This window comes from Prionailurus bengalensis, chromosome E1, assembly GCF_016509475.1.
Source record: "Prionailurus bengalensis isolate Pbe53 chromosome E1, Fcat_Pben_1.1_paternal_pri, whole genome shotgun sequence".
Taxonomy (NCBI): domain Eukaryota; kingdom Metazoa; phylum Chordata; class Mammalia; order Carnivora; family Felidae; genus Prionailurus; species Prionailurus bengalensis.
In genome coordinates, this window is record NC_057347.1 from 15,273,533 (window position 1) to 15,334,480 (window position 60,948).

Here is a 60,948-nt window from a genome sequence, read left to right on the forward strand (position 1 = left end):
GGAAGAATTTCAAAGGGTTTGGTGTTAATTCTTTAAATGCTTGGCAGAGGGGCGCCTGGGTGGCGCAGTCGGTTAAGCGTCCGACTTCAGCCAGGTCACGATCTCGCGGTCTGTGAGTTCGAGCCCCGCGTCAGGCTCTGGGCTGATGGCTCGGAGCCTGGAGCCTGTTTCCGATTCTGTGTCTCCCTCTCTCTCTGCCCCTCCCCCGTTCATGCTCTGTCTCTCTCTGTCCCAAAAAAGTAAATAAAAATGTTGAAAAAAAAAAAATGCTTGGCAGAAAAAAAAAAAGAAAAGAAAAGAAAAAAAGGGGCGTCCGGGTGGCTCAGTCAGTTGGGCGTCTGACTTCAGCTCAGGTCATGATCTCACAGCTTGTGAGTTCGAGCCCCACATCAGGCTCTGTGCTGACAGCTTGCTCAGAGCCTGCAGCCTTCTTCAGCTTCTGTGTCTCCCTCTCTCTCTGCCCCTCCCCCGCTCATGCTCTGTCTCTCTCCTACAAAAATAAATAAACATTAAAAAAAATTTTTTTTAAATGCTTGGCAGAATTCACCAGTGAAGCCATCTAGTCTTGGGATTTTATTTGTTGGAAGATTATTTTGTATTTCTTCTTGAGTCAGTTTTGGTAGTTTGCACGTAGTATGATCTGGTTCTACACACGATATTTCTTATACCAAATGTGTGGGTTCCCACACCAAGCAATTTAACAATTATCTGTGGACACCAACTGGGTATCCTAAGTTTTAATTCAATTCTGACACTACCCAGAGTTACTACAGACCCCGGGGACTGAGGTTAAGGGCTCAGTTCCATAGGACAGTTCCCACTTCATTATTTATTTATTAAAAAAAATGTTTTTAATGTTTATTTATTTTTGAGAGAGGGAGGTGCCTGGGTCGCTCAATTGGTTAAGCAGCCAACTTCGGCTCAGGTCATGATCTCACGGTTTGTGAGTTTGAGCCCCGCTTTGGCCTCTGTGCTAACAGGCTGACAGCTCGGAGCCTGGAGGCTGCTTCGGATTCTGTGTCTCTCCTTCTTTCTGCCCCTCCCCTTCTTGTGCTCTGTCTCTCTCTCTCTCTCTCTCTCTCTCTCTCTCTCTCTCAAAAATAAATAAACATTTAAAAAAAAAAAACAAATAACAGAAGCTCTTCACAGGCATTATTTGGGAAGTTACAAGAGTTTTAAGAGCTCTGTTCAAGGAACTAAGGACAAAGGCCAAACATGTACTTTTTACTATATCATGATATCACATTATGTTTCTAGGAATTTGTCCATTTCATTTGTTATCCAGTTTATCGGCATAGCAGTGTTCATAATACAATCCTTCTTTCTGCAAGGTTTATAGTAATGTCCCTACTTTCATTTCTGATTTTAATTTTGAGACTTCTTTTCTTCTTAGCCAATCTAGTTTTTGTTATTCTCTATTTTATTTATGTCCACTTTAATTTTTATTCTGCTAATTTTCGGTTTAGTTGACTCTTCTTTTTGTAGTTCCTTAAGATGTACAGTTAAGTTATTACTTTGAGATCTTCCTTTTTTAATTTATTTTTTAATTTTTTTAACGTTTATTTACTTTTGAGACAGAGAGAGACAGAGCATGAACGGGGGAGGGTCAGAGAGAGAGGGAGACACAGAATCTGAAACAGGCTCCAGGTTCTGAGCGGTCAGCACAGAGCCCCACGCGGGGCTCCAACTCAAGGACCACGAGATCGTGACCTGAGTTGAAGTCGGATGCTTAACCGACTGAGCCACCCAGGCGCCCCGAGATCTTCCTTTTTTTAAATGTTTATTTATTTTTGAAAGAGAGAGAGAGAGAGAGGGAGGGAGATAACGCGAATGGGGGAGGGGCAGAGAGCGAGGGGGACAGAAGATGGGAAGAAGTGGGCTCTGCATTGATAGCAGCTAGCCCAACGCTGGGCTCAAACTCATGAACTGCGAGATCATGACCTGAGCTAAAGTCGGTTGCTCAACCCACCGAGCCACCCAGGCACCCCGAAAGATCTTCCTTTTTTAATGTAGGCATTTACAGCTGTAAATTTCCCTCTTCTCACTATTTTTACTCATCTCATGTTTTGGTATACTGTGTGCTTGTTTTTATTCATCTCAAGGTATTTTTAAATTTTCCTGGTGATTTCTTCCTGGGCCATTAGTTATTTAAAAGTGTTATTTCAGGGGCGCCTGGGTGGCTCAGTCGGTTGAGTGTCTGACTCTTGATTTTGGCTCTGGTCATGAGCTCGTAGTTCTTGGGATTGAGCCCCCAATCTGGCTCTGCGCTGACAGCACGGGGCCTGCTTGGGATCCTCTCTCTCCCCCTCTCTCTGCCCCTCTGCTAAGCACATGCACTCTTTCTCTCTCTCTCTCAAATATATGAACTTAAAAAAAATATTTAAGGGGCGCCTGGGTGGCTCAGTCGGTTAGGCGGCCGACTTCGGTTCAGGTCATGATCTCACAGTTCGTGAGTTTGAGCCCCAAGTCGGGCTCTGTGCTGACAGCTCAGAGCCTGGAGCCTGTTTCGGATTCTGTGTCTCCCTCTCTGACCCTCCCCTGTTCATGCTCTGTCTCTCCCTGTCTCAGAAATAAATAAAAAAATGTTTAAAAAAACGACAAAAAAACCCAAAAAAACAAAAACAAAAAGACTGCTTTTGTGGCCTATCATCCGATCTCCAGTTCCTTAACTTACAGAAGAACATGATGTTTGCTGAAGGTCACATGTTTATTTATTTACAGAATTGGGACTGGAACCTAGTAGGTCTTTTTGATTTTCACGTTTACAATTAAGATTGATAAGTTGTTTTTTTTGTTTGTTTGGTTTTTATTTTTATTTTTTTTTTTAGAGAGAGAAAGAGATGGAAGGAAGGGCAGAGGGAGAGAGAGAGAGAATCTTAAGCATGAGGCTTCAAGCTCAGTGTGTAGATCAACTCGGGGCTTGATTTCACGACCCTGGGATCAGGACCTGAGCAGAAATCAATAGTCAGAGGCTTACCTGACTGAGTCCCCCAGGCGTGCCCCTGATAAGTATGTTTAAAGTGTAAAGGGGCTTCGTTTCCAAGGCAATAAGGAGCTACCCAATCTCTTTCGTTGGGTCTCCTGCTTTCAAATATCTCTTAAAAGCAGGTCTTCTTCAAGGCTGCACACATTCTCTAGTTGCTTCCGTGGCAGCCTCCCAATTCCATGCTGGTAATTTTTACCTGATGATCTGTGAGAACCTTAGAACATGTACAAAAAGGAATTCCTGTCTCTGTTCATTCCGTCACGTCTCTGTTCATTTATGTTCTGTTCATTCCGTCAGCAGCTTTCCCTACCCGTCAATTTTAATTTTTTTTCCTCTTCACAAAATCACATCCAAACAGCTACAAACTTTTTTTTTTTTTAAATCTTATTTTTAAGTAATCTCTACACTCAATGTGGGGCTCAAACTCACAACCCTGAGGTCAAGAGTTGCATTCTCTACCAACTGAGCCAGCCAGGTGCCCCCAGCTATGAACTCTTGAGGCTTTTCTCTGCAGGACTATTTCTATCTGTCCTTTCCTTCCTATTTTTACTGCACCCATCTATTACTCTTACCTGTATTATTGTAGCCTTTCTTTAATCACAGCTGTGCAACCTTGTTTTAATTTTTATTTCATAATCATAAAGTTATGTTTTAAAAAATTTGTTTAAGTTTTTATTTTGAGAGAGAGAGAGGAAGAATGAGCCGGGGAGAGGGGGCAGAGACAGAGGAGAACAGAGGATCTGAAGTGGGCTCTGTGCTGACAGCAGAGAGCCTGATGTGGGGCTCAAACTCACAAACCATGAGATCATGACCTGAGCCCAAGTTGGATGCTTTACCGACGGAGTCACCCAGGCACCCCTCATAAACTTATTTTTGAAATTTATTTTTATTTATTTTGAGAGAGAGTGAGAGAGAGTGAGCGGAGGAGGGGCAGAGAGAGGGAAGGATACAGAATCCCAAGCAGGATTGGCAATGGCAGCACAGAGCCTGATGTGGGGCTTGAACTCATGAACTGTGAGATCATGACCTGAGCCAAAATCAAGAGTCGGAAGCTTAACTGACTGAGCCACCCAGGCACCCCATAAACCTTTTTAAAAGATTTTTTATTTTTGAGTAATCTCTACATACAGTGTGGAGCTTTAGCTCACAATCCAAGATCAAGAGTTGCATGTCCTTCCTACTGAGCCAGCCAGGAGCCCCTCATCATCATAAACTTAACTTTGGAATCCAGCTAGACATGGAGAGGAGTAAGGAAAATATGGAACCCATAGAACTGTAGTGAGAGCACAAATATTATGGGATTTTTGGAGCAGATGGGGGTGAAGGGGTGCTCTCCTGAGCTATAGAATGAATGGTCTCGTTGTTAAGATAAAACACAAATCAAAACCAAAAAAGATAAAACACAAGTTAAATTTATTAGATTTGTCCACAGTCAGCAATGGTGATCTTCTTACTGGTCTTGCCATTCCTGGCCCCAAAGCACTGCATGGCTTCCATAATACTCATGCTCTCTTTCACTTTGCAAAAGACCGCATGCTTGCCATCCAGTCTTGGCAATGTAGATGAAAAACTTTGTGTTGGGTCCTGCACTTGCCATGGACAGATGCCAACACTTGTATGCTTCAGGATGAAATTCTCATCATCAGATTTCTCCCCACAGATGGACTTGCCACCACTGCCATTTTGGCATGGGAAGTCACCACCCTGGCCCATGAATCCCAAATAATCCTGTGAAAGCAGGAATCTTTATAACCAAATCTTTTCTCCCCTGTGCTCAGAGCACAAAAGTTTGCTTGCTGTCTTTGGAACTTTTGTCTGCAAACAGCTGGAAGGTGTCGTGGCCCAATGGCTCCCCACCCACAGCGATGTGGAAGAACATGGTGGGGTTGATCATGGCTGGGCAGTGCAGGTGGTTCTGGGATCATGGGGACTGCAAGGCCTGCCATGCAATCTCTATTAATCTTTCCAAAGTGTATCCATGATGGCATCATCCTCCACGTAAAATCATCAAAAATAACTCCCTTGTGCCCACGGAATAAGGTGCAAACTTCCTAGTTTACCACACAAGACTCTTCATAATTTGTTTCCAATCTACTTTTTATTCCACATCTATTGCATATCCCACCACAGAGTTTGTTCTGACCTGAGCTTCAGTCATGCAACCGATATGTTATTAAGTACAAGGTGCTGGGAATCCATTGGGAAGAAACACAGGCCAGGTTCTTTCCCAGTCCTGCCTCCTCCATCTCGATTTAATATTGGTCCCACTCTTCTGCACCTTACACTCCAGACCAGATTTCTCTAACAACTTCCCTCTCCTATCCACGGTGGGTCTAAGGAGAAAAAGAAGACTAAAAAGGAAGAAGAAAAAGACTGCAAAAGGCAAGGATGAAGTTGAGGTGTGAAATCTGCAGGCCCCTTTCCCCTACCAATTATAGCAGAGCCCCACTCTTAACCCTGGTGTCAAAAGGGTGTGAAAATGTCCCAGGACTGGGTTTGTCTGAAAAATACAGGAGCAGGTAGGACAGAAGTTGGTTTCAGTGAGGAAGGCCTGCCATTATAAAAACCGTTACAGCCTCTGGCTCTCTTCCCGCACGTCCAGGCGTCGGCCTTCGGTCACAGCCCAGGCTCCCTCGCTCACTCGCTTCAGGAGCCGTCCAGGCGGCCTCCCTCGCGCTGTCTCTCTCTTCTCTCAGTCTCTTGGGATAGTTCTCTCTCCCAGCCGTCGCAGTTCCCGCCTCAACGTTCCAACGCCTGCGGAGCCCACGGAGGAGGGGCTTCTGGCTGGTTCCAGCCTCTTCGGGCTTTGAGCAACTGGACCCGCCCCCCCCCCCCCCCGCGCCAGTTGCCAGGGAGCGGTTGCCATAGAGCTGAGCAGTTGTCCGCGTGCGCAGGCGGAAGTCCCGGATTGAGGCGCCGCCATTTTTGCTGCCCAGACACGGAGCGAGAGGCTGAGAGAGTCGGAGACACTATCCGCTTCCATCCGTCGCGCAGACCCTGCCGGAGCCGCTGCCGCTATGGATGATCGGGAGGATCTGGTGTACCAGGCGAAGCTGGCCGAGCAGGCTGAGCGATACGACGGTGAGTTGGGGGGGTTACGGGGGGCTGGAATTCTCGGACCCTCTGCCGCCGCCCACAGAGGCCGGGAGCAGGAGACAAAATGGCGGCATCGTCTCCGAACCTGGCCGGGGACGTGGATTCGGGAAGCAGGAAATGGCCTGTGGGCTCCCGGAGCGGTGGGAGGCTCCAGGCCCAGGAATTTGACCCCTTTGGCGTCCTCAGTTGCAGACACTCGCGGGCCTGGAGGCCGAGGCGAGAGGGTGGAGGAGTTGGTTGTAAAATGGCGGCTGGGGGGGGGAGGGCGAGTCCCGGGGCGGGGGAGGGGGAGGAGATGGCGGGTGCTGTCTCCGCGCGAGCAATCCCCAGGGGAACCTCTGGGCCATCTTGGGATGTGGCGAACAATTGGGTGGGGTGATGGGGGAAGAAACACCCGTCACATGGGGGAGAGTGGCACCAGGAGCTGCAGCGCGGGCGCCTTTGAGGGAAATATGGCGGGTGGGGGCGGTGGCTTTTCCCCGGAGGCCCAATGTGGGGCGGCGGCTGTGGAGTCTCACAAAGGAGAATCCTTGCGAGCGGAGGGCTTCTTTGGGTTTGTGGTGGAGGGCCCTCTTGGGTGAGGGGTGGGGAAGGACAGAGTGGGAATCACTGCAGTTCATCCTTGAGCGGAGGCCAGCTGAGATGCTGCGATCGGATTTCCTTTCCGTAGGCCGGCACACCTTGTATTGAGTGATTTTTAGACTTTACGTTCAATCAACCTTGCTTTCTTCTGGGGAGGTCTAGAAAAACCTCGCTCACGGTCCCTTTCCTCGGACTTATCCTGGAGAACTCGCAAGTTCCTGTAATCATTTTCTGGCATCGTTAGCTGGGGACGGCGGGGGGGGGGGCAGGTTCTGGTGGATAACGCATTGAACAGGAAACAAGGAGACCATGATTCTTAGTCCTTTAAATGCCCGTGCCTCAGTTTACCAGTTTGTAAAAATGATGACTTTACTGTTTACAGTTACCATTATGACAAACGAAAAGACCTGTTGGAAAATAAAGTTATTTCAAATAACGTTTAATAACTGTATTTTGGTTGACTCCCCCGGCTTGGAATGCGTGTTTGTATTTAATGGGGAGGTCGTAACCTACCCGAAGCCCTCAGCTGAGGGTTTGGTTATTGGATTTTGAACATAGGGCATCCCAGCAGATCGTATTTTCTCTTTTCTATTTTAAAGAAATGGCTTTGTGTACAGATGTGAACAGTTCTTTGTTCATTGCTCCTTTGCCCCTAAAGGTTCTTGAGTCATTTTTTTAGAACTTGATCGAAATGTCCATTGTGTCTGTTTAGTCGTTAAAGGGTGCTGCTCTTTAAAATTGCCCTTACCTCCTCCATTTTGGACCTAGGTAACTTGAATTACCCCACATCCGTTAAACTGTAGTATTATAAAAACAAAAAACTTTATATGTGGTTTCTGTGGTTTTAATTCTGTTCAGGGGTGAGACAAGGTTGGAAACAACCATTGATCTTCAGATTTTTTCATAATTACTGAAGCCACTTATTTTTCAAAATGTTATGTAGGGCCCATGCTTTCCTTGAATGCCAGGTTGGTCATGTGAATAGCCTCAGGGGTAGTCTCAGTATATCATCATATATTAGGATTCAAGAATTTGAAAATTAGAAAAGGTCAGGAACTCCAGTTGCATTTCGTAAATTCTTACATACCTATTTGTATTGAACAAGGTTTTTGTTGGAGGGAGAGGGAAATAAGATGGGGAAGTACAGCTCAAGGTCAGATTTGTCTTTATTTCCGTGTTTAAAAGTGAAACAATGTAGGTGTGCTCCTTGTGGAAGTTTTTCTTCATCCCCCTTAGGCACCAGATAGGTTCCTCTCAATCTATTAGTGTCCTTGGGGGGAAACTTGAAATTATATTTGAATGCTCTCTGGTCTGTAAGGATTTAGGCCCAAATTCTCAAGTTAGGATTTAGGTTTTGCCAAAACCAAAAAGGGTGTGGAAGAAGCTTTTTGTTTTTAATTTGTTTTAAAACTGGTTTTGGAAGCTCATGATTGTAGCTTCCAAGCAAGTGATGGTTTAGTGATAATATTGGAGCTGGGTGGTGAGGACTTTTAACCAAAGCCCTGTTGGTTATTGAACATAGTGTTATCTAGAGAGAGCCACTTCATTAAGTTATTTAAACGTTAAGTGTCTGCTTCAGGATATAAAGGGGGAAGGAAATAGGATCTACCAGGTGGGAAGGAACTCCTGTGACTGTTGGGGCACAAGATAGGGAGGAATTCATTGGGAAGAAGAAGAAAGCAGTCATCAGGAAGCAGCCTCTACCTGTGTCCACTCCTTTGTTGAATGCAATAATTCAGTTTTGTGGTGACAAAAATTCCTCATAGTTTTAGTCACTGAACAATATGTGGTGTGGGGAGTAGAAGAAGTGCATTTGAATGATTTGTTTTTGGGTTGGAAGTAAATACTGGCTTTTCTGGTTCCTGCAGTATCTGTTAGGTTGCATACTCTGTTGAACCTAATACTTTTTTGTAGCATCATTTAATTATATTCTGGGGAATTGGAATCAATTTATATGGATTATTTAATGGTACTGGAGGAAGAGCTAAGCTGTGTTCAGGAAAAGGACACTTGGGGGTTGCAGATAGGAAATATTGAAGTTTGGGGTAGGAGTGTTCACCTTGGAGATTAAATCTAACGGCATCACTTAGTAGTCTAAGACATAGGTTTTCTAACATTTGTAGCAGTTTTAAGCAAGCCTGTTACCTTTAAGCATTTCTGAACCAAGTCTTAACATTCCCATATACACAAACCACAGTAGTACAAAAAAGGAAAAATAAAAGCGGAAAAAGTGCTTTTCACATTTTTCAGAGTAGAGGGGTCAGCATAAAGTACATTGGGTTTGTGGGGTAGTTGCTGGTTTTGTCCTTTCTTACCTTTTCCCTGTGATGATTGGCTCCTTGTGGGGTAGGGGTAAAGTTTAGATGGTCACTTCTGATTCATTCTCTGTGTGAATGAATGCATCTATTCTGAGTTATTTACTTGAGAGCTGTCCTTTTTAAAATACCAGAGCCTCATCTCTAGCTTATTCTACAGTCAGTGAAGGTGGGAACATGTTGTGAATAAACTCCTTAATAGATGTTAGGGAGAGAAAAACGGATAAAGAGTAACTTTAGTAACGAGTTTAAAGCAGGTTACTATCAATTCTATGTAGGGCAATAATAATTTTTATTATTGTTATTTCAGTTAATGGGAGTTAACTTTATTGAATGTTTTTTTCCCCTGCCTAAATATAAGCAGAATTGGATAACGCAATTAAAAAAATCCCTTCTACAGGTAACCTTTAGCCTTAATTTTAAAACAAATTTTTTTTTTTTTTTTTTTTTTTTGTGGGGCGCCTGGGTGGCTCAGTCGGTTGAGCCTCCGACTTCGGCTCAGGTCATGATCTCACAGTCTGTGAGTTCGAGCCCCCGCATCGGGCTCTGTGCTGATAACTCAGAGCCTGGATCCTGCTTCAGATTCTGTGTCGTCTTCTCTCTCTGCCTCTCCCCCGTTCATGCTCTCTCTCTCTGTCTCAAAAATAAATAAACATTAAAAAAATTAAAACAATTTTTTTTGAATGTTTATTTTCAAGAGCGAGCGAGAGCCCAAATGGGGAGGGGTGGGGGGGGCACATAATCTGAAGCAGGCTCCAGGTGGGGGAGGGGCAGAGAGAGTGGGGGAGACACAGAATCTGAAGCAGGCTTCAGGTTCCCAGCTGTCTTCACAGAGTCCAGCTAAGGGGCTTGAACTCACGGACCATAAGATGACCTGAGCCGAAGTCAGATGCTTAACTGACTGAGCCACCCAGGTGCCCTAGCCTTCATATTTAATTAAATCGGATGCTCTTTTGTGTTTACTTTAACATTTAAAATACTTTTTTGTTTAAGTAAACTGTACACCCCACATGGGGCAGGAATTCATGACCCCAAGATCAAGAGTCGCATGCCCCACCAACTGAACCAGCCAGTCACCCCTACTTTAGGCTTTTGTACAGTATTGTGCACAGTGGGCAAATTTCAGTTTATTTTGTTGGCTTCCCAAACTATGGAATATAATGAAATCATTGTAATTTGAGATGATGGGAGTAAATTCTTACTATTGCGGACATTCCTAGGCATCCTTTTCACCTTTATTTGAAAAGGTCTCAATTTGAATTCTAGTATGGTCTAGAACACATAATCTGAGCAAAATTTGGATTCAGTAAGTACAAACACGTTGAGAGTCTGTGCAAACAAGCAGAGTTTTCATAATTGTCTAATAAGCTTGTTCAAAGGAATATGAAATATTTAAAACTCCTGGACTTTAACCTGGTATATATAGCAAGTGAAATATAGAAAGTGAAATTTCGGTCTGGTAACTTAATGTATCTAATTTTACAAATGAGTTACCAATACTTTAAGAAGATGATCTGAGAACATTATTTTTATTTTCTTTAAAACAATTTTTTTTAATGTTTATTCATTTTTTTGAGACAGAAACAGCGTGAATGGGGGAGGGGCAGAGAGAGGGGGAGACACAGAATCCGAAGCAAGCTCCAGGCTCTGAGCTGATAGCAGCACAGAGCCTGATGCGGGGCTCGAACTCACGGACTGTGAGATGATGACCTGAGCCGAAGTTGGACGCTTAACCAACTGAGCCACCCAGGCGCCCCTATTTTTATTTTCTTAAAATTTATTTATTTTGAGAGAGCACGGATGCAGAAAAAGGGAGAGACAGAATCCTAAGCAGGCTTAGCACAGAGCCTGACATGGAGCTTGAGCTCAGGAAACCGTGAGATCGTGACCTGAGCTGTTATCAAGAGTTGGACACTTAACCCAACTGAGCCACCCAGGTACCCCTGAAAGCATAATTAAAAAAACTTTTTTTCTTCATTTTTTAAAGTTTATTTATTTTGATAGAGAACAAGTGGGGGAGGGGCGGGGGGGGGAACAGAGGATCTGAAGCAGGCTCTGCTGACAGCCCAGTGTGGGGCTCGAATTCACAAACTGCGAGATCATGACCTGAACTGAAGTCAGACGCTTAACCCACTGAGCCACCCAGATGCCCCAAAAGCATAATTTTTAAAAAAGTTTTGATGATTTATTTATTTATTTATTTTAATTTTTTTAATGTTTACTTTGGGGAGAGAGAATGTGACCGGGGGAGGGGCAGAGACTGAGAGGGAGACGCGGTCTCCAAGCTGTCAGCTTAGAGCCTGATGGGGCACTGGAACTCATGAGAAGCCACATCATGACCTGAGCCGAAGTCGGAAACTTAACTGACTGAGCCATTGAGATGCCCCCAAAAGCATAATTTAAAAAAAAAAAAAAATTTTTTTTTTTTTTTTTTTTTTTTTTTTGAGAGAGTGCATGAGCAGTGATGGGGCAGACACAGAATCGGAAGCAAGCTCCAGGCTCTGTGTGGGGCCAAACTCACGAACTCCGAGATCATGATCTGAGCTGAAGTCAGATGCTTAGCCAACTGAGCCACCCAAAGCATTTTTTTTTTAAATTTTTTTAACGTTTATTTATTATTGAGAGACAGAGCGTGAACAGGGGAGGGGCAGAGAGAGGGGGAGACACAATGTGAAACAGGCTCCGGGCTCTGAGCTGTCAGCACAGAGCCCGACTCTGGGCTCAAACCCATGAAACGTGAGATCATGACCTGAGCCGAAGTCAGACGCTCATCTGAGCCACCCAGGCGCCCCTAACCCAAAGCATAATTTTTAAAAAAGAAGGCTGTAAGGCTAATTTTGCAGCAATTTTTTTTTTTTTTTTTACTTTATATTTAAGACGAGTGTGTATTTAAACAGCAATGACAGGAGTAGGGTAAAGGCTAAACTTCTAGACTTTATAGAACACATTTATCTAGAATTTCACATTTCACAAACCTCTTTCACAAACTTTTTTACTTATATCATGTATCAGTGAACTAGATAATGTTGCTTCCATTTTATGGTTCAGGAAAGTGAATTTGAGATTTAATGTTTTTTTTTTTTTTCTCTACCACATGACTGGTTGGCTAGTAAATGGCAAAGCCAGAACTTGTCTGCTGACCTTTAGACCAGTACTCTTATTTCTTCTAAGCCACTCCTAAGCCACAAAAGAGACCTATGTGTAACTAATTAAGGTAGTAAGCTGGGAATGCTGTATACTTACTTTTTTAGTAGTTCAAATAATGTGTATTGGGGCTTGACTTGCATCTGTCATAAATAGTAGATAAAACACCTTCACGCTTTTCTAAAGAAACCTCGTGTTTTCAAAACAATTCCATCTTAGGACACCTCTCTGGCTCAGTCCGAAAAGCATGCGATTCTTTAATTTTTTTTAACATTTACTTATTAAAAATATTTTTTGATGTTTATTTTTGAGAGAGAGGGAGGGGCAGAGAGAGGGAGACACAGAATCTGAAGCAGGCTTCTGGCTCTGAGCTGTCAGCACAGAGCCCGATATGGAGCTCTAACCCACGAATCGTGAGATCATGACCTGAGCTGAAGTGGGTCGCTTAACTGACTGAGCCATCCAGGCTCCCCAACGTTTATTTATTTTTGAGGGAGAGGGAGACACAGAATCTGAAGCAGGCCCCAGTCTCTGAGCTGTCAGCACAGAGCCCGACGTGGGGCTCGAACCCACAAACCGTGAGATCGTGACCTGAGCCGAAGTTGGATTCTTTTTAAATTTTTTTTTCAACGTTTTTTTATTTATTTTTGGGACAGAGAGAGACAGAGCATGAACGGGGGAGGGGCAGAGAGAGAGGGAGACACAGAATCGGAAACAGGCTCCAGGCTCTGAGCCATCGGCCCAGAGCCCGACGCGGGGCTCGAACTCACGGACCGCGAGATCGTGACCTGGCTGAAGTCGGACGCTTAACCGACTGCGCCACCCAGGTGCCCCGAATTCTTAAACGCTTAACCCAGTAAGCCACGCAGGTGCCCCATAGTGTGCGATTCTTGATCTTGGGGTCATGAGTTTGAGCCCCACATTGGGTGGAGAGATTATTAAAAAAAATTAATAAACTTAAAAAAAATCTCATTTTAAGGCACAGTGAATGAAGTTAGAATGAGGGATTTTAGGTAATCTCAAAATGTGTGTTTGCATACAGTTTCCTTGGTTTCCTTGGTTTGTAGAGTCTGCTGAGGTATGGCCAGTCATTTCTGCAAATTGCTTTTATTTAAAACCTCTGTCCACCCCCCCTTTTGTCTTGATGGATGCAACCTTTAAGTTAATGATTTAGTCATAACACTTTTAGGAGGGGGAGAGGTTGACAAATGATTTGCAAATGTTGTTCCAAATACTAGCCTAGAGAGCTGTCATACAGAATCCATTAAGGGGTAGTGAGGAACAGTAGCAAAAAGTTAACGTATACTGTTTCTGAAATGGTCAGTTAACAGCAAATTGGTTTGCCAACATAATTCTGTGGTTTGAACACATTAACTAAATATTCATGTTAGACTACATAATAATTGGGTCATTATAACTGCCATAATAATTAAAGGGCCATCATAATTTATCATTCAAATCAGGATACCTTGAAACGAAGGGGTAGCAATTCATAATAGTGCTAAGACCATAAGCATAAACTAGGATTGTTCGGAGATGCAAACTTGCCTTACGGTTATTGTGCTTAAGACCATTTGTTCTTACTCATCTCATTTAGATTCATACAAACCACCAACCGGTGGACCTGACTGATAGTGTCAAAGCCAAATATGTTAGTTTTATGTCTGTCTGTCTTGAGTAGATCTGTGTTTTTGATGAATGCAGTGGTTAAGCTCAGGTCATGATGTCAGTTTGTGTCAGCTCAGAACCTGCTTTGGATCCTGTCTCTCTCTCTCTGCCCCCCCCCCCCCCCGCTTGTTCTCTATCTCTCCATCTCTCTCTTCCTCCCCCCCCCCCAAAAAAAAAAACATTAAAAAGTCTTTAAAAATACTTGACTTAGGTGTTAGTAGCAGTGTCTGTCCTAAGCTTGGAAGATTTTCCCCAAGTATGCTTCTATAGTCTAACCCCATACCTTGTTATGACCATTGTTTAGAACACTGAATTGTTTAGTTTAGAAAACATGACCATGATCCTGGTTTATCTTGTTTTAAATTTAATCTTCAGTTTGTAGCCCTTCTTCCAGCGATTGAGCACAACAGCTGGGCAGATCTGTCATTGGTAAGCTTGATTTGTGATCAGGTCAGGATTTTATCCACCTAAAGCAATATGAAATATGTTTAACTTTCATTTGTGAAATTTCAAAGAGACACGTTGCATTGAAATTTATGACTATTTTCATATTTTGGCAGATGTGGTATAGTGCAAAGGCCTTGGAACCCTTGCATTCCTTGTCTGTAGAAGGGCAATTAATGATTACTTGCCTTGCCTGCTAATTTACAGGGTTATGAAATTATGGGTTCATTAAAGGGCAGAGTATTCCTGTTTTCCGGTGTGAAAGATGAAGTAAAATTTTGCTGTGGATATACTCTGGTCATATTATAAGATGAATTATCTCTTTTGAGTTATTCCTAGCAAGTGTACTCTGGTGGTGTTAGTCTCTAAGTTACATTTGCATAAAGAGAAATTAGTTCTGAAAATCCTTAATTGTAACTCAGATCTGAACATTTGCATATCCTAAAAGTGAAGGTTGTCCAAATTATTCCGAAGCAATATAATACATAATTTGGCCATGTTGAGCTGGTCTGTAGTTCTTTTGATACTAATTCCAGGTTAATATTCAAGAGAATGTTCATGTCTCTCTGACAAATAAAACACCTGTTGTATGTGGATCTGGAATGAAAGATTCCATAGAATAAAAATATAATTTAGAATTAAAATATTTTTGCTAGCAGTCTTAAGATTACTCACTAGGAACATACTGATACTATCTATAGTAGGTACATATAGTGTATATACTACCTATAACCAGTTTAGTGAAATGTGATTCTAAAGGCTTAATGTAAGCCTTGGGCAGAGAATGGGTTCTGATTAATAAAATGCTACCAATTAATACTACTTGTACCTTGGTGGTTAGTCATTGTATTTATTTGTTATAATGTGTTGTTTTAAGTAGTAAAACTTTGTGAGAAAGAATATCATGAAAATTTCAAAACACTGTGTGTTCTTTGACTAGGAAATATCACTGACATTTATGATTTTATTTTTTAAATGTTTGTTTATTTTGAGAGAGAGCCCATGTGTGTGTGAGTGGGGGAGGGGCTGAGAGAATTCCAAGCAGGCTTCATGCTGTCAGCACAGAGGGCTCAAACTTCTGAGCCCTGAGATCATGACCTAAGCCGAAATCAAGAGTTGGACGCTTAACCAACTGAGCCACCCAGGCGCCCCAGTTATGACTTTGTTTTTAGAATTTCCAAAAGGAATTCATTAATACAAAATCTGCAGAATAGGTTTCTTTCTCACAGCTTTAAAACTGCTGAAATTTTGGTGAAGGTTTCTTGGCTGTTCAGAGACTTAAAAGAATAAATGAAATTAGTAATAAATTTGAATGGTGTAACCTTTCTTTTAAGCTGTATCAGTACAAGGGTTATTTTTGGTGCTTTTTTTCCCTGATGTAGTCTAAAACAAATGTGTCTTCTAATTCTCCAAAAATATGACAAAAGATTTAGACCTTGACCTTTTTTTTTCCTTTTTTCCCCATATGTCAGTGTCTTAGGTCGCTTATCTTGCCAATCTCTTTTCTTTTTATTAAAAAAAAATTTTTTTTTAAGTTTTTATTTATTTTTGAAGGAGAGACAGAGCATGAGTGGGGGAGGAGCAGAGAGAGAGGGAGACATAGAATTTGAAGCAGGCTTCAGGCTCTGAGCTGTCAGCACAGAGCCTGACGCGGGGCTCGAACTCACGAACTGGTGAGATCATGACCTGAGCTGAAATTGAATGCTTAACCGACTGAACTACCCAGGCACCCCTCTCTCTTCTTTTTAAATCTCTTATTTTCTACCTCTGTTTTCTCTGCACCTCATTTTTTTTGATTCTACCAAGGCTTAACATTTTTGGATGCCTGAGGGGATATCCTCTTAAACTCTTGGAATAGAAAACTCCTGTTTTGATGGAGTCAGAGGGAATTTCCCACTTCCCCCAATCGTGAGACTAATGAGAGTGGTACTTCTTTGCAGTCAAAATTGTAGAATCTGGGTAGAAGGTTGTCCTATTTAAAACAAAAATTTTTTTTAAAGTTAATTTATTTTGAGAGAGAGAGAGAGAGAAAACGCACAAGTGGGGAAGGGGCAGAGAAGAGAGAATCCCAAGCAGGCTCCGTGCCAGCGGTGCAGAGCCCGGTGCTGGGCTCAGTGAGATCATGATCCGAGCTGAGACCAGGAGTCCTGACGCTTAACACACTGTGCTACCCAGGTACCCCAAGGTTGTCCTGTTTCTACCTAACAGGAGCTAGTTGGGAATGTTTTAAAGTTCTTTAGAAGGCTTACACAAGATTTTTTTTTTTTTTTGCCTGTTTCTAGGGAAGATAGTTAATTCTAGAGTGAGAGGTGCTTCTCTTTAGGCTGGTACAAGAAGAAAAAAATTGTACTTGAATGTCAAGATTATTGTGTTTTGAAAGCCTTTAGTATTCAGAGTGTTAAAAGTAAGTTCCAAAGGCATTTGACAAATACATAATGAGATCCAACTATGTACCAGGCACTGTTCTAGACACTTGGGATTCATCATTAAACAAAATAGACAAAGGGTCTCTTCAAGGAGTTTATATTGCAGTGAATGTATAAACGTTTTTAGAATTATTTCTTCTGTTAGTATGTGTAATTGAGTTAATTTGAGTTAGTAACAACAGTGATGTTTAATAAAGGCACCATATCTATTGCTGGTCCCTGTCCTGGATCAAGGACTAGAAAACTACAAATGTACTTTATTGACTGCAGTTGTCAAGTAGTGCTAACAAACTGAAAAGCTTTAAAAAGTTTTCATTGACTCTGTGATAATAAAATTCTATAATAACATCTATTAATTATGCCAGGTACTTATTATTTCTCTCAATCCTCAAAAAAAAAAAAAACCCTGCAAAGTAGATATACCACTTATTTTACAGGTAAGGATTAAGAACATTAGGAAAGGTGGCAGTAAATAGGTAACATCACTGGGATGGATGTTGCACTCCCAGGCTCATAGCTTCTGTGCTTGTATGTAAACATTAGTCCAGTCTCCTTGAAGCTCTTATTTCTGTTCCATAGATTTTAATTTTGTAACTTAGAAGTTCCTTTGAAGAGTCTTTTGACTTAATTTCTCTGTTTAACATTTTTTTTCTTTTGAGAGGGAGAGTGGGGGAGGGGCAGAGAGAGGGAGAGACAGAATCCCAAGCAGGCTCTCCCAAAGTGGGACTCAAACCCACGAACCGTGAGATCATGACCTGAGCTGAGATCAAGAGTTGGACATCCAACTGACTGAGCCACCCAGGCGCCCCTTTGTAAAAAATTTAAAAAAAGTTTGTTTAATTTTGAGAGTGCCTGCGCGTGAGTTGGGGAGGGGCAGAGAGAAAGAGGGATAATCCCAAGCAGGCCCCGAGCTGCCAGTGCAGAGCCTGATGGTGGGCTCAAACCCACTAGTTGTGAGATTATGACCTGAGCAGAAACCAAGAGTTGGATGTTTAACTTTTCTGAGCCACCCTGGGCGCCCCTAGCATTTTCTTTCATAGGAAGGAGACAGGGGTGTGGAGGTCGAGTATATTTTCCAGTGGAGAGGCAACAAGAGATAGTAGAACAAGCACTGGACAAGAAGTCACTAAATTTAGGGGGAGGTTTGTTACGTTTCAGATTTTTTTTTTAATTTTTTTTTTTTCAACGTTTATTTATTTCTGGGACAGAGAGAGACAGAGCATGAACGGGGGAGGGGCAGAGAGAGAGGGGGACACAGAATCGGAAACAGGCTCCAGGCTCTGAGCCATCAGCCCAGAGCCTGACGCGGGGCTCGAACTCACGGACCGCGAGATCGTGACCTGGCTGAAGTCAGACGCTTAACCGACTGCGCCACCCAGGCGCCCCACGTTTCAGATTTTATGTGGATCACTCTCTTGAGACATGGTTACTTTCAAGGCCTGTTTTTATCATCTGTATAATGAGAGATTTTACTTTATTTTTTTAGTATTTATGAGTATGTGTGCGAGCTAGTGGGGAGAGAGACTTTTCTTTCTTTTTTTTTAACCTTTTTAAATGTATTATTTATTTTGAGGGAGAGAGAGAGTGCACATGTGTGTCTGTGAGAGAGACAGTGAGTGGGGGGAGGGGCAGAGAGCATCCCTAGCCAGCTTCCTGCTGTCCGCAGAGCCCAACAAGGGGCAGTCTCACAAGCTAGGAGATCCTGTTCTGAGCCGAAATCAAAGTTGGACGCTTAACTGACTGAGCCACCCCAGACACCCCGAGAGAGAATCTTAAGCAGGCTCCAGATCCACGACCCTGGCTGGGATCACGAGCCAAGCCAGAATCAAGAGTGTGACACTCAACCAACTGAGCCACCCAGGCACCCTGAGAGATTTCTTTTCTGAAAGTTATTTTATGAATTTGCAGGCTGAAACTACTTATTTTGTTTATTTATTTATTTATTTGTTGTATATATTTAAATGTTTATTTTTGAGGAGAGTGAGTGCAAGCAGGGGAGGGGCAAAGAGAGGGAAACAGAGGATTGGAGGCCAGCTTCCATACTGACAGCAGAGACCCTGATGCAGGGCTCGAACTCACAAACTGTGAGATCATGACCTGAGCTGAAGTCAGAAGCTCAGCTGGGGGTTCTGAGGCTGCAGCTTATTAAAAAAAAAAAAATTTTTTTTTTTTTGCATTTATTTTTGAGATACAGAGAGTGAGTGGGGGAGGGGCAGAGAGAGAATGAGACAGAATGAGACAGAATCGGAAGCAGGCTCCAGGCTCTGAGCTGTCAACACAGAGCCTGAGGCAGGGCTCGAACCCACAAACTGAGATCCTTACCTGAGCCGAAGTTTCACGCTTCTGAGCCACCCAGGCACCCCTGCAACTTTTAAAATCTTTGCCTTGTGACAAGTGGATGGAGAGCTAGGAAATGAATCTAAATTCAGATCTAGATTACATCTACAACTTTGGTTTTTTGATCCAGCCAACTTAGCTACTGATTTCATTGAATAGAAAACTTCCATTCTCAAAATTTGCATTTCTACATAAATTATTTATTTAAATTTTGTTGTATAAATTGCCCCATTTATTATAGGCTAGCAATATTTCAAATGGTGGAGCTTCTTTCAACTCCTTCAGTCTTCTCATGACTGACTTTGCTGTGACAGCAGACGTGGTGTTGTAGTTCCAGGCACCACCCGCTCGCTATGGTTTGCATGCAGGAACCACAATGCCAGATCCCCACAGCTCATCTTTTCATCTTGGTTTTGCCACACAAGGAGGAAGTGTACTTGTGTGCTGGATTGTTTCTTTTTAAAAAATATATTATATTTTTGAGAGACCAGAGTGCAAGCGGGGTAGGAGCAGAGAGAGCGGGAGAGACAGCGTGAGCGGGAGAGGGGCAGAGAACAAGGGAGACACAGAATCTGAAGCACAACTGACAGGCACTCAACTGACTGAGCCACCCAGGCACCCGTCCCCAAAACTTTTTTTTAATGTTTTTTATTTTTATATTTTGAGAGAGAGAGAGACAGAGTGCACGCAGGGGAAAGGCAGAGAAAGAGAGGGAGACAAGGAATCCAAAGCAGGCTCCAGGCTTCAAGCTGTCAGCACAGAGCCTGATGTGGGGCTTGAACCCACGAATGTGAGATTATGGCTCAAGCCGGAGTTGGACGCTCAACCAACTGAGCCACCCAGGCGCCCCATGTGCTGGCTTATTTCAGTCTTCACCATTTTCCTGAGGGAGGCACCATAACATGTCCCATGTTTATTGACAATTCCGTCTTTGTTGGTGCGTGTAGCCTTGTCACCGCAAACTAGGTCCAAGCCCAGGGAGGACAAATTTGCATTTATATTTCTGCTTGTGTTGAATGAATTATGAGGTTGAACTATATGAAATTGCCAATTTCAGTCAATTTTTAGTTGAAGTATAGTGAACATGCATGGGATACTAGTTTGGGTGTACAACGTTGTGATTCAGTAATTCTATACATTGTGCAGTGCTCACCACAATAAGTGTAGTTTGTCACCATACCAAGTTATATTATTGACAGTATTTCTTATGCTGTATGTATTTTATAGCATTGTGACTTATTTATTTTACAGTTTTTTTAAATGTTTATTTGAGACACAGAGCAAGGGGGGGCGGGCAGAGAGCGAGGGAGACACAGAATCCGAAGCAGGCTCCAGGCTCTGATCTGTCAGCACAGAGCCCAACATGGGTCTTGAACCCACAAACTGCGAGATCATGACCTGAGTCGAAGTCAAACGCTTAACTGACTGAGCCACCCAGGCTCCCCCCCCCACCCCTTTTTGTTTTTATTTGAGAGAGTGAGCATACTCATGCATATAAGCAAAGGACAGAGGGAGAGGGAGGGACAGGAGCCCGACGCTGGGCTTGATTTCATGACCCCGAGCTCATGACCTGAGCAGAAATCAACTGAGCCACACAGGTGCCCCATGACTTATTTATTTTATAATTGGCAGTTTGTACCTCAATTTCAATCATTTTTCACCTGTAAAAATGATCATTTCATATGGCACAACCTAAGTTAAGTGGTGGTTGGAAGGTCTGGAAGGTGAGCTCTTAATATACCCAAAGAGGCATCAAGTTTTAAGGAAGTACCAGGATTACTGAGGTATTGTACATGAATATTTTCTGAGGTAGTTTTTGCTTTTTGTACGTACTTAAATAGATTTTACCTATTTTAATTTTCTAGGTCTTTTTTTCTCTCAATAATAGATTCAAATTTGCTGTTTGCAGCTTTTTGTTTGTTTGTTTTTAATGTTTATTTTAGAGACAGAGCACAAGCGGGGGAGGGGCAGAGAGAGAGAGGGAGACAGAATCTGAAGCACGCTCCAGGCTCTGAGCACAGAACCTGATGCAGGGGCTCGAACCCAGGAACCATGAGATCATGACTTCAGCTGAAGTCGGACACTTAACTGACTGAGCCACCCAGGCATCCCTGTTTGCGGTTCTTTTAATGCAACATTTTAAAGGTCACTGGATAGTATAACTTCTGGAACTGTGCAACATAGGTACTGCAGATAAATTTAGAAAATTTTGGAGGAAGGGTGGCAAACATTTTCCCCCTCCCTCAAACAAAATGAGTGGAATTTACCCTTTTTTTATTAAAACATTTTTTTCTTAAAGTTTTCTTACTATCTTGAGAGAGCACGAGCAGGGGAAGGGGAGAGAGGGGGGGAGGGAGGGAGGGAGAGAGGGAGAGGGAGACAGAGAGAGAGAGGGAGAGAGAGAGAGGGAGGGAGGGGGAATCCCAAGCAGGCCCTGTGCTGTAAGCATGGAGCCAGACGAGGGGTTCACACTCAAGTATCATGAGATCATAACCTGAGCTGAAACCAGGAATTGGATGCTTAAGTGTGATTGAGCCAGCTAGGTGCCTTGGGATTTATCCCCCACCCCCATTGTTGGTTTTTTTTTTTTTTTTTTTTTGCTAGTTGTTTGCATGAAGAGAATGGAAAAGGCCACTATGCTCACTTTTCTTTCTAGAAGAGAATTGGTCTTGATACAGTTATAAGAAAATGTTCGGATTTATTAGATTATACGGTAGTAATAGGTTCCTCACCTGTAGCCAGTAGAATCCCATTTATAAATGTGGAATTTTTCTTATAATTCTATATTTATTTTAAAGAACTGATATCCTCCCTCTTTCCCCTCCCTCATTGTGAGATTCTTGTGTTTCTTTCTAGCTTTGGAATCTAACAAACCCTTGACTTATTGTTCAGCCTTCTACTTTTTTAAAAAAAAATTTTTTTTAGTATTTATTTTTGAGAGAGAGTGTGAGTAGGGGAGGGGCAGAGAGAGAGAGAGAGAGAGAGAGAGAGAGAGAGACACAGAATCCCAAGCAGGCTCCAGGCTCTGAGCTGTCAGCACAGAGCCGGATGCAGGGCTTGAACCCACAAACCGTGAGATCATGACCTGAGCCGAAGTTGAACGCTTCACTGATTGAGCCACCCAGGCACCACCACCAACCTTCTGCTTTTTAATATGGCCATTGAATATGTTCAAATGTTACTTAAGAAAATTTTTTTTGTTTGTTTGTTTTTGAGAGTGACAGACTGAGGGCAAGCAGGGGAGGAGCAGAGAGAGAGGGAGACAGAATCTGAAGCAGGCTCCAGGCTCCAAGCTGTCAGCACGGGAGCTGCATATGGGGCTTGAACTCACTAACTGAGAGATCATGACCTGAGAGGAAGTCGGGTGCTTAACAGACTGAACCACCCAGGTGCCCTCAACTGTTATTTAATCAAGGAATAGAACAAATAAAACAATGCTGAGCATAAGAAAAATAACTACTGTTTGTAACCTCTTGCTAGACTAACACTTTATAAAGGGCTGGATAGGAAAGAAGCTGTAGGAACTTAATGAGACAGTAATACGGCCCTCTGTTTTCCTTTTTCTTTCTTTTTCTTTTTATTCTTTATTTTTCAGTTTGAGAGAGCGAGATGGGGAGAGGGGCAGAGGGAATTCCAAACAGGCTCCGTGTTGAGTGCAGAGCCTGACTCGGGGCTCGATCCCACGACCCTGGGATCGTAACCTGAGCAGAAGTCAAGAGTCTATTCTCAACAACTGAGTCACCCAGGTGCCCCTTTTCTTTTTCTTTATGTATCTTTTCAGTGTGTGATTTGTAAGGCATGTAATTTGGGGGCACTGGGGAACGGCCACAGGAGACGTTGGTTTTTTTCTCTAGACTATTTGCTGTTAAGTTGGTTTTTCCTCTTCCTGACAGTTAACAGATAACCATTAACATGGTCCTTTATGCCTTTGTCTTTTATTCGTCATTGCTGCAACTTATGACTTTCTTGATTTAGTTTTCCTCCATTCAGGATGTTATTTGCCAGCATATTTCTTTAGTCATTTTGTCTTTACTTTTTATTCTTGTCTATCAGACTGCATTAATATTGTTACCCAGTTTTCTTTCCTATGCTTAAAAATTTTTTTTTAATGTTTATTTATTTTTGAGATAGAGACAGTATGAATGGGGGAGGGTCAGAGAGAGAGGGAGACACAGAATCTGAAACAGGCTCCAGGCTCTGAGCTGTCAGCACAGAGCCTGACGCAGGGCTCGAACTCATGGACCGTGAGATCATGACCTGAGCCGAAGTCGGATGCTTAACCGACTGAGCCACCCAGGCGCCCCTCTTTCCTACGCTTTTAAAAGCTGAAAGTTTTGGAATACTAGTAGTAATATGTAAAGCAGTATATTTTATTTTAGTTTATTTTAGTTCTGTATGACTTTGAAGATAATTAGATTAAGAGAATGGCCTATTGTAGAGGTCTTCACATCAAGTCTTGATTGATTATCAAGTAGACTTATTTGACTAATCAAGATGTGATTTACATAATTAACATTACTTTTTTCTCTTATTTTTATTTGACATCAAGTATTAAGTTTAAAAATCTGAAAGTGATTTTTTAAATTTACTGACACTTGTGAAGCAGAGAGGAATTGAGGACAATCATTACTAAAAATAGCTGGCTAAAGTGCATTAAAATTGACTTGAGTAACTTGGATATTTTCCAGCTAAAGGCTCTATCTAGTATATTTTCTGTATTTTTTTCAGTGTAGATGTATATTTGTGGAAATTTTGAAAAACCAAAGGTGGGAAGAAAACTTGTATTAACTGATGTGTTCTGTGCAGATTTTGTTTTGTTTCACTATTTCATTGTTTTATATATATATTTTTTATATATGTCTTTAAAAAATTTTTATTTAGTAATCTGTACATCCAGTCTGGAGCTCAAACTCAAGACCTTGAGATGAAGAGTTGCACGTTCTTCCAGCTGAGCCAGCGAGGAGCCTGTTTTTTTTTTTTTTTTTTTTTTTTTAACGTTCATTTATTTTTTTGAGACCGAGAGAGACAGAGCATGAACGGGGGAGGGTCAGAGAGAGAGGGAGACACAGAATCTGAAACAGGCTCCAGGCTCTGAGCGGTCAGCACAGAGCCCGACGCGGGGCTTGAACTCACGGACCGCGAGATTATGACCTGAGCCGAAGTCGGCTGCTTAACCGACTGAGCCACCCAGGCGCCCCTGGAGCCTGTTTTTTATATACTTTTTTATCTCGTTTTGCACAGTTTTGTATTATGGACATTTTTCTTATATCACGAACTATTTTGTAAATATTCTTATTGGCTGTGTAACATCCAGTAACAAACGTTTTTGGCTAGTATATTGCTAGTAATACTGCAATGAAATACTTACATTCAGTGTAGCATTTTCTGTAATTTGGGTTATTTGCCTAGGAGAGATTTTGAGGAGTGGAATTTACTGGTCTAAGTAAACAAACCTGGGGTGCCCATGGCTCAGTCAGTTAAGTGTTCGACTTTGGCTCAGGTCATGATCTCATGGTTCATGCGTTCGAGCCCCTCCTCCCGGCTCTATGCTGACTGCTCAGAGCCTGGAGCTTCCCTTGGATTCTGTGTCTCCCTCTTTTTACTCCTCCTCCACTTGCTTGCATGCCCTCTCTCCCTCCCTCAAAAATAAACACTATAAAAAAAGGTAAATAAACCTGAGGCCTTTGGCTTCTGTACCATCCTTTTCTGAAAGGAGCTTTTCATTTTACAGTACAACGAGTTCATGAATGCTCAGTGCATATAAAGTTTTCATTACAAGAACTCATGTATTTAAATATTTTAAATGTTACTTAAAATGTGAAACGCATGTCTGTTTTAATTACAAAAGCTAAAATTAAATGTTATAAAGCCGAATAGTACAGCCCTGTCAAATAGATACAGCTTCTCTGTACCGCCAGAAGTAATTATTGTTGTTGTTAATGGTTTGAATATACTTTGAGAATTTTGTCTTTGTTCCAGTGTCCATGCATGTACAAATACAGGAAGATAGGGGCGCCTGGGTGGCGCAGTCGGTTAAGCTTCCGACTTCAGCCAGGTCACGATCTCATGGTCCGTGAGTTCGAGCCCCGCGTCAGGCTCTGGGCTGATGGCTCAGAGCCTGGAGCCTGTTTCCGATTCTGTGTCTCCCTCTCTCTCTGCCCCTCCCCCGTTCATGCTCTGTCTCTCTCTGTCCCAAAAATAAATAAACGTTGAAAAAAAAAATACAGGAAGATACTTCCATTTTATAGACCCCAACATGCTGTTGATTTGACATACATTATTACTTTGTATAACACCAATAAAGAAAAATGCTGCCTATTCCACCATTGATACATCACTAAGAAAAATATGGATCGTATGGATGTTAATATGGAAAGTTTCCTAAAAGAGTGGATGTACACATCTGTATTACATTTTTTCATGGAAACATACATATCATTTAGCAACATACCTTTTTCTCACCAAAACATTGTAGATATTAAAAAATACTTTAGAAACCAATTGGATGATGGGTTTAGCCAGACTAACATGAAAATTTAAAAAATGGTGTGTTAATCTAGGTCAGTCTAATGTCTAAAACAAAAACGTCTGGAGTGCCTGGGTGGCTCAGTCGGTTAAATGTCTGACTGTTGGTTTTGGCTCAGGTCATGATTTGAGGGTTCGTGGGTTTCAGCCCCTGGTCGCTTTTGTCTGAGTTGGCAGTGTAGAACCTGCTTGGGATTCTCTCTTTCCTTCTCTCTCTGTCCCTTCCCTGCTCACTCCTCTTTCCCTCTCTAAAAATAAATAAACTTAAAAATTTTTTTCTTTTTGTTAAATTACAGAAATGTTCAACATTTTTTAAAAAGGATTTTTATTTTTTTAATGTTTTTTCATTTTTCTTACGGTTTGTTTTTGACAGAGTGGGGGAGGGGCAGAGAGGGAGAGAGAAAATCCCAAGCTGCCTCCCCACTGTCAGTGCAAAGCCCCATGCAGGGCTCAGTCTCAGAAACGGTGAGATCATGAGTTGGAGGCTTCACGAACTGAGCCACTCAGGTTCCCCTTCAAACATTTTTTAAAAAAAGTTTATTTTTTAAATGTTTTATTTTTGACAGAGAGCTTGAGCAAGGGAGGGCAGAGAGAGAGGAAGGAGACAGGATCTGAAGCAGGTTCTGCACTGAGAGCACAGCCTGATGTGTGGCTCGAACTCATGAACTTAATGAACCATGAGATCATGACCGGAGCCGAAGTCTGATGTCCAACAGACTGAACCACCCAGGCATCTCTAAAGTTTATTTATTTTGAGTGACAGAGAGCGAGAGCGAGCGAGCACTCGTGGGCCAGTGGTGGAGGGGCAGACAGAGGGGGTGAGAAGAGAGAATCCTAGCTCTCAGCAAGGAGCCCACAGCAGGGCTTAGTTTCACAGACTGAGATAATGACCTGAGCGAAGTCATGACCTGAGTGAAGAGTTGGACGCTCAACCCACCGAGCCACCCAGGTGCCCCAAAAGAAGAACTCCTTAAAGAATTTCAGTGTGCAGCCAGCCTGACTGAATTAGAGTAACTGAGCTCTAATGCTTATTAAAAATTCAGGCATTTGGTCTATACTCCAAACCTAATGCGTATCTCAGGGTATACAGCTGCTTTTGACTAGATGACCTTGTAACGTTCCCTTCTAGAGAGAGGCTGTCTCAGCGGTTTTTTTTCAGCAGTTAAGTAATTGTCAGGGATCCTGAGTTTGAGAATATTGGAAGCTATGTAGCAGTACTGCATAGCTTTTTTTGTCTAATTTTTGTCCAGCTTTGAACAATGAGTAATGGTTAGTTATGTGGATATATTTGCCCAAGTGCAGTAATAAAGGATTACTTTCTGCCTTGCAGATGATAGAATATGTAGCATAACTTTAGATTTAAATTTAGCTGTAAATGCTAATAAGCATATTTAATCTGACTTAAAAAATACTATTTATCTTGTTTTAGAGTTGGCACTGCATACTTTATGGGCTTCTTAACGTTTTTTCCCTTCATTTGTTGATTTCTATCATTTTCCCCTGTGTCAACATTTTTATATTACATTTTGATCATTTGATATAATTAGGAATTCCTCTCCTGGTACCTTCAAAAGCATTCCTAAGGATTTCTCCTGTAAATCCATTCTTGGGCTTTTTAATCAATAGGTATTTAGTGAGTTTTGAGAATGAGTTTCCCCTTGTGAATGATAAAAGAATTTACTATAATACTCAATGTAAAGGATCTTACAGTCCACTTTAAGGAGAATTGTGGCTAAAAACAAAATGATTTTGCTAGCTTATGTGATACAGGAATTTGAGAAAAGGGGAATTGAGGATAGCATTGTGAATAATTATTAGGGAAAGCTTGAGTAATAGGCGAGCTATCCAGTGGATAAGATTTGGGTAGTGAGAGAGGAAGGTTCTTTCAGATATGTCATCAAGAGTGCAGTATTGGAATTAAGCATGTGAGGCCTAAGAATGGAGTTATCTGGGCTAGAAAGAGGAGATGGAGTTAGGTGATGCAAAAGGTTCTATTTATTAGGCTTAGATTCTAAACCGTGTTCTTTATTTAGCTCATAACTGCATCAAGCACATTGTTAACATTCCTCTGAGGGCTTACATCCTCCTGGATTCCTCTGTCCCCCTTTTTTAAATCTTGGAAGAGAGGCAAGCAAAGAAAAGGATTTTTAAGATGCTGTTGAGTTCTGTTACTTGCTACAGAATTTGCCTATGCAGTCTTCTTTTACCTCTCAGAACCTAGTGAGAGGTGGGTATCTCTGATCAGGAAACAGTCTTACAGAGATTACCTGACATAGGTTAAATAGCTTGTAAATAAATACGTAAGGCAGGAACAAAGTCTCATCTGAGTCTTTCTGGCTGTAAAGGTGGTGTTTTCCTAGCATGCTATGTTTCTCAAAGTGTGTGTGTGTTTTTTGGTCCACTTACTGAGAGTACAAGTGAGAATTGTGGAAGTGTTACTAGAATTGAATAGGACCTCTTTCGAGAGGCTTCCCAGACATATTTTCTATTTCAAAAATCCTATTTCCTCCAACACAAAGTATACTTCTATTGACTTCTAAGTTAATTTATTAATTCTGTCCACTTGAAGCCGTTTAAACTCTTGCTTAAAAATCCCAGGAGAAGCTTCAAATCTTGCAAAATTATTTACTTCAAATTTCCTTCCTTTATAACTTCTAAAAATTTATTTTTTAAAAGTAATTTATTTTTGAGAGAGAACGTGCAAGCTGGGGAGGGGCAGAGAGAGGGGGAGAGAGAGAGAATCCCAAGCAGGCTCTCTGCACTGAGTGCAGAGCCAGATATGAGGCTTGAACCTACAAACTGTGAGATCATGACGTGAGCTGAAATCAAGAGTTGGTCACTTCACCAAGTGAGCCACCCAGGTACACCAAGACTTTTTTTTTATAGATTGAATTACAGTTTTGAGTAATGCAAAATCGTAAACTATGTTTTAGCATCTCCTAGAATTCCTTAGTGATTTGGAAGCCCACTCAAGTGCAAATAGACTTTAAAATGATGGCACCACAAACTTTGAGTAGACTTAAGCAGTCGAATTATTTATGATAAAGTTAAAATTGTCAAATTTGGCAGGGATTTAATGTTTAACAACCATTATAAGTTAGTTTAGCTAAGAATGTTTTGTAACCAACTTAATCTCATGGGTTTATTAGAGTGTAGTTATGTCAAAAATCATGTTCCATAGGGATTATACTGAATTTGTTGTATGGTTAACTGATACTGTGCTCTCCCTTAAGATTGTCAAATGAAAATTTATTTTCCATGCTTTATGGTACAGAACTGGTATCTCCAATGGAGTATTTGTCGATGTGATAAAGTGCATGGTATTTAGAAAAATCTGTGTATCTATGTATTCCTAAATGTTTTTTTCTTTCATTTTTAAAAGTTTATTTCTGAGAGAGAACACAAGCAGGGGAGGTGCAGAGAGAGAGGGGGACAGGGGCTCAGAAGCAGGCTCTGCACCGATGCAGGACTCAAACCCATGAACCACGAACGAGATCATGACCTTAGCTGAAGTTTGGTGCTCAACTGACTGAACCACCTAGGCACCCTGGTGTATTCCTAAGTATTAACAGCAGAGTCTGCTACCAAGTTATTTGGATCTTTTATAAATTTGTAAGGCAGAGTATTGATTGTCATTGAATTATCTATGAATTGGCTGTTTAGAGATTGTCCAAATTTCGTTTGGCTGATAATTTCAGCCATTCCTTGGATATTGTGTAAGTCCATCAGTTCTAAAAGAAGCATAATACCTGAACTTTGACATATATAATTTTTTTTAAGGTGTATTTATTAATTTTGAGAATCCCAATCAGGCTCTGTGCTGTCAGCTGTAAGCCTGACACAGAGCTGGAACCCATGAACCGTGAGATCATGATCTGAGTAGAAATCAAGAGTCAGACGCTTAGCTCACTGAGTCACCCAGGCACCCCACTATGTGTATCTTTTAAAAATAATGTCTGCTTTGACTTGACAGCCTTTTTTTTTTTAAATTTTAGTGTGGTTTCATTGGCTTTCCTTTTTCTTTTATATTGATACACTAGTGCTTCCTCCCCTCTTTTCACAACTTCTGTACTTAGGCAGAAGGGCCACGTGAGCTGTTCATCAGTGAAATGTGAGCAGCACTTATGTGCGTAACTGTAGAGGCAGTGAAAACCCCTTTCCTGATTATTTTGTTTTTCCCTTTTCTGCTTTGACCAGGAATCCTCAACTATCAAAAGGCATAGTTCCTCACTTAAGAAACCTTGTGTGAAGTCTCTGAAATTTGGGGAGTAATTTTGTTCCCAAGCATATCCTCCCCCCCAGGCTATTGATTCTTTAGAAAAGGTTTAAACCTGTTTACAGCCTCTTTTGTGTTTTCAAATTGAGATGCTAAGTAGATTTCATCCAGGCTACTCTGCTTTCTAGAATTTCAGGGGATTGTTTAAAATTTATATGCTAACTTTACTGAAGATGAGTAAAATCATCCTTTGACTGTTATCTTAAATATGTGCATGCCAAATGAAGGACATTTTACTTCTCTGGTAGCTTCAGAATATGAATGAATAAAGGGGCGTGATACTTCACCATTTCTGTGTAGACTAATTCTCTGGTGGAGTTCCTTCTTTTCATTCCTTTATTTCTAAACTGCATCTCTTTAAAATTAAGTATGGAGATTTACATTAGAAATTTGTTTTAACAGAGAGAGCACGCGTGTGAGCGTGCATCACATACTGGAACAAGCAGGGAAGAGGGGCAGAGGGGGGGGGGAGAGAGAGAGAGAGAGAATATATCTTTTTTTTTTTTTTTTTTCAACGTTTATTTATTTTTGCGACAGAGAGAGACAGAGCATGAACGGGGGAGGGGCAGAGAGAGAGGGAGACACAGAATCGGAAACAGGCTCCAGGCTCTGAGCCATCAGCCCAGAGCCCGACGCGGGGCTCGAACTCCCGGACCGCGAGATCGTGACCTGGCTGAAGTCGGACGCTTAACCGACTGCGCCACCCAGGCGCCCTGAGAGAGAATATATCTTAAGCATGCCCCACGCTCAGCATAGAGCCAGACTTGGGCTCCATTCCATGACCCCCAGGATCATGACCTGATTAGGACGCTCAACTGACTGAGCCACCCAGGTGCCTCCTAACTACTGAGGTTTGTTTAATTTGTTACATTAAGTTTTCTGGCGTTTATTTTAGGTCTTTTAGTTCTCCCTATGGTCCTTAATTTAGCTATTCTTCCAATGTATTTGCTGGAGCAGGTCTGGGTTTTTGGTTTTTATTCACTTGGGTGTCCCACCCCCCCATGCGGACATCAGGTTTTTCTTTGCTGCTGTACTTCCTCCTTTTTGAGCCCAGAAGACGCAAATATATATATTTTTTACATATGGTGCAAGAGTCGTTCATGTTCATATAGGGGTCTCTCCCCTCAGTGTTAATATCTCTGATAATCATAAGATGGGGACATTCTTAAAATTTAAACTGTTGACACACTCCTTCTAATAAGTTTACCTCTTTTTATCATCAAAGGATAAAATACTTTTTCGCAGCAGCTGGGAAAATGCTGCAGGATGTTTTGTTCTCTTCTTGCTGTTCTCTTCTAGTGCAAGTGGCTTTCCATGATGGTAAGTCTTTTCTGTGGTATTTATCCTTATTTTTAGATTTTTAAAAATAAGTGAAGTGTCTGTAAGATAATAGTCATCATGTGATGAAAGAATATTCAAGGTAAGGGAAAGATAGTGGCATTTTATTGGAATGTACAGGTCTTACACTGTCATTTATAATTGTACAGTAGATTTACCTCTTTTGGTAGATGTAGTATTATTTAATAGAATATTATTTAGCAAAAAGAACTATAGGGGCAGGATAAGCGCCTGACTTGGCTCAGGTCTTGATCTCACGATTCACAGGTTTTGAGCCCAGTGTTGGGCTCTCTGCTGTCAGCAGGGAGCCTGTTTCAGATTCTCTTTCCCACTTCTTTCTCTGCCCCTTCCCTGACCACGCGCATGCTTGCATGCTCGCTCGCTCTCTCTCAAAAATAAATAAACATTAAAAAAATATTTTTATCTCAGGAAGTCATAACTTCTCTATTGATCAGTCCAGATATATGCATATAAAATATATTTTGATAGGTCCCAAACTGTTTCAGACAACCATTCCTGAGAACTAATAATTAGTCTAGAGAGAGAGTTTTACTGAGATGATTTTTATAATTACACCAATATGAATTTTAGAGAGTTTTACAGTTTACAGAGGTACCTTGTTTTTTTCCTGATCTTCCCCCATCCCCATTATAGTTCTGAGTCATCCCTAAGATAACTTTGCATTCTTTCCATGTGACATAGTGATTTGGGAAACTTGCCTTCATGCAGGCCAGCAGGAGCAGTAGAGGGACAGAGAGAGAGGGGGAGAGATAGAGGGAATCTTAAGCAGGTTCCATGCCTAGCACGGACTAGGGGCCCAATCTTAGAACCCTTAGATCATGACCTGAGCCAGAATCAAGAGTCGGACCCTTAACCAGTTGAGCCACCCAGGTGCCCCTTTCCTTCCCTTTTTAAGGCTGAATAATATTTTATTGTATGTATATATTACATTTTGCTTATCCATTCATCCACTGATGGACACTTGGGTTGTTTCCATGTTTTAGCTATTGTGAATAATGCTGCTGTGAACATGTGTGTACAAATATGTTTTCAAGACCCTGCTTTCAATTCTTTTTGGTATATTCCCAGAAGTAAAATTGTTGGGTTATATGGTAATTGTATTTAACAAGTTTTGTGGAAGGAAATGTTTTACTGTTTCACACAGCAACTGTACCATTTTTCATGCCCACTAACAGTGCAGGGTCTAATTCTCCACAGCCTCGTCAGCACTTCTTTCCTGCTTTTTTGGTGGTAGCCATCCTTACCTTTTATTTTTTTTAATTTTTTAAAAAGCTTTTATTTAAATCCAGTTACCATACAGTGTAATGTTAGTTTCAGGTGTACAATATAGTGATTTGACAGTTCCATACATCACCTGGTGCTCATCACAAGTGCACTCCTTAATCCTCATCACCTATGTAACCTGTCCCCCCAACCCCCACCTCCTTTCTGATAACCATCAGTTTATTATTTTTTTTAATCTTTTAAATATTTTTTGAGACAGAGAGTGGGGGAGGGGCAGAGAGGCCAACAGAGGATCTGAAGCAGCCTCTGCTGACAACACAGAGCCCTATGCGGGGCTCGAACTCAAGAAACACAGAATTATGACCTGAGCTGAAGTCGGATGCTTAACCAATTTGAGCCACCCAGGCACCCCAAGTTTGTTTTCTATAGCTGAGAGTCTGTTTCTTGGTTTGCCTCTTTTTTTCCCCCCTTTGCTCTTTTGTTTCCTAAATTCCATATATGAGTGAAATCATATGGTATTTGTCTTCATCTGACTGACTTCACTTAGCATAAATACTCTCTAGTGCCATCCATGTTATTGGAAATGGGCAAGATTTCATTCCCCTTTTTTTTAACTTTTTTTTTTTTTTTAATTATTGAGAGAGCATGAGCATGAGCATGGGAGTGGCAGAGAGAGGGGGAGACAAAGAATCTGAAGCAGGCTCCAGGCTTGGAGCTGTCAGCACAGAGCCCGACACGGGGCTTGAACTCCCAAACTGCTAGATCATGACCTGAGCTGAATTCAGATGCTCAACTGACTGAGCCACCTAGGTGCCCCATGGATTTCATTCTTTTTTATGACTAATATTAAACACACACACTTAGTTTCTTTGCGCCTCTCTCTCTCTCTCTCTCTCTCCCCCTCCCCCCCCTCTCTCCCCCCCCCCCCCCCCAGTTCATCAATCTATGGTTACTTGGGCTGTTTCCATAATTTGGCTAATGTAGATAATGCTGCTGTAAACATAGGGGTGCATGTATCCCTTTGAGTTAATATTTTTATATTCTTTGGGTAAATACCTAGTAGTGTGATTATCTTTAAAAAATTTTTAATGTTTACTTATTTTTGAGACAGTGCTAGAGACAGAGTGCAAGTGGCGGAGGGGCAGACAGAGGGAGACATAGAATTTGAAGTAGGCTTCAGCACAGAGCCTGATGCGGGGCTTGAACTCCCGAATTGTGGGATCATGACCTGAGCCGACGTTTAACCGACTGAGCTACCCAGGCATCCCAGTGTGACTATTTTTTAAATAGATAAAGGACAGAGCTAGGATTTTTCTTTCACTGTCCTCTTAAATGCGCCCTAGGAGCTCTTGACTGGGAAAAGTGGCAATTTTTTTTTAACCCTTTTTTATAGATTGCATTTGATGGATTTATTTCCCACCCACCCTTGTTTTTTACACCAACCAGTCACTTTTCCATTTAAAACATGTTATAATCCTACTCATTCTGTTTGTCTTCTCTTGATGATAAGTAGTGGAGCTTCTAGACCAGGTTCTCACAATATCCCTAAATGCTTTGACTCTTGTGATGTGAAATGGTGTTGGTTCTCCTTTGGTCATTTCGTGTACAGGATTCAAGATAGGATCCCTGAAGATACCATAGTCTTGTTAGTTGGGAATATTATTTGAATGTATAGGCACTTTACCAAAGTGAGATAACATAAGACACTATACTAAATTTCCCTTTATATATTTAAAGAACAGACCTCAGATTTTCAGGATGATGATACCTTGGGTCTCAGGGACCTCTTTAGGGACAGATATAAGTAAGTTTTCTACCAAATAATACTGCTGACAGATGATTACAGAATCTTTGGTCCTATCTAGAAGGAATCCTTAAAGATTTCATTTACCTCTGACATAGTCAAGCCCACCAGAGCCTATTTCTGTCTTTTTATTTAATATAGTTTGTCTTACTGTCTTTATTCTTTCATCACATATTTGTGTTCCTTTTGTGGCATTAGATACTATGCTCTTCTGGAAATACATAGATAAAAACACATTTCTTGACCTTTTAGGAAAGTAATTTTTTTAAAAATTACTTTTTAAGTGTTTATTTTTGAGAGAGTGTGAGCAGGAGAGGTGCAGAGGGCGGCGGGGACAGCGGATCCTAAGTGGGCTCTACACTGACAGGAGAGCCCGATGTGGGGCTCGAACTCATGAACTGTCAGGTCATGGCCTGAGCTGAAGTTGAAGTCTATGCTTAATCAGTTGAGCCACCCAGGCACCCCAGGAAGGGAATTTTCTAAATTATTGATTGACTGGAAGGTTATATTTGATGGGGAGAAAAAACACTAATCTTCAGAGAAATGTGTACATGGATTGGGAAGCACAGGAAGGCTTTATAGAATGAGATGTTTGAGTTTGATTCAGAGTGATGAATAATTTCCTAGGCAAAGAAGAACAGTCATGGGCCAACTGATCGATCTTTACATAAAGCGAACCCAGTACCTCTCCAGAACCTTGAGTGACAGAACCTTTGTAAGGCAGTGTCTGATGCTATTATGGCCTTTTTCTTTTCTTGGGATGATTACTTTCAGTGTTCTTGGACTTAAGAATTTGTTTCTATGAGCATTTAACTTGGAAAGTTCGTTGAATGTGGTGTTTGAGAGTTTAGGCACTTAAGTTAAATTGTCTGGTTTTGAATTATTAAAAAAAATTTTTTTTAGACAGAGCACAAGTGGGGGAGGGGCAGAGAGAGAAGGAGACCCAGAATCCTAAGCAGGCTCCAGGCTCTGAGCTGTCAGCACAGCCCGACACGGGGTTCTAACCCATGAACTGTGAGATCATTGACCTGAGCCCAAGTCAGTTGCTTAAGTGACTAAGCCACCCAGGTGCCCCTGTTTTTGTGTTTTAAAGTCAGGATTATGTTTTGTAACCAGTGGCAAGTATTTTTTCCATGTTGGGAATAATTATGGTTATGACCCTGTATGCTTCAGTACAAGGTACATTAATTCTGTCAGCTAGTACAGTGCCTGCTCATTTTTCCATGACGGATGCTGAACAGTTTGCTTCTCTTCTGACCCTGGATCTCATTAGGAACTGTAGAATTAGGCATTGTGGTAATTTTTAGTCAGTTTAATAGGTGGAAACATGCCCCCTTGTAGATTTGTACTTTGTCTTTATAAGATTACAGGGCTGTTGAATCTCAGCAGAAACTTGCTTTACCAGCTGTTGGGGACATCTTGGGATAATCATGTTTACTGGGACGTTGATGTAGAAATCTTAGTGGCATGGGAGTTATTCTGCTAGGCATGGGCATTAAGCTTTTTGGAGATAGTGTTCTGGAGGGTTAACTTGGTGGAAAAGGATGTGCTTTAAGCAAGAATAAGCCAAATTTTAATGTATTAAGCTTGTGTCTCTTGTCACTGCATCCATTTGTTGCATCTGTTCTTACTTCAAAAAAAAAAAAAAAAAAAAAAGACCGGGTTGGGGGGTGGGGAGGAAAAGACCAAAGGATCCCCATCCAGATGAATTCAAATAAATATTCAAATCTGAGGTAGTATGATTAAATGAAAGTACAGCTCTGGAGTCAGATTGCCTGGGTTTATAATCTACTGACTTTGTGATTTCGATCAAGTTTAACTTCCCTGTTCTTCAGTTTCCTTATAAAATGGGGATAATACTGCTACCTACTTCAAAGGCTTGTTGAGAAGATTAAATGCATTAATACCTGCAAAGCATTTGGAACAGTGCCTGGCATGAGGTGTTTTATTTGTGAATGGTTTATTGAATGAATATATTTACACAAATACTTCAAAGAGCAAAACTAAGAAATAAAGCTAAATTAAAGTCAGGGTGAAAAATAGGGAACTTCTTTTGGCAGGATAGTCCCATAGCAAATACAGGCAAGCTGGTTTAAAGTAATTGATGTCTAACTAGGCTATTACTACACAGTAAAGGGGAAATGGCCTGGAACCAAACAGGCTTTTTTTTTTTTTTTAACTTTATAAATTATTATTACTATTTTTGAGAGAAAAAGGGCACAAATGATCGAGGGGCAGAGAGAGACAGACAGACAGAAGCAGGGCTCAAGTTCACCCAAAGCGGAACTCGAACTCACGAACTGTGAGATCGTGACCTGAGACAAAGTCAGATGCTTTAACTGACTAAGCCACCCAGGTGCCCCCAAACAGGCATTTATTAGTATGTTTGATTATTGTGCCCTTTCTGTTGCTAGCATTCTAAATTTCAGTTTCTTTGATGATTTTCAGTCAGCTACCTATTGTCCCCAAGCTACTTGGAAGTCTCCCAAATTTTGTCCAGAGTTTTTGTACCAAATTGCCTCTGCATCCACATGTAGTCTTTGACAGTGACACTCTATTCACTGGTTCATAAGTTTTGATCATACCTGCTGCAAACAGATTTGACAGCCATCCCAGAAGTGCTTAGATCACATTGAGAAAATAGTTATTGCAGAGAAGACTTTGTGAAATACTAGTTAAATTGAGCATTTTATGTGAATATAATTGCGCTAATCCTGCTGATGGTGGTTTCGAAGGTGTGGCCAGTTTTGGATAAATCCGTTTTCACGTAAAGTTTTGGGTACTTTATAGGTAGGATCATGTTTCTGTAGCTGGTGTTAAAAGGGTGAGGATGACACCAAGGTTTTCATGAGAGCTTCATTATAGTCATAATTTGCAAATTGGTACAAAGTGCTGGTTGTATAGAACACCCAGGGGTAGTAGGAAGTGCTTTTCTGACTCATGGCTACTACTCTCCCTTAATCTACTACCTTCAGGAATGGACAGATTCTGGAAGTTGAGGGGCTAAGAGGGAAGAGTTGGGGTCTTAAAAGTAAATAACATCTGCAACTCCATTGTAAAAAGACAAGCCAATTAAAAGATTGGCAAAGCATCTGAATATTTTCCAGAGAAAGTACGCAGATGGCCAGTAAGCACATGAAAAGATGCTCAACATCATTAGCCATTAAAGAAATAAAAACCTTGATGTGTACGACTTTGCACACACTGAGGTAACTTTTTTTTTTTAAAAGAAACTAACAAATATTGGTGAGAGTATGGAGAAATTAGAATCTTCCTATATTGCCAGTAGGAATGTAAAAATAGTGCAGCCCCTGTGAAAAAGTTTGGCAGTTCCTTCAGAAAGTTACTATGATGTCCCTGCAGTTCCACTGCTAGGTAATATAGGCAAGAGACCTGAAAGCATACTTCTGTGAATATTCATAGCAGCGTTAGTCATGGTGGCCAAAAAGTGAAAATTCAACTCACATGTCCACTAACTGGTAAATGTATAAATAAAATGTGGTCTATCCATATAGTTTGTGAACTATATTGTTAGGTGCTGCATTCTGGGTGAACCCTGAGACATGCTAATTGAAAGAAGCCAGTTACAAAGACAACATATTAGAAGCCTACTTGGAGATATTGTTGATTTAGTTCCAGACTGCTGCAGTAAAGCGAACATCCCAATGAAGCGAATATCCTAATCAAGTCAGATGAATTTTTTGGTTTGCTAGTGCATATAAAAGTGATTTTTACAATATGCTGTAGTCCTTAAGTATGCAGTAGCATTATGTCAAAAAAAAATTACATACCTTAGTTAAAAATATTTTATTGCTAAAAAATGCTGTGTCTGAACTTTCAGTGAGTCATCTTTTTGGTGCTGGAATGCCTTGCCTTGTTGATGGCTGCTAACGGATCAGGGTGGTGGTTGCTGAAGGTAGGGACGGTTGTGGCAGTGTCTTAAAAAAGACAACAGTGAGGTTTTCTGCATTGATTGATTTCCTTTCAGGAACATGGGATGCTGTTTGATAGCATTTTGCCCATGGTAGAATGTCTTTCAAAATTGGGAGTCAACGTCTAACCCTAACCCTAACCCTAACCCTGCTAATGCTTTATCAACTAAGTCTAAGTACTATTTTAAATGCTTTAATGTCATTTCAGAAGTCTTTTTTCCAATTAAAATTTTTTTCTTAAATTTACATCCAAGTTAGTTAGCATATAGTACAATACTGATTGCAGGAGTCAAATCTAGTGATTCATCCTCTTCATATAATACCCAGTGCTCATCCCAACAAGTGTCATGCTTAATGCCCCTTGCCCATTTAGCCCATACCCCCACCCACAACCCCTTCAGCAACCCTGTTTGTTCTCTATATTTAAGAGTATGTTATGTTTTGTCCCCCTCTCTGTTTTTATGGTTTTTTACTTCCTTTCCATTATGTTCATCTGTTTTGTGTCTTAAATTCCAGATATGAGTGAAATCCTATTTGTCTTTCTCTAATTTTGCTTAGCACGATACACTCTAGTTCCATACATACTGTTTGAAATGGCAAGGTTTCATTCTTTTTGATTGCTGAGTAATAATACTCCATTGTGTGTGTGTGTCTCACATCTTTATCCATTCATCTGTCGATGGACATTTGGGCTCTTTCCATACTTTGGCTGTTGTGGATAACGCTGTTATAAACATTGGGGGGGTGCGTGTGCCCCTTTGAAACAGCATGCCTGTATCCTTTGGATAAATACGTAGTAGTGCAGTTGCTGGGTTGTAAGGTAGTTCTATTTTTAAATATTTTGAGGAAACTCCATACTGTTTTCCAGAGTGGCTGCACCAGTTTGCATCCCACTAGCAGTGAAAAAGGGTGCTTTTTTTTCCACATCCTTGCCAACATCTGTTGTTGTCTGAGTTGTTAATTTGTTGCCATTCTGACAGGTGAGGTGGTATCTCATTGTGGTTTTGATTTGTATTTCCTTGATGATAAGTGATGTTGAGTATGTTTTCATGTGTCTGTTAGCCATCTGGATGTCTTCTTTGGGAGAAGTGTCTATTCATGTCTTTTGCCCATTTCTTCACTGGATTATTTGGTTTTTGGGTGTTGATTTTGATAAGTTCTTTATAGATTTTGGATTCATTTCAGCAGTCTTAACCAGAAGTAAATTCCATCTCAAACCATTTTCTGGGGTGCCTGGGTGGCTCAGCCGGTTGAGTGTCCAACTTTGGCTCAGGTCATGGTCTTGCAGTTCGTGTGTTTGAGCCCCGTATCAGGCTTGCGTTGGATTCTCTGTCCCCCTCCCTGCCCTTCCTCCACTCACACTCTCGCAAAGATAAATGAACATTAAAAAAAATAAACCATTTTCTTTGCTCCATTCATAAGAAGCAACCTAACTCCCTTATTTGTTAGTTTTATCATGAGATTGCAGCAGTTGAGATTGCAGCAGTTGAGTCAACCTTCAGGCCTACTTTGTTATTTTATTATTTTAGTTTATTATTTTGAGAGAGGGAGAGAGCATGCATGCGAGGGAGGGGCAGAGAGAGAGAATCCCAAACAGGCTCTGTACTGTCAGTTCAGAGCCTGATGCGGGGCTTGATCTTATGAACTGTGAGATCATGACCTGAACAGAAATCAAGAGAAATGAAGAGTTGGGCCTTTAACTGACTGAGCCACCCAGGAGCCCCTGTTATGTTATTTATTTTTTTTATTGGCGCTTAGAGTTTACACACAATGTTACATTAATTGCAGGTTTACAGCAGTGATTGAGCAACTGTATGGATTATACAATGCTCACCACAAGTGTAGCTACTTCTGTCACTATACAGCATTATCACAACACCACTGACTTACTCATTCCATAACTGGAAGCCCATACCTCCCACTCTCCTTTACACTTTTGTCCATCCCCTACCTCCCTTTCCTCTGGCAGCTACCAGTTCTCTGTACTTAGGGGTCTGTTCCTGCTTTTTTGTTTGTTCTTTTATTTTGTTCTTTAGATTTCATATATAGGTGAAATATGGTATTTGTCTTTCTCTGTCTTATTTCACTTGGCAGAATATCTTCTGTGTCCATCCATATTATTGCAAATGACAAGAGGCCATTCTTTTTCGTGGCTGAGTAGTATTCCATGGAATGTATGTGTACACACTATATCTTTATCCATTCATCTCTTGATTGACAGATTGCTTCCATATCTTGGTTATTGTAAATAATACTGTGATAAGTGGAGATGCATATATCTTTTCAAATTAGTGTTTTTATTTTCATTGAGTTAAATACTCAGTAGTGGAATTACTGGATCATATGGTATTTCTATTTTTAATTTTTAAAAAAATTTTTATGCTTATTTTTTTATTTTTGAGAGAGAGAGATGGAGCATGAGTGGGAGAAGAGCAGAGAGAGAGAGAGACAGACAGACAGACAGAATCCGAAGCAGGCTCCAGGCTCTGTCAGCACAGAGCCCGACGTGGGGCTTGAACCCACGAACTGTGTGATCATGACCTGAGCTGAAGTTGGACGCTCAACCGACGGAGCCACCCAGGCGCCCCGTCTATTTTTAATTTTTTGAGGAATCTCCATACTGTTTTCTACAGTGGCTGCACGAATTTACATTCCCACCAGTAGTGCCTTAGGGTTCCCTTCTGTCCACATGTTCACCAACACTTATTTTTTGTCTTTTTGACAGTAGCCATTCTGACAGGTGATATCTCATTTTGGTTTTGATTAAGTCCACTTTTTTTAAAGTTTATTTATGTAATGTCCACCCAACATGGGTCTTGAACTCATGATCCCAAGATCAAGAGTGGCATGCTGTACTGATTGAGCCAGCCAGGCACCCCTGAAATGTATTTCTTTTTTTTTTTCTTTCTGAAATGTATTTGTTAATAATAGTGAAAGTTGAAATTATCCTTGATTCTTGGGATGCAGAATTGATATTGTGTTAGCAGGCATGTGAAAACCTTAATCTTGTCCATCTCCATCAGAGCTCTAGGGTCGCCAGGTCCATTGTCATTGAGCAGTAATATTTGGAAAGGAATCTTTTTTCCTGAGCAGTAGGTCTCAATAGTAGGCTAAAAATAGTGAACTGTGTTGTAAACAGATGTGCTGTCATCAGGCTTTTGTTCCCTTATACTGTACAGGCAGAGTAGATTCGGCGTAATTTTTTTTGAAGATTATATTTTTAGTAATCTCTACAACCAGTGAGGGGCTTGAACTCACAACCCTGAGATCAAGAGTTGCATGCTGTACCGACTATGCTCGCCAGGCACCCAAATTTAGCATAATTCTTAAGGGCTGAGGATTTTCAGACTTGTTAGTGAACATTGGCTTCAACTTAAAATCACCAGCTGCTTTAGCCCTACCTAACATGAGAGTCACCCTATCCTTTGAAATTTTGAAACCAGGCATTGACTTCTCTTTAGCTGGGAAAATCTTAGATGGCCTCTAATAATATAAAGCTGTTTTATCAACACTGAAAATCTGTTGAGTGTGTAGCCACCTTTATTAATTATGTTAGCTAGATCTTCTGGATAACTTGTAGCTTGTACCACAGCACTTGCTGCTTCACCTTGTTGTGGAGAGGACTTTCTTCCCTTAAACCTCATGAACCAACCTTTGCTGGCCTGACTTTTCTTCTGTAGTTTCCTCCCCTCTCTCAGCCTTCATATAATAGAAGAAAGTTAGGGCCTTGATCTGGATTAGGTTTTGGCTTAAGGGAATGTTGTGGCTAGTTTGATCTTCTGTCCAGACCACTAAAACTTCTCTGTATCAGGGATAAGGCTGTTTTGCTTTCTTATTATTCATGTGTTAACTGGAGTAGTGCTTTTCATTTCAACTTCAAGAACTTTTCCTTTGTATTCACAGTTTGGCAAATTGTTTGGCATAAGAAGCCTAGCTTTTGGCCTGCCTCAACTTTCACCATACCTTCCTTACTAAACTTAATCATTGCTAGCTTTTGATTTACAGTGAGAGTTGTGTGACTTCCTTTCACTTGAACACGTAGGGACCATTTTAGGGTTATTAACTGGCCTAATTTCAATATTGTAGTGTCTCAGAGAATAGAGAGGCTTGAGGAGAGAGGGAGAGATAGTGGAGTGTGGGGTGACAGGACATGGTACTGAAGATGAATAGCAGGTTGGTGGGACAGAACACATCATTTATTGTTTGCCATTTTATATGGGTGCAGTTTGTGGTGCCCCAAAACAGTTGTAACATCAAAGATCACTGATTATAGATCGCCATAACAAATGTAATAATAATGAAAAATCAGCTTGAAATATTACGAGAATTATTGAAGTGTGACACAGAAACATGAAATGAACTGATGCTGTTGGAAATATGGTGCTGAGGACTTGCTTAGTACAAAGTTGCTACAAATCTTCAATTTGTAAACAATGCAGTTGTAAAACAAGGTATGCCTACATAACATGGTTGCATTTATATGGAATGTCCGGAATGGTAAATCCGTAGAGATGGAAAGGAGATTGGTGGTTACTTAGGGTTGAGAGAATTGGGGTATATGTGGGGAGTGATGGCTAATGGGTATGGAGTGTTTCTTTTTCAGGTGAGATGAAACTGTTCTAAAACTGATTGTGGTCATCGTTGTACCACTTTGTGAATATACTAAAAACCACTACATTGTACATTTTATTTATTTTTAAAAATTTTATTTTTTAAAAATTTACATCCAAATTAGTTAGCATATAGTGCAGCAATGATTCCAGGAGTAGATTCCTTAGTGCCCCTTACCCATTTTAGCCCATCCCTCCTCCCACATCCCCTCTAGTAACCCTCTGTTTGTTCTCCATATTTATGAGTCTCTTATGTTTTGGTCTCCTCCCTGTTTTTACATTTTTGTTTTCCTTCCCTTATGTTCATCTGTTTTGAAGATTAAAAGGCCTCATATGGGTGAAGTCATAATATTTGTCTTTCTCTGACTAATTTCACTTAGCCTAATACTTCCAGTTCCATCCACGTAGTTGCAGATGGTAAGATTTCATTCTTTTTGATTGCCAAGTAATACTCCATCGTGTGTGTGTATATGTATGTATGTATGTGTATGTATATGTATATACCACATCTTCTTTATCCCTTCATCCACTGATGGACATTTGGGCTCTTTCCATACTTTGGCTATTGTTGATGGTGCTGCTATAAACATTGGGGTGCCTGTGTCCCTTCGAAACAGCACACCTGTATTCCTTGGATAAATACCTAGTAGCGCAATTGCTGGGTCGTAGGGTAGTTCTATTTTTAGTTTTTTTGAGGCACCTTCATACTGTTTTACAGAGTGGCTGCACCAGCTTGCATTCCCATACGTTGTACATTTTAAATGAGTGAATCATATAGGTGAAGATCAGTGAAGCTGTTGTTTAATAAAACTGGGTAACTGCTGCTTCTGTAGTTGTACCATAGTCTTTTGTGCATAGTTTTTGGCTTTCTAAAATGAAAGGAGTGATATACTTAATTGAATCGGATTGTAGACTATCATTGAGTCCTTTAATTCCATTTCCCTAGGGCCCTTGGGTGGCTCAGTTGGTTGAATGTTGAACTCTTGATTTTGGCTCAGGTTGTGATCAAGCTCTGCAACGGGCTCCATGCTGAGCCTTGATCCTGCTTGGGATTCTCTCTCTCCCCCTCTGCCTCTCTCCACTGTTCACGTTCTCCCTTTCTCTCAAAAAATTTTTAAAAAATTTTAAAAATATATTTCCCTCTTCTTACTGTAAAAATATTGTTAAAATGTTGAAAATTTTAAAGCATAGAAAGTGAAGGAAATGCAAATTATCTGGAATAGTACTCAGACCTATCATTGTTAAATTTTTGGTGGTATTTTGTGTATAGTTTTTCCATATAGTTGCAAAGTCATACAATTTAAAAGAATTGTCTTTTGGTGTGGCTAGATTAATTTTTAAATTGCTTTGTTGGGGCCAATATAGAAAACTAATTACTGATTCACTTCTGAGGAATGTTTAATTTGTTAGTTTTTTGAAAATAAACTTGTATGGAAGTGATCTTGAAATTACCCTCTGACTCCACTGGCCCTAAATTTAGCCCTTTTTTTTTCTAAATGTATGTTTATTTTTCAGAGAGAGAGAGAGAGAGAGAGAAAGAGAAAGAGAGAGCGCGCGCGCGCATGAGCAGGGGAGGGGCAGAGAAAGAGGGAGACACAGAAATGGAAACAGGCTCCAGGCTCTGAGCTGTCAGCACAGAGCCCAACGCTGTAACTCACAGACCGGAAGATCATGACCTGAGCCGAAGTCAGACGCTCAACTGACTGAGCCACCCAGGCGCCCCCCCCCCCCCTTTTTTAATGACTGTAGTTAAAAAAAAAAAGTTCTGGAGCACTTGGCTGGCTCAGTCCTTACAGCATGTGACTCTTGATCTCAAGGTGGTGAGTTCAAGCCCTGTGTTGGGCATGGAGCCTACTGAATTAAAAAAAAAATGAATGCTTTCAGGCTTCCACAAATGAATTAATGGTTTTATTACTGTACTCCCTACTATTTCTTTAATGCTTCAGAATTACATTAAAAACTTACTTAAAGTATAATTTATATATGATAAAATATACCCCTTTTACATATACAGTTGACTCTTGAACAACAACATGGGCTTGAACTGAGCAGGTCTACTTACATGTGGATTTTTTTTTTCAATGAACCAGTACAGTACTGTGAATGTATTTTCTCTTATGGAATTTTCTTTATAACTTTTTCTCTAGCTTACTTTATTGTGGAATGCAGTATATAATAGATATAGCATACAGAAATATGTGTTAATTATCAGCAAGGCTTTTGGTCAGCATTCGGCTATTAGTAAAGGTTTTGGGGAACTATAAGGTATACTTGGATTTCTGACTGTGCTTGGTGCCCTACTCTTGTGTGATTCAAGGGTTTATATTGTACAATTTAGTGTTTAGATAAGTGTAACCACCACAGTGGAGCAATTTTCTTACTCCCCAAATTTCCTTTACACACAAGCCGGTCACTTCACCCCTATACCTTGGTATAACCGCTTATTTGTTGTCTTTATAGTTTTGCAATTTCTGTGACTTGGCTTGAGTGAATTATATAGTCTTTTTTGGTCTGGCTTTTTTCAGTTAGAATGATTTTGTAATTCATCTATCTTGTGACTTTTTGTTTTAAAATTTGTTTTGTGCGGGTTGGGGAGAAGGAAGTGCATGTGCCCACATACGTGTGCGAGCAAGGAATGGGCAGAGGGAGAGAGAGAACCCCATGCAGGCTTCTTGTCGTCCTCCCAAGAACTGTGAGGTCATGACCCAAGCCTAAATTCACAGACTTAAAAGGCTGAGCCACCCCCAGGCGCCCCCTACATCTTGTTATTTGTATCCGTAGTTTATTTTTTTATTCTTGAGTAGTACTCCATTGTATACTTAGACTTTTGGGTTGTTTTCACCTTAGCATTTTGAATAAAGTTGCCGTGACCATTTATTTGTGTGAAGGTCCTTGTTAAGATACATTTTAATTTCTTTTGGGAAATCTCTAGTAGTGGAATTACTGAGTCTTAATAGGGTTTTCTAACTATAAGAACTACCAAACTTTTCAAAGACCTTACTATCTTAATGTTTCTATTAATTTTCTGGTACTCCCTAAAGTGTAATTTTTTAAAACTTATTTTCCTGGGACAGCACATAATTTAACTGTTAAGGAGTGTTTCATAAAGTTACTATCTCTATCATATTTTAGAATATGCTTATGCTTAGAGTGTTAATGTATGCTAAGGGTATTTGTTAAAATGTAGATTCTTGGGGTCTTATGACCAAAGATTCTGAATCAGTAAAGAGCCACATGGTGATATGGCATTTAGTCTTTTCTAAAAGCATAGTTTTAGTAAATATATTTATTGGGTTAGTATTCATTGAGCTGTTTTTGGTTCTTCCTTTGCATTTCTCTGCATTGTTGTTCCCTGTGTTTTTCTTTAAACTTGGGGATTTCCTAAGGTTTATCTGGGCCCCTTTCTTAGCCCGCCACCTAGTGGTAACAAATAGGAACCATCAAAAGTTTTGCTAATGAATGTGTAGGAGGTGGACAATTTCTTTCTAAAGGTGGAAGGATGGAAACATCCAAAGTTATGTTTGGTTTGTGTTTGTGATTTAACCAAATGCTCAAATGCGTATGTTTGCTATATGAATGAATATTCTTTTCTCCCATGACATTTTTTGAAATAGAATTTATTTGTAAGAAAAAGTATTTTAGAGCCTGTAAATTAAAACAGATTTTCTTAATGCTTATTTTATTTTCGAGAGAGCACGCACATGAGTGGGGGAGGGGCAGACAGAGGGAGACATAATCTGAAGCAAGCTCCAGGTTCTGAGTTGTCAGCACAGAGCCCGATGTGGGGCTTGAACCCACAAGCTGTGAGTTCATCGTCTAAGCCAAAGTTGGGGGTTTGACCGACTGAGCCACCCAGGTACCCCTAGAGCCTACAGATTTTTTTTTTAAATTTTTTTTCAACGTTTTTATTTATTTTTGGGACAGAGAGAGACAGAGCATGAACGGGGGAGGGGCAGAGAGAGAGGGAGACACAGAATCGGAAACAGGCTCCAGGCTCCGAGCCATCAGCCCAGAGCCTGACGCAAGGCTCGAACTCACGGACCGCGAGATCGTGACCTGGCTGAAGTCGGACGCTTAACCGACTGCACCACCCAGGCGCCCAGGCAGTTCTGCTTTTTAAAGGCCTGGGCTGTGTCAGAGATTGAGCTCTGCTCAGCAGAAGCCTCGGCCAGCCCTAAAACACTGCCCAAGAGCTCTGGCTCTGTCCTCACTGACCTGCTTCTCATTCCCCTTTTGGGGTCTATTCTGGAAAGGACAGCCACAAGAGCCCCCATCTGAGACCACATGGGACAAGAGAATGCCCACTGAGATCCCTCGGGCCAGGGGCAGTAGTGGAGGCGGGGAATGACTTAGAAAGTGTTTAGGGAGTTGGCCCAGAGCCCGACGCGGGGCTCGAACTCATGGACCGCGAGATCGTGACCTGGCTGAAGTCGGACGCTTAACCGACTGCGCCACCCAGGCGCCCCTAGAGCCTACAGATTTTTAATCTTTGTCTTAAACTGCCAGCTCAATTATTTTTACTGGGAAATGGGCAGGTGTGCTTTCCTAGTTCCCTTATTTAATGAGACAGATGCTTCTAAGCTGTATTGAGTTAGGTGGCATATGAGGTTTTGATTCCATAGAACTTTTATTACAGATTCTCTTGTTCTAGGCTCTTAGTTTACTTTCTTTTACATGATTTTTGGTTTTTTACTCCTTTCAGGTTTAATGATTGTAGTTATTTTTGTTAAAATTCTTACCTTTTTATACTAGCTTGACAGAAAAAAAGACCTATTGTGAAGGGATTTTGTATCAACAAAACTTACTTTGTAAGGTCTGATTTCACTTTTCCCTTATAGAAATGGTGGAATCGATGAAGAAAGTAGCAGGGATGGATGTGGAGTTGACAGTTGAAGAAAGAAACCTCCTATCTGTTGCATATAAAAATGTGATTGGAGCCAGAAGAGCTTCCTGGAGAATAATCAGCAGCATTGAACAGAAAGAAGAAAACAAGGGAGGAGAAGACAAACTAAAAATGATTCGGGAATATCGGCAGATGGTGAGATTATCATATCCTAGGCTTCTTTAAAGAAAGATGCCTCATGTTTTGGATATTTTATTTTAAAGCTCGGGGCATCTGGGTGACTCAGTCAGTTAAGCGTCCAATGTCATGCTCAGGTCATGATCTCATGGCTTGTGAGTTTGAACCCCACTTCGGGCTCTGTGTGCTGACAGCTCAGAACCTGGAGCCTGCTTTGGATTCTGTTTTTCTTGCCCCTCCCCTGCTTGTGCTCTGTCTCAGAAATAAACATTAAAAAATTTAGTAAAATTTTATTTAAGTAGTCTCTAAACCTGGTGTGGGGCTTGAACTCATGATTCTGAGATTGTCACATGCTCTTCCGACTGAGCCAGTCAGGCGTCCCAGGTTTTGAACATTTTATTTTATTATTTTTTTAAAGAATTTTTAAAAAGTTCATTTATCTTGAGAGAGAGCGAGTGAGCATAAAAGCAGGGGAGGAACAGAGAGAGAGAGAATCCCAAGCAGGCTCTGCATTTACAGTGCAGAGCCTGATAATGGGTCGTGAACTCGTGAACGGTGAGATCATCTCCTGAGCCAAAATCAAGAGTTGGACACTTAACTGACTGAGCCACCCAGGTGTCCCTGAACATTTTAGATCACACTGTAGTACACAGGTATAATACAAATTTTATACTTGAATGGATTTGCATATTTTACTTAACCTAGATTATAGGTCATACAGTATTTCAGGACAGAGGTGAAGAAGTTTTCTCTGGAAGCTATAGAAGGTGCTCACTTTTGAGCACCAACAAGTAGAAACTAATTTAATCTTGTTTTTATTGTAGTTAACTGCAAAATACTTCATTGAGTGACTTGAAAGAACCATCCAGGAAACGTAACAAGTATTTTTGTGCCTCTTATGTGCCGCACAATTTGCTAGGTGCTATGGATGTAAAGATGAGACAAATACAGGTTACTTTGCATATGGAGGTTCAGTCTAGTCATTGTTTTCTTAATTGAGTAGAAAATGTTAAAGGCATTGGACATTATTTCTTCAAGTTATTGTTTCAGGTATTTTATATATAAATGGAATTTTTCGTACTGTGAGTTTTGGTCAAAAAAGTACCATAGCCATTGATCTAGGTCAGTGGTTTTCAACCAGAGGTGATTCTACTGCTCAGAGGGCATTTGGCAATTTCTGAAGACATTTTTGGTTGTCACAACTTGGGGGGTGCTATTGGCATCCAGTGGGTAGAGACAAGGATGCTGTTTGCTGAATACCCTGTGCATAGAACAGCCCTGTATAGCAAAGAATGATCTACTCCAAAATGTCAGACTACTATTGAGAAACTGATTCTTGTGGAAGAGAAAGGCATATAAACACATTTTGAGTCCAGCGAGGGAAATTCCAGGAACGCTCAAAAAGTAGCATGGGGAATGAATTTGGTAGGGAGAGGGAAAAGGGCAACTACATTTATTATCTCCACCTTTGTTGAACGCTGTTCTTGAGTGGGGAGATATTAATACACATAATTGTGCAACATAGGGTATTTATTTAAATTACCCTGTAAAGAATAGGTATTAGTCTACTTTATTTATAGATGGGAAAACTGAGGTTTTGAGTGACTTAAGAGGTGGTAAGCTGATATAGCGGCACGCCTGGGTGGCTCAGTCAGTTAAGCATCTGACTTCGGCCCAGGTCATGATCTCACAGTTCGTGAGTTCGAACCCAGTGTCGGGCTCTGTGCTGACAGCTTGGAGCTTGGGGCCTGCTTCGGGTTCTGTGTCTCCCTCTCTCTGCCCCTCCCCAGCTCATGCTCTCACTTTGTCAAAAATAAATAAACTTAAAATAATTTTTAAAAAAAGGTGGTAAGCTGATATCAGTGTGCCCATTAATGTCAAATATATTGGAACAAGAGTATGGGTTGTCAGTAGAAAAGTTTGGTGTCTCAGAGGAACGATGAAATGAGAAAGTTAAAAATGCCTAAGTGGCAGAATTCTGTGCTAAATTGTGGGATTTGGGCTAAGTAGGAAAGGAAGCAGGAAGCAAAGAGAGGGACTGATAAATTGGGGAAGATGAAAGATTCAAGAGGCTGGAGGTCTTGATGTGTGTCTAATTAGGAATAACAGGAATAAAGAAGTAAGGAAGGAAGTTACAATGTAGTAGTGAAATAGAATTTAAGACTTCTTGGATAGGGGCGCCTGGGTGGCTCAGTCACTTGAGCGTCCGACTTCGGCTCAGGTCATGATCTCGCAGTCTGTGAGTTCGAGCCCCGCGTGGGGCTCTGTGCTGACAACTCAGAGCCTGGAGCCTGCTTCGGATTCTGTGTCTCCCTCTGTCTCTGCCCCTCCCCTGCTCATGCTCTGTCTCTCTCTCTCTCTGTCAAAAATAAATAAAACATTAAAAAAAAAAAGACTTCTTGGATAAAGCAGCTCAGTTAGAGATGTTGACAAATAGGTCATGGAGTTGAGATCAGGGAACTGTATTGAAAGGAACATGGGTGATAATACCTTGGTGTGATACCAGGAATTGGAGAGGTAGCCTGTGAATGTGGTTGGAAGGCCTGTAGAGATCCACTGATAACAGATAGTGAAAAATTAGGTCACAGAGGATGAGCTTCCAGAGAGGAGCTGTTTGGAGTAACAGCAGCCAGTCATACTGAGTTAGTGGGGAGCTAAGAGAATTCAGAAATTTTTTCTCTTAGAATAATTGCTACTTGAAAAGCCATGAGGGAGGTAGTTTATTCAGGAAAGAGCTAGTTTAATTTAGGATCTGGATGAGATTATAGGAGAAGAGAGAGTGGGAGGATTCTTTACAATGGAAAGGAGGTTCCAGAGGGCATAAGAAGAACTTGGAAAGGTTCACCAGTGTCACCATGAATTAATAGAAAATAGAGACTAAGATAATATGTATGTTCATGTGGGATATTCATCTTTGGTATGATAAATTGAGATGAGTGGCAATATTTACTTGAGTATACAGAGTTTTAGTGCTATAATTTGGCTGTGGATCTCTTCCACTTACGGCTGTTGAGCACAGTAGTGGTTAGGAATGTGAGCACTGGAGGCCAGTTGCCTGGGATTGAATTTTTATTCCATCCCTTATAAACCATGACCTTAGGTTTTCTAGCCTGCCTCTGTTCACATCATAGCTCTGTCTCTTGTTTTAATGTTTATTTTTGAGAGAGAGACAGACAGCACAGGCAGGGGAAGGGCAGAGAGAAAGGGAGACACAAAATCTCAAGCAGGCTACATGCTCTGAGCTGTCAGTGCAGAGCCTGACATAGGGCTGGAACCCATGAACCTCCAGATCATGACCTGAGCCAAAGTTGTATGCTCAGTAGACTGAGCTCCCCCAGGTGCCTCAAGATTTTTATTTTTATATAGTATCCATACCCAACCTGGGGCTTGAACTCACAAGCCGGAGATTGAGAGTCCCATGCTCCATGGTCTGTGTCAGCCAGGCACTCCTGCCTTTTTTTTTTTTTAAAGCACTTAACAGCATGGAGAAAGAAAGAAGGTAATTTCTGTAACTTGGAGATAACTTTTCTTTTTTCTTTTTTTTTAATCAAGAGAGAGGAAGAAGGTTTGGAGAAAGATGTATATTCTGTTTACTATGGCTCTCTTCCTTAAAACCAGAGGGAGATTGTGTCATAATTTATGTAATCTCTTAGACTTAAACAATTTTTGACTTTTTTTTCCAGGTTGAGACTGAGCTAAAGTTAATCTGTTGTGACATTCTGGATGTACTGGACAAACACCTCATTCCAGCAGCTAACACTGGCGAGTCCAAGGTTTTCTATTATAAAATGTAGGTTCTATACTAGAAGGGAAAATGTGAGATTAAATGTTGGCTCCCTTAGAATTACCACTTTCTCTGTGTAGGTGTTCAACTTTAATAATAGTTTGTTAGAAGAATAGTTACACGGGAAGAATGATTTTCAAAACTTAATTTTTGAGTAGTCGTTTGCAGATTCACTGCTAGTGAACAATTGTTGCGTTTAAGATGGTCAGACTACTGTGAAAGTACTAGGTTTTATTTTACCCGTTTGCATTTTTGTGTGGAATTAGCCCCCAGCTGTATAGTAATACATTATTACATAGCTCAATTTTAACATTTTATGTACAAGTTTTATTTCATGATTAACAAACTGTCATGCCATTTTTTTGGGAACCACTTCTCATTTTTAATTGTAGTCATTGACAAATTTGTTCATTTTTGAGGCTTTTCAGTTGATTTCTCTAGTGTTTTGCTTCTGTTTGGTAATATGAACTCTGAGGGGGAAAACTAGATAGACTATCAGTCTTTCCTGAAACAGACTTTGTGAAATTACTGAAGTATACTTGTTAATTATTGATATATTTTTGTCACATACTTTATTTTATAGAATACAGAAAAATTGTAACAGTCTACTTTCATTTAAAAACCTTTTTCTTAATTCTATTTGTTTTATTTTGTTTTGTTTTAGGAAAGGGGACTACCACAGGTATCTGGCTGAATTTGCCACAGGAAATGACAGGAAGGAGGCTGCGGAGAACAGCCTAGTGGCTTATAAAGCTGCTAGTGATATTGCAATGACAGAACTTCCACCGACGCATCCTATTCGCTTAGGTCTTGCTCTCAATTTCTCCGTATTCTACTATGAAATTCTTAATTCCCCTGACCGTGCCTGCAGGTAAGTCATGGAAGAGAAACAAAAGCTCTCACTATGAAAGTGAAAAAGTTACAAAGGACAGTTGTTTCTGTTTTGTTTCCTGGGACTGCCTTTGTATCCTTGGCCATGTACTAAAGAATTCTTTTGGCTCTTAAACTGCTTTGGATGATTTAGGACAGACCTTACCTAGTTTGCTAGGATAGCAGTTTTGGATGTTGATGGGGAAATATTTTGTTGATAGGTTGAAAAAATTTTTTAACTTGTTAGTGATAGAGTGAAATGAGAGGAATTGTAGTAGAGTTATTTTAATGTTTTTATATTAGCTGTTAGTCCTTGTAGGCATGCTTTTTAATATAGTTATGCTCTTAGTTGTACATACTTTGTAATTTCTATTTTAATATGAACAGTTCTCCAGCTTTGTATGTTAACAATTCGCCCATTTGTATTTCAGATTGTTCCCAATTTTTTCCCTAAATTTATTTACTTATTTTGAGAGAGACAGAGGGCGAGTGGGGTAGGGGCAAAGGGAAGAGAGAGAATCCTAAGCAGGCTCCACACTGTGAGTGTGGGAGCAGAGCCTGATGTGGGGCTCAATGAGACTCATGTACTGTAGGATCATGATCTGAGCTGAAACCAAGAGTCAGATGCTCAACCAACTGAGCCGCCCAGGTGCCCCGCAATTTTTGAAACAGATAGAAATTTAAAGGATATCTTTATGTACATGGGTTTTTACTTGTAAAAATTACTACAAAATACAACATGAAGGTTATCATTCTAACCATTTTGTTGTATAGTTGGATGGCATTATGTACACCTACAGTATTGTGTAACTGTCACTACTGTTTCTAAAACTTCATCACGAGAAACAAACTCTAACCACTAATTCTCCATATCCCCCCCACTATTGCCCCTTCACAGTGTCTGCTCTCTGTCTTTGTGAATTTGCCTATTTTAGGTACCTCATAATTGGAATAATGTATTTGTTGTTTGTAACTTAGAGTATTCTTGAGTATATAGGAATCAGATAGATATTCCATGAGAGGTTTTCCTGATGGGAGGTAGATTCATTTAAATGCAAACCGTTATTTATTCATCTAAAAGCATTCTAAATGCCTAGTTGAATTTGTCCAAACATATACAGGTTTTAATGAAGAAGTTATAGCTATCTGTCAGCTAATAGTATTGTGCTCTTTCATTGTTATTCTCTAGTTTAGGCTGTCCTACACATCACTTTGATTTAAGTCTTATCCATGTCTTTGCTATTACGTATTTGCTTTAGTCTTAAGCGTGCCATTCATGCTCTTTTCCTACTTTGAAGATGAGTTCAAATTTGTCTTCCCATCCCCATTTCCTCATCCTCTAGGGTTTCCAAAGCCCTTCTCCAGAGTAGCATACTTCTTTTACAATGGTTTTATGTGTCAGTCCTCTATTCCTAGATGTTTTAAGTTCATTGTGGACTGAGATCGTCTTTTTCTTCAGTTTCTCCACCAGTGTCCTGCTTTACTTGGTGCTCATTATATATCATACTCAGTAAATGTTGATTTTATTTCTTTTAAATTGCAGCAAATGGCTTATATGATCACATTTCTGTGGGTTCTATACTGCCCCCCCCCCCGCTTCTATTAACATTAAATTCTATTGAAATTAAACTGAGATACTGTCTAAGTTGTTGACTAGAACTTGGTAATACCTTTATATTACATGTATTTTGGCGGTGGTTTAGGATAGAATTTGGTTTGTGGATTCTGTTTACTGATAGGCTTGTTAAGCATAGTAAGAAGCAGTGCTCCAGGGGCATGTGGTTGGCTCGGCTGGTAGAGAAGATGACTCTTGATCTCAGGGTCATGAGTTTGAGCCCCACATTGAGGGGAGAGTATGTTTAAAAAAAAAAAAAAAGAATAAGTAGTGCTCCAAAAATTTTACTACCTCCAAATTTGCTACATTACAAAATTAAATAGAAAGTTAATTTTTATCAGTTACACTTGCTTTTCTTTTATTTTGGTATTTAAACCCAAGTTACTCAGTGTCACTATTACATACTGTGGGATAACTAAAGAAAAAGATTGATTTCTAACATGTTATTTCTAATTCTGTTTTTGGGCTTATTTTTGTAATACATTTATGTAAATGCTTTTAGGTTGGCAAAAGCAGCTTTTGATGATGCAATTGCAGAACTGGATACGCTGAGTGAAGAAAGCTATAAGGACTCTACACTTATCATGCAGTTGTTACGTGATAATCTGACACTATGGACTTCAGACATGCAGGGTGATGGTAAGGAAACTTGGAAGTTAATGAATGCATCTTTTTGAGTTGTTGGGTCTTTTTACTCTTAGACATTCCTTGGCATTTTTTCACATTAAGCTGCAATTTAGACTCAGCCTATCGTCCACAAAGTATCAAATTTTAATTATTGCCTTTACAGCAAACGATCTCAAAAGTACAGTTTTCCGTTTTGGGCTGTATGATTATGTAAAAGACTTGTTTGGAAAAGGGGATCTTTTTTTGTATTCGAAGATTTAAAAATTTTGCCTCTAATGTTCGCTAACTTCTCTCACTGTTGTGGAAGATTGAGGGAGGAAGCAGTTCATTTTATCTTCCTCAGATTCAATTTTAGAGATCGAAGATAATTGTATTTGAATGTCCTGATCACTGCTTTGGCCAACTGGTATCTTCAGGTTAAAACTGGATGGTGTCAGTAAATATTTATGAAGCGTCTTCTCTGTGTGGAAATCTTTTATCTAAAGGAGATTTTCTAGAGCAAATGGAATGTCCTGTCTTGCCATTAGTCCTTATTTAAGATGTCTGGTTTTAGTTTTCAGTTATAAATAGTATTTTATAAAACTTACTTTTGTGATTGGTCCAGGGGGTTAAAATTCTAAATGCCAAAATTTGTCATAATTGTTGATTTTAAAGGAGATTTTGTTGTGCTTATTCCAGAGAATCCATTTTATTCATGATAGATCACTGAAGAGTCAGGGGAGGAGGGCACAGGGTGCAAAAACAAGTGTGACATGACCATTTTATGGGATAGCTTTATAGTTGGTGGTGGTATGGGGAAAAGAAAGTTTGTCAATATCAACTGCAGATCCTATAAGAGTATATTACCAAAATGAAACATATAGGTTGCATTGCTTGAGGCTAACTGTAGTCTCTTGGTCACACCAGCATGCTGTACTGTCTTTGGAAGCATTATATTTCTTTAAAAGTGCCTCTGAAAATGGGTTTTCGTTTTAAATGTCCTTACTATGGAAGGATAGAGTGAGATTTTAGACTTACCTTAGGTACTAAAGTGAGAATTAGGTGACTCAGCTTTAAAGCTCACTAGGTCTATGAAATATTTAGATATTTGACTAGGGTTGGCTTGAGATGTGTGTCACGTGTGACCTGCTTGCACACTTTTCCAGCAAAGCCAGACAGTGCCACAGATTACTTTTTAACACAGCACTTCAGGCAACTGCTACCAGTCTTTGGGACTCAAAACCAATTTACCATCTCTGAACTAATGACTTGAGGTTCCTTCCAGCTTTAAAATTCTGTTGTATTCTAAACAATAACTACTCAGAAGAATGGCCAAACAGCTGTGGACTCTTCATAGTCACCCTCAGCTCAGAGAAGACTAGTATCTGTTTGAGGGGATAAAAGGAAACATGTGGAGAGTTTGGTAAGCGGTGTTGACCCAAGTAAGGTATATACCTCTGGGGACATTTTTCTGAGGGTGAAAATAACAAACAAGGTGACCTGGGTTGAAACATTGCTTTTTAAAAGACATTTTATGCCAGCTTTTATAACTAAGATTGCTAGATTACAAAATTAAACAGAAATAAAGTTTTATATTTTCTCTAAAAAAATTTTAAGTTTAATTACTTTGAGAGAGGGAGAGAGAGCACAAGCAGAGGAGAGGGGGAGAGAGAGAATCCCAAGCAGGCTCTACACTTGAACCCACAAACCATGAGATCATTACCTGAGCCAAAACCAAGAGTCGAATACTTAACCAACTGAGCCATCCAAGCTCCCCTGAACTTTATATTTTCTAGTACTACGTAGTTGTTCTTTATCATTGATAACCAGTAATTGATAAATCAAAGTAAACTATGTTTTTCCATTCTGTTTTTATATAAAACCAAAGATACTGTCTTCCTTGGTTATCAAGCATTTTATGAAATAGATCACTTTTTACAATAGGATATTTTCTTGAAACTACTTACTTTTCATAGTTGCAAAGGTTCTTTGTACAGAGATGTTTTATTACATTTCAGCATAGATTTCTCTTTAATCCTAAAACAGGTTTATGTAAATCTTAGTTAAATCCAGTTGCTTCAATTCTTAACCACTTTGTAAACTGAATAATTGATTAAATTTGGTTGTGACAGACTAATTTTCATGTAAGAGATTTCATTTAATTTTCATTAAAGACAGTATTTGAAATGATGAAACTTGCTAGTTTAACAGCAAAAAATTCTAGTAGTCTCGTGACATTTTTAGTAAAATTAACAAATTATCTGAATTTACAAATTGTTGTGGGTACTAGTAATTTATTTGCCATTTTCCTAAAAGGTATAGTATTACATGTTTTATTAAATTGGTTTTGTGACTTAATCCATGCAGAATTGCAGTCATGGAATTGGCAGTTTTCCAGGATGTTGGATTTAGCGGACCATCAGTTAGTTTTCTCCTTTTTAATTTTTTTATGAAGGAAGAAATGTATGTGTTTCACAAGCTTTTATTGAGACACTTTTATACTTTTTTAACTGCAGAATATGTTAACTTCTGTGTTGGAACATCTTTGTAAACAGATCCCCACTTTTTCTCATTAAGTGATTTCAGTCCTTTTAATCTGTGTTCAGAGGACGTTTCATACACAAGTCTATAGAAAAAATGTGTGTTCTTTGCCTTATTCCTGTCTTCCCTCAAAATCAAGAAACAATGGGCAAAGAAATACATACCCAAAGAAACATTTTTTCCTCTTCTGTATACCTTTTAAGAGGATATTATTTCATCCTTTTAAAGGTAAAAGGAACAGATAACTTTGTAGAATGAAGTTTATACAAAGTAAAAAGACCAAAATCTGATTCCCCTAAATCATTGATGTTTTCTTTTGTCCTGCTGTCTTGGTTTATTTTTCTTGTAATGTTGCTTTCATATGATTGTTCTCCCTCCCTTTCTCCTTACAATATAGATTCCTAAAGGAAAATCCAACTCTTCCTTTCCTAAAAACTCTACTTTGTAAGTCATTATCATGGCACAGCAAATTCTGCTTTTTAGTTTTGGTTCTTCACTAATCATGCCTGCATATATTATCATCCTTTTGCTTACAAAACTGCCTGTTCTACATTCTAGGATGTGAAATCTTCTAAGACATTTATGATCTGCTACCCTTGTCTACCTCTGGTTGGGTGTGACTCATCTGACAATATTCTATGCCAAAGTTACTTGGAACTCTTGGCAAATCTAATGGTTGCTTCTAAGTGAATTAGAGTGTGTTCTGTTGTTGTATGTTAACCATATTTTGGCAGCGTATTGCTGTTAAAAATGAGCGTGAATGTTCCTATCATTTCTAAGTTTGAATACATTGTTTTGGGAACGATTGATTGGGTGGTCCATCATTTCTTTCCTCGGTAAATGTTTTTTTTGTCTTTGCATGTCCATTTTCTATATAGGAGTCAAAAATCTTTATGTACCTTAAGTACTTTTTAAGAGTCACATATCAGTATCAAACATTTCTGTTAGAGAAGAAAATTATAAATGTTCTAAAACTACATTCACCTAATCCTTGTTGCCATGACAGCATTTATTGTTTATCATATCAAGGGCTGTTTAAAAACACTCTTTAGGGTAAATGCTTCATGTCGGTAGTCAGCCGGTCTTAGTGTCGTTTATCCATCCTGACTAATTTAGCAAGCAATGGGAATGGATGGATTGTCTGAACTGGAATGATTATTGGATTAGTTAATTGGTATTTATTTTTTCCTGTTGAAATTTGATTCAAACTAGTAACTACATAGGAATTGTAGTGGTTTGTTAAAGCACAAAAGAATGTAACTTTTACCTGTTTTATTATTATTATTTTATTTTAGCCAAAATTTGCATGTTCTCTTTAGTATGGCTGTGACTTATTTAATGCTTATTAATAGGTAGATGATTCTCCAGTGAATAGGCTGGCTTTTTATTGCATGTCATAGTGCAGTTGAAACTCCCGAGGCCGATCATCATGTTTTAAGGGAAAAGAAAAATGGCATGAGAGAACTGGTCCAAATGCCCTTCTTTAATAACCTCAGTGGTCTGGTTTACTTTGAGCATGCTGTTGCACTTTGGAGTAAGGAATTTGGTTTATGGTTTGGTGTGACTGGCTAAGATACAAAATGTAAGATACCTTAAAAAAGCAAAACTCTCCCTCTAAAACTATAGACCTCCTTTGGAGCATTTTACTGCTCAGTTCTCTTTATTGAAGCATTTCTCATGGAGCTTGTGGGTAGATTTTACAAAACAAAAAACAAAAAAACCAACAACTATAAAGTACTGTTGAGTCTCTTGAAGAGGTGAGGTTATTGAGAAAGAGTATTTTGACCCAAGATATACATGAAAGCTTGAAAATCATTTAATAGTTATGGTTACCTTGGCTGTCTACTTTCAAGAGCTTATTTTAGCATAAAACTAGTTTTACTGTGCGCATCAGTTTTTTCATCCTGTTTACCATTCAGGACCATGGTCCAGCAGCACCTCTTGGCTTAGGCGTCTCAGGTGTTAAGGGTGGTAGAAGTCCTTTGCCTGTCTGTGGTTAATACCAATTGTAGCAAATATAAGGAGTCTTTATGCTTGGAATGATGCCTTTGTTTGTGACCACAACAGCCTGACTAGTCAGTATGCAATAATTAACTCATTCTTCTTTGTAGGTGAAGAGCAGAATAAAGAAGCGCTGCAGGATGTGGAAGATGAAAATCAGTGAGACATAAAAGCCAACAAGAGAAACCATCTCTGACCACCCCATTCCTTCCCATCCCACCCCCATTGGAAATTCCCCCATTGTCACTGAGAACCACCAAATCTGACTTTTACATTTGGTCTCAGAGTTTAGGTTCCTGCCCTGTTGGTTTTTTTTTTTTTTTTTTTTAAACCGTTTTCAAAAGTTCTTAAAGGCAAGAGTGAATTTCTGTGGATTTTACTGGTCCCAGCTTTTAGGTTCTTTAAGACACTAACAGGACTGCATAGAGGCTTTTTCAGCATTACTGTATTGTCTCCTGCCAGGTGGGGCAAGATCACCATTAGAAATGGAAATGATATTTGAAAGCTATTAGACTTCTAGGTGACGCGAGCATCTAAGAGAGAGGTTAATCACACTATGAGGCATTGTGGTATTATTTTTCCTTTTTCTAATTGTTTAAATTGAATTTTATACCAATGTTTAAAATTAATTGGGTGTTAGCTTGAGGTGGTTAAAAGTTGTTCGGAGAGTTGTAATGGTTTTGCTGTAAAAAGTGTTTCAAACTCTGCTGAAATGTTGCTGAAAAGCATGGTGCTGGTAACAGTTCAACAATCCGTGGCTGCTCATTCTTGCCTACTTTTACTCTCCCTCTAAAGCAGGTTAGCATTGAAGGTGGTATGGAAAAGCCTGCATGCGTGTTCAATTCTTTGTTTCTTCTCCTTCCTTCTCCCCCCGGGCCCCCCCTTCCCTACTTCGCTCGCTCAACCTCTTTTGTTCAGTATGTGTAACTTGAAGCTAATTTGTACTACTGGATATCTGACTGGAGCCACAGATACAGAATCTGTATTGTTCTTACTGAAACACAGCATGGAATTAACATTAAACTTAAATAAAACAAACCTAAATTAAAAATGCCAAATATTATTGCGCCTCCATCCTTTATCTTTCTAAAATAAAATCTCTAGTCCAAACACATTGACAGTATTGTTTTCCTGAATGTGGAAAGATCTCCCCTCCCTTTTCTTCGTAAATCACTTGTCTGTTTCCCCAAAGATGATGTGTATTTTTAGAAAAAGAATTTTTTTTTACTTGTAACCTGGTTGTGAAGAACACTAAGAAACACCAAGTCACTTCATTACTGTCCTCTCAACCAGGTAGCAACACGGTATTTATTTTAATAGTCTGAAGTAAAATTACCTTAGCCCCCACTACCACTCCAAAGGTCAGTGGCAGAAGCAGAAAAGAATACTTTCATTCTCAGTAGTACATGCACACGTGGTAGAAGTCTGTAGCCGTTCCCCTTACTAGAGACAGTGTTAGTAGTTTTTTTCAAAAAATAGTCTATACAGCGTGTATAGGTATTTAGCTAATACAGATCATTCTGTATTCCGCATTTAGATTTAATTTGAATGACAGTGTAACATGGATGTACTCCTGATCTTTTCTTTTCTTAACTAGTTGACTCCCTTTGGACGTTCAGATTGTTTCCAGCATTGCTATTATAAATGGTGCTGCATTAAATATCCTTGTAACTGCACTTAAATATTTGCATGTGTATTTGTATGATACATTTCTAGGTTTCCTGTGTCCGAGAACATTAACTTCTCTACTGGTAAATATTGTCCATTTCCCTCCAAAGGGGTC

At 40.2% G+C, this 60,948-nt stretch overlaps 1 protein-coding gene across 3 annotated transcripts; it reads left to right on the top strand.

The window, feature by feature from the left end:
- Positions 1 to 5,848: 5,848 nt before the first annotated feature.
- YWHAE (tyrosine 3-monooxygenase/tryptophan 5-monooxygenase activation protein epsilon) lies at positions 5,849 to 60,223 on the top strand. Of its 3 annotated transcripts, none has more exons than XM_043583505.1 (7): positions 5,868 to 6,067; positions 47,567 to 47,766; positions 51,432 to 51,538; positions 52,197 to 52,403; positions 54,520 to 54,656; positions 57,562 to 57,608; positions 59,276 to 60,223. In XM_043583505.1, the coding sequence occupies exons 1-6, from the start codon at positions 6,004 to 6,006 to the stop codon at positions 57,567 to 57,569; spliced, it is 723 nt and encodes a 240-aa protein (XP_043439440.1). In that variant the 5' UTR covers positions 5,868 to 6,003; the 3' UTR covers positions 57,570 to 57,608; positions 59,276 to 60,223. The 3 variants fall into 3 exon arrangements, with proteins under 3 accessions (XP_043439437.1, XP_043439440.1, XP_043439439.1); XM_043583504.1 differs by lacking the exon at positions 57,562 to 57,608 and adding an exon at positions 31,025 to 31,119 and having other exon boundaries at positions 5,899 to 6,067; XM_043583502.1 differs by lacking the exon at positions 57,562 to 57,608 and having other exon boundaries at positions 5,849 to 6,067.
- Positions 60,224 to 60,948: the final 725 nt, after the last annotated feature.

Bases quoted from the DNA above. Each gene is read 5' to 3' on its own strand.
- YWHAE (XM_043583502.1), top strand. From the start codon at position 6,004: ATGGATGATCGGGAGGATCTGGTGTACCAGGCGAAGCTGGCCGAGCAG. The intron at 52,404-54,519 runs GTAAGTCATGGA...AAATGCTTTTAG, and splicing joins TCCCCTGACCGTGCCTGCAG to GTTGGCAAAAGCAGCTTTTG. The intron at 54,657-59,275 runs GTAAGGAAACTT...TCTTCTTTGTAG, and splicing joins TTCAGACATGCAGGGTGATG to GTGAAGAGCAGAATAAAGAA.